A 72,089-nucleotide genomic window follows, 5' to 3' on the forward strand; every position below is an offset into this window, starting at 1 on the left:
ACATGTGCCCTACTGAAAGGTATATGAATCTCAAATACTACTGTTTAAATGTAAAATTCTGGCACTACTAATGCTTTATTTCAAAAGAATTCAATTCACTAAATTTGATTCAGATCAGCGTATAGACATCTGGACTGAGTTCCCAGATAATTACAGGTGAAAAAGATTATGTTTGTTGTCAAGCCAATTTAAGTAGGTTTGGGAGAAGATATTATTTATTTCTCTTTCATTAAAAGCAATGGAGAGAGAAAATATTTTTCTTTTCTCTCTTCTCTTTCTTTCTTTTTTACCTAAAGTAGTTCATCACTCTAGAGAGAGCTAGAGGAGAATGAATAAAGTCTATCAATTATTTCATGAAGTAAATTGTACTTTCCGTAGGTTATCAAAAGTAGATTTTTTCAGTGTTACTGAGGTTACCAAATTAATGAAAAACATTTTGAAACCATAATAGATCTCCCCTTTGCTTAAGTTTGTTATGACGTGTAAATTGGAAGGATCTGACTTGAAATAGATATGTGAGGTTCCTTCAGGGATATGTAAGAAGATACTCACTGTAGCATCTTTTTTAGTGGTGATGATCTGAAGGCAAACTGGGACTCCATCCAGGAGAAAGGCTCGCTAAACTGTGGAGGATGCACAATGGGAGATTATAGAGCAGTTAGACACTATGGATCAGATAACGTGATGCAGTGTAAAGATGTGTGTGCTCGCACATTCAGTTACTCAGTCGTGTCTGACTATGCAACCCCATGGACTGCAGCCCTCCAGACTTTCTCTGTCCATGGAAATTTACCAGGCAAGAATACTGGATTGGGTTGCCGTTTCCTCCTCCAGGGCATCTTCTCGACCCAGGGATCTAACCTGAGTCTCTTGCATCTACTGCATTGGCAGGCAGATTCTTTACCACTGAGACACATGGGAAGTCCCATAGAAGATGTAGTAATGGTCAGTGCAAAGGACAGAAGAGAGTGTGACACATAACATAGTACTATGGATGTAAACTAAATGTCTCTGCACCCTAAAACACAATATGTATTTTGCAAGAGTACACATAAACTTCGCCCCCAAAATGTGCATTGATTGAAAAGTAAGATTATTTCATTCTATCTTGTGCAACCACAGGCCACTGAAAAAGGGTAAATGATGTTAGTCCTCCATCATATGTTAAGAAATACAAAGAGGGACTTCCAGGGCTGTCTGCTGGTTAGGGCTCTGCCCTTCCAATGTGGGGGCTCAGGTTCAATCTATGTACTGTGGCCAAAGCAAGAAAAAAGAGAAATATAAGGAAAAGAAGCAGAGAACTTAACACTCTGTTATGCTTTTTCCCTTTCTTGCATATAATTTTTTACAAGAATTAATATTGAGTGTTTACAGGACTCAAAAAGGTCAGAATTACTAGCTATCTTGAAGTTAATTTAATAATTATTTCTGATATTAAAATTCTCTTTATAGCATTGCCTTCAAGTGCTTGTCCATCCAACGAAGGAGCACCAGCATTGAAGAGGGCTCTGCATTTTTGAAGGGGCACACTTTTTTGGAATGTGCAAAATTATTCCATTAACAGGAAAACCAATAGCAGAATGAATAAGAATAAGAATAATCTGAATTAGTATCTAAGGATCTAAAAATTTGATTTTTTTTGTTTTTTTTTTTTCCATTCATTTTTTTTAGTTGGAGGCTAATTACTTTACAATATTGTAGTGGTTTTTGCCATACATTGACATGAATCAGCCATGGATTTACCTGTATTCCCCATCCCGATCCCCACTCCCACCTCCCTCTCCACCCAATCCCTCTGGGTCTTCCCAGTGCACCAGGCCCGAGCACTTGTCTCATGCATCCAACCTGGGCTGGTGATCTGTTTCACCCTTGATAATATACATGTTTCGATGCTCTTCTCTCTATACATCCTACCCTCGCCTTCTCCCACAAAGTCCAAAATTCTGTTCTGTACATCTGTATCTCTTTTTCTGTTTTGCATATAGGGTTATTGTTACCATCTTTCTAAATTCCATATATATGTGTTAGTATACTGTATTGGTCTTTATCTTTCTGGCTTACTTCACTCTGTATGATGGGCTCCAGTTTAGTATTTTTTATTAAAATATAGTTGCTTTACAGTGTTTTGTTAATTACTACTGTACAGCAAAGTGATTGAGTTACATATACATATGTTCATTTTTTAATATTCTTTTTCCATTGTGGTTTATCTTAAAACATTGAAAATAATTCTCTGTGATATGCAGTAGGACCTTGTTGTTTATCCATTCTATATACAAAAGCTTACATCTGCTACCCCTAACCTCTCACTCCATCCCTCTTCCAACAACCCTCCTTTAAGGCAACCACCAGTCTGTTCTCTATGTCAGTGAGTCTGTTTCGGTTTCATAGATAGATTTATATGTGTCATATGTAGATTCCACAAGTAAGTGATATCATACAGAATTTTTCTTTCTCTATCTGACTTCACTTAAGTTTGATAATCTCTAGGTTCATCCACATTGCTGCAAATGGCATTATTTTGTTCTTTTTAATGGCTGAAGAGTGTTCCACTATATATATGCACCACATCATTGGGCTTCCCAGGGACTCTGTGATAAAAAATCTACTTGCCAATACAGGAGATGCAAGTTCCATCCCTGGTTTGGGAACCTACTCCAGTTTTCTTCCCTGAGAAATCCCATGGACAGAGGAGCCTGGTGGGTTGCAGTCCATGGGATTGCAAAAGAGTTGGAAATGACTTAGCAACTAAACAATAACAACAGCCACATCTTTATCCATTCATCAGTCGATGGACGTTTGAGTTGTTTCCAAGTCTTGGCTATTGTGAATAGTGTTGCCATGAACATAAAGATGTGCGAATCTTTTTGAACTAGTTTTGTCTGAGTAAATGCCCAGGAGAGAGATTGCTGGATCTTATGATAATTCTATTTTTAGTTTTCTGAGGAATCTCCATACTGTTTTCCCCAGTGTCTGCACCAACCTACATTCCCACCAACAGTGTAGGAGAGTTCCCTTTCTTCCATACCTTCTCCAGCATTTGTTATTTACAGACTTTTTAATGAAGTCTGTTTTGACCGGTGTTAGGTGGTACCTTGCTGTAGCTTTGATTTGCATTTCTTAAATGATTACTGATGTTGAACACCTTGAAAATTTGAATTTTTAACAAGCTTCTTACCCCCACCTCCACCAAGTGATTCTTATGCTCATGAAAATTTAAGAACTACTTAATAACAAAGAAACAATAAAGTATGCTTAACTCCACTCATGTTCATATTCATGCTTGTGTACACACTGTCGTTTCAGTCGTGTCTGACTCTGTGACCCCATGGACTATAGGCTACCAGTCTCCTTTGTCCAAGGGATTTTCTTGGCAAGAATATTGGAGTGGGTTGCCATGCCCTCCTCCAGAGGATCTTCCCAACCCATGGATCAAACCCACATCTCCTGTGTCTCCGGCAATGTAGGTGCATTCTTTACCACTGAGCCACACGGGAAGCCCTTGTTCCTATTCATAAAAAACATTTAAGATGTCTAGTGGTGAGCTACTTCGTATTTTTCCTGTATACCAAGTTCACACTTTGTTTTTCTTTTTTTTAATTGTTCTAAGACACCAAATTCACAATGAATTTTAAAATAGAGGAAACAAATTTATTAGCATTTTTAATTCATTGTCTTGTTATTGTTGAAGAAGAATTCAAAGCCATCAGGAATAAACTTAAAACATGATTAAACTTATGTTCTTCTGTCTTGAATATCCCTATAGTCATCCTATTCAAAAATCCTTTTCCTTTCAATGCTGTCAAAGAAAAACAAACAAACACTCATTCACTGGCAGAATTGAAAGAAGGCATTAAGGATAAAATAAGATCTGGCACTAAAGTTGTATTTGTCACATATGCATGTCTCTTACTAAGAGAGACTACTACTTAAGGATTTTGAACAAGAGCAGCACTGTTTTGAAATCTAACTTCTGAAGCCAAAATTTTTTGCTGTGTGCTAATAAGAGGACCGCTTTCCCCCTTGTCATTCTCTCTTTTGTAAAAATCTGAAAATTTACACTTTATGCTGAGGGGAAAAAGCATAGGAAATATTCCCACTTTTTCTAACCACAGTCTGTTGAAATGAACAGTTTATTATCGGACATACAGAGATCAAGTTATTGTGGTTTTTAAGGCTGTTATCTGCCTCACTGATTTGATTTTGTTAATTTTGGAATTCTGGCAATGATGCCGGGACTGGGGACTCTTTTCCCTTCTATTCTCTCTCCAGAAGCTCAAAGAAAACTACTCACACTGCTGACGTACACACACTCTGACTACAAACTTGCACATGTGAGTGTGTGCATATGGACGAGTGCATGCGCCATGCAAACACACACAGCCTGTCCCTCTGAGAATAGAAATCTGTTCCTTTGAGCATTACAAAGAATACTAAGGGCCAAACCTCTTAGGGCTGGAAAATAGCTTATGTTCTTGCCAGTGAGTTAAAGCCGGAATATCCCCTTTGTCATAGCCAAATTTATGACATGGATCAAAAACTATAAAAAGCTATGTTGCATCCTGCCATTAAGGAGAATTAATATTTTCAGTGGTATGTTAACCAACGTTTTTCCAGTGTCTCTCGTTAAAAGCAGATTGTTGACTTTTCATCATGGTGTGCCAAACATTTTCATTGAAACCCTAACAAGACTTTCATCTTAGAACCATTATTCCTTAATGGACTTGGATGGGGCAACATAAAGGAATGGCTCTGCTTTGCAGCACGGCGGCATTCGACGATGGCCATCATTAGCGTGTTGGGCCTTGCTGAATCATTACACATGTAGACATTTAAGGCATTTCCAGTGTGACTTCATTTTTTCCCTTGAAGCACACTTCATGTTTTATCTATTATGCTTAAGCATCATAGGTTCTTTTTCTACTTTTATGTATCTTTATTATGATTCTTTCTGTTCAGATGTCCTGTAAAAAATATAATAAATCATTCATACACCCACAGAGCTCTTTTTTTGTTTCTTTTTTTTTTTTAACTAAGAATATATATCTGTGGAATTTTTGTCTATGTTTAGGAAATCAGTGCATCTTTAACAACCTTCAGCCCCAATAATTTTTTTAGCAATGAACTACATGACATCAATTGTTCAGATTCCCCAAATACATATGTTCTCTTATATCACTGTCTGGATGTGAACTGGAAGTGACTGTACCATGGCAAAGGAAGTCTATAGCCTAGATGACAAAGGGTGCTATGAAAGCAGAATGGACCTTCCATTTGGCCCAGTTTTGAAATACATGATGTGAAAATGCTTATGATACAGCCACTGAGCTGATCCGATAGACTCTAATTTGCTCTAATTTCTAATCTCTCAAATACATATTCAGAGTCGATGACAGTTACACACAGAGATGTAAATTTTAGCTTTTGGCGTGGGTTCTCACTTGACTGTGTTGGCCTGAATGTCTGTTGAGTGTTTTATGATGTGGTCAATCAAATTGTAAGATATGGCTATACACCACACTGCTGGCTCTGAAACCAGCAAGCTGAGAGTCACCTAAAGTCAGCGTTCAAAGTCAGATAAACTTCTGAACTCCAAGAATGTGTGGAAGACTACCATTTATCCAGGAAATAATGCTTAATTCTAGAAATCTAGGTTTTATTGAGTTTAATATGCCTCCCAAGAAGTTTTATGATTGGGAAACCAGCATGAATTAAATACATATTACAAAATCCTTTATTTGGAATATAAGTATAGCTAGTCATTTTTATTCCTAGGAAGCAAAAATCAACCCACTTGCTCTAAATCTAGCATTTCAGTTCAGATGCTGCTGAATGCAAGTAACAGTTTTTCACAACATAAGTCGATTGAACAATGAAAGGTCGTCCATCCCAGGTGGGTAATTGAGTAGCTCAGGTTTGCAGGGTTCTGTTCAGCACTTCTGCCGTTGGCTTTTCCTCTTATTTCCAAGACTACTGTAGCTCCAAGTATCACTTCCTCACACAACAGTATCCAAAGCTAAGACAAAAGTAATTGAGGCTTTCTACTTACATTTCCTTTTTCTCAAAGAAAAAATATTTCTCAAAACTGAATAGATTTACCTTTATGGTTTTGTTTATGTTTGTGTTTAGCAAGTTATAGCATTTATGTAAGGTAAATACAAATATTTTAAAAGTTGTTTGAAGGAAGCTCAAATGATTCAAATATCTATTGTGTCCAAACAGACATGCTATTACACTATTTAATAAATTGTACAACTTGGGGACTAACCAGAATAGGTGCAGTGACCAATCAGAATGGTCAGGTGTAGGGACTCGGGGCCTGTTCAACTGAGAACTGACAGAATTGAGTTGTCTTTATTTTACCTTACTAAGTGTTTAAATTAAAGAGCTTTAAAATAGAAGGTGATGGAAACCCATGCTGTCATTACCTCCACCAGACTGTCGAATTTTTGTTGTTCACTCACTAAATTGTGTCTAACCTTTGTGATTCCATGGACTGCAGCATGCCAGGCTTCCCTGTCCTTCACTATCTCATGGAGTTTGCTCAAATTCATGTCCATTTATTCAGCGATGCACTCTAATCATCTCATCCTCTGCTGTCCCCTTCTCCTTTCACCTTCAATCTTTACCAGCATCAGGATCTTTTCCAATGAGTCAGCTCGTTGCATCAGGTGGACAAAGTACTGGAGCTTCAGCCTCCGCATCAATTCTTCCAATGATTATTCATGGTTGATTTCTTTTAGGATTGATTGATTTGATCTCTTTGCTATCCAAGGGACTCTGAAGAGTCTTCTCCAGCACCACAGTTCAAAACCATCAATTCTTCGGTGCTCAGCCTTCTGTATGGTCCAGGTCTCGACATCCATACATGACTACTGTAAAAACCATAGCTTTGATTATATGGACCTTCATCATCAGTGTTGTCTCTGCTTTTTAATACACTGTCTAGGTTTGTCACAGCTTTTCTTCCAAGGAGCAGGCATCCTTTAATTCCATGGCTGCAGTCCCCATCTGCAGGATTTTAGAGCCCAAGAAAATAAAATCTGCCATTGTTTCTCATCTACTTGCCATGAAGTGATAGGATCAGATGCCATGATCTTAGTCTTTTGAATTTTAAGCCAACTATTTCACTCTTTTCTTTCACCTCATCAAGAAGCTCTTTAGTTCCTCTTCCCTTTCTGCCATAAGTGTGGTGTCATCTCTGTATCTGAGGCTGTTAATGTTTCTCCAAGCAGTCTTGATTCCAGCTTGTGTTTCATCCAGCCTGGCATTTTGCATGATGTACTCTGCATATAAGTTAAATGAGCAGGATGACAATATACTACAGCCTTGATGTACTCCTTTCCCAATTTGTAGCCAGTCTGTAGTTCAATGTCCAATTCTAACTGTTGCTTCTTGACCTGTATGCAGGTTTCTCAAGAGGCAGGTCAGGTGATCTGTATTCCCATCTCTTGAAGAATTTCCCACAGTTTGTTGTGATCCACACAGTCAAAAACTTTAATGTAGTCAATGATGGAGAAGTAGATGTTTTTCTGGAATTCCCTTGCTTTTCCGATGATCCAATGGATGTTGGCAATTTGATCTCTGGTTCCTCTGCCTTTTCTAAATCCAGCTTGTACATCTGGAAGTTCTGTTGAAGCTTAGCTTGAAGGATTTTGAGGTTTACCTTGCTAGCCTGTGAAATGAGCACAACTGTATGGTAGTTTGAACATTCTTTGGCATTGCCCTTTTTTGGGACTGGAATGAAAACTGACCTTTTGCAGTCCTGTGGCCACTGCTGAATTTTCCAAATTTGCTGGCATATTGAGTGCAGCACTTTCACAACATCATCCTTTAGGATTTGAAATAACTCAGCCGGAATTCCATCACCTTCACTAGCTTTGTTTGTAGTAATGCGTCCTAAGAACCACTTGACTTCACACTTGAGGATATCTGGCTCTAGGTGAGTGGTCACACAATCGTGGTTATTGGGGTCATTAAGATCTTTTTTTGTATTTTTGTGGGGTTTTTTTTTTTTTTTGCTATCTCTTCCTTTTTTTTAAATTTTATTTTAATTGGAGGCTAATTACTTTACAATATTGTGGTGGGTTTTGCCATACATTCACATGAATCAGCCATGGGTGTACATGTGTTCCCCATCCTGACTCTCTCTCCCACCTCCCTCCCCATCCCATCCCTCAGGGTCATCCCAGTGCACCAGCCCTCAGCACCCTGTCTCATGCATTGAACCTGAACTGCTCTTCTTAATCTCTTTTGCTTCTGTTAGGTCTATAGTTTTTCTGTCCTTTATTGAGCCCATCTTTTCATGAAATGTTCTGTTGATATCTCTAATTTTCTTGAAGAGATCTCTAATCTTTCCCATTCTATTTTTTCCCTCTAATTCTTTGCATTGTTCACTTAAGAAGGCTTTCTTGTCTCTATGTGGTATTCTTTGGAACTCTGCATTCAATTGAGTATATCTTTGCCTTTCTCCTTTGCCTTTCTTCTCTCATTTTCTCGGCTGACAACTATTTTGCGTTCTTGCATTTCTTTGGGATGGTTTTGGTCACTGCCTCCTGTATAATGTTTTGAATCTCTGCCCATAGTTCTTCAGGCACTCTGTTTATCAGATCTAATGCCTTGAATCTCACTTCAGTTGTATAATCATAAGGACTGTCAGTTTCTTGAGGGCAAATAGTATGTTTTACTTATTACTGAATCCCTAATATTCAGCATGGCACTTGAAACTAAGAAGGCCCTTAGCTATCTGAGGAATTATTAATAATCAATGAGTAAGTGGAAACAGTGTCAGACTATTTTGGGGGCTCCAAAATCACTGAAATGGTGATTGCAGCCATGAAATTAAAAGACGCTTACTCCTTGTAAGGAAAGTTATGACCAACCTAAATAGCATATTTAAAAGCAGAGGCATTACTTTGCCAACAAAGGTCCGTCTAGTCAAGGCTATAGTTTTTCCAGTAGTCATGTATGGATGTGAGAGTTGGATGGTGAAGAAAGCTGAGTGCCGAAGAATTGGTGCTTTTGAACTGTGGTGTTGGAGAAGGCTCTTGAGAATCCCCTGGACTGCAAGGAGATCCAACCAGTCCATTCTAAAGGAGATGGGTCCTGGGTGTTCATTGGAAGGACTGATGTTGAAGCTGAAACTCCAATACTTTGGCCACCTCATGCGAAGAGTTAACTCATTGGAAAAGACCCTAATGCTGGGAAGAATTGGGGGCAGGAGGAGAAGGGGATGACAGAGGATGAGATGGCTGGATAGCATCACCGACTCAATGGACATGGGTTTGGGTAGACTCCTGGAGTTGGTGATGGACAGGGAGGCTTGGCATGCTGCGATTCATGGGGTCACAAAGAGTTGGACACGACTGAGCGACCGAACTGAACTGACTGAGATGTAGTCCAGTCGTAGAATACCTGGATATGCTTACTATGAAGTTGCAGTTCTTTTTTTTTTTAACTCTTCTGTTACATTCTTTAATTTAATTTTCAATAGTTTCCTTTCTTTAAGCTCTTTCTGTGTTTTTATGGAGCATAACTATAGTTGGTTAGAATCTTTTATTCTTGATATGATGAAATGCCTAACCATTTTTATTGCTGATATAATAGAATTTAGTTACTCTGTAATTTTTGAAGGGAAGTAGAATTTGCTACCCGAAAATATGTCTCTCTGGGATAAGGATTATTTTAGGCTGATCTTTTTAAAGAAACAGCAGACCTAGAAAAAACCCTGAAAAATGAATAGAAGTTACTACTTTTGTAAGACATATTTACATTTATACGGGAAATCTTCATTTGTAAGAGTGCGTCCTTTCAATTTGGCTTCCCTCATGGCTCAGCTGGTAAAGAATCCACCTGCAATGTGGGGAAACCTGGGTCCTTCCAATTACGAGGAAGAGGAAGATGACTATATCTCTAGAAACTTATCTAAGGAGAGGCCTAGGACCTAAATCTGTATAACAACCTTATCCTTATTTACTGTGCTTTGCTTGATAATCTTCCATAACTGGCTCCCTACCTCCCAACATCTTATTTTGTCTTTAGCTGGAGACGGTATTTAAGGAGATGGGTCATTCTGGGGAGTTACTAAGTTGAGTTTTGAGACTTTCTAGTGTGTACAGGAAGAATACATGCTGGTATACTTTTGTTTTTCTCCTGTTATTCTGATGTTCTTACAAGGCATGCCTCAGCTGAGAACTTGGAAGGGTAGAGAAAAGTTACTTTTCCTCTCCTAAATGTTATTTTTGAATCAAATAAGTGTATTATAAATGTTTCAAAGTAGGTATATTCTTCCTGTGACATATTTTGTTTCTACTATGATGGTGATTGTGAGGTTAGAAATAATACTGCATTTTATGTTTTAGCACAAATTATTTGGTTCATGCTTCTTCTTTGGGCAGAGATATACATTAGGTGAATTTCCTAATTTTGCGAAGTCCAAAATATAAGTTATTTTTAAGAAGCACCTTGCCTAAGCATGCAAATATTGTGTCTTAAAATACATACAAATGGAAGATTGTGATAATAATATTACCTTAAAACCATATATATATGAAAGACTATGGCTATTAAATTAATTCCTTGTTCAATAGGTACAAAAAGTCAGGGTACTTTTAAAATTTATACTTTAAAAAAAAAAAAAAAAACACCTGCACCAAACGATGGGAAAAGCAAAACTTTCAAAATGTGCTTTTGAACCAGAGAACAATATTAATACAATATTTGAGGTGCTAAAATACTTTTAATTATTTCAGAATTCAAACCTGCTTTTGCTTACTTGAAATTGCATAAATCACAAATGCCTTTATAATTCAACCCAAATGGTATAGAACTTCAGTCAGCTGGTGAAACTGATTCAGGACATTAAAGAGATGCCTGCGAAGTTATAAATCGCTATTCCAATCGGAAGTGAAGAGGTTAATAATTCAAGATTCCACTAAAGAACGGACTAACAGAAAGGTTTCCAGCGACATGCATTCGTTTTGGGTTTGTTCTCTTGTCCTCCTCTCTTGCTCCTTCTCTCATCTCTCTTTTTTTGACTCAGTAGGGGTTTAGAGAAGATGTTTGGAAGGGAAGGAGAGTTCTAGCTGCTGGCCCCCGGCGCTCCCCGGAGCCCCGTTAGGAAGCGGGAGGGCTTCCTGCCCAGGCAGCCATCTGTAACCTTCTGTGAACAGCAGGAACCCGCGGCTGCTCCAGTCGGTAAGCCAGCCTGAGGATTCTGTCTGCATGCAGAGAAAAGCCTAACGGAGTCTCCCCCTTATTTCTCAAATTCTCTCTGCCTCTTTTCTTTTACCTGTTGCTGGCGAACCATGGAGCTGGCTTTATTAGGAGCTGCTCGTATAAATAAAATAGCCTCTCAGCAATGTCAGCCCAGTCCTGTTGAGGAGACTGTTATCAAAATACCCCGCCTGCCTCCTGGAATGTGCTGGCAGCAAGCTGGCGATGTCATCATTCAGCTCATGTCACACGGTGGAACTCTTTCTGGGTTTCGTGGACGTGTGTCTGATGTTCCCCAAAGTTACTGCTTTCTAGGCTTGAGTCAATTAGAGCTGACTTTTTGGAAAGCGGTGTCATTTAAAACCTATTTTATGAAAGTTATTTTTGTGCCTATAATTTGGGGCTCACACGTCTGTTATTTCCTCCAGTCCTTGGCATGCACAATATGCTGCCTATGGAAAGTAGTAAAGAGTGACAATGGAAAAAATAACAAGGGCTTTTTTACTTTCAACATCTGGAGAAAATGCGTTTAAGGAAATGTTAACAAATAGGTACAGGAATTGATAAAGTAAAAAATATATGTGCTTCCTTATAGAGGCAAAAATAATCAGAATAGATGGATTTTTTAATAATTAGTTTTACACAAAGAATACATTACAATTTAACAGTGAAAATGATCTTATTTAAGAAGATTCCATTCACATCCTTTCCTGGGGTCAGCCAAATGACTAATGTCAAGTCCCCAAAGCACATAGGTACAAAAATATTTTCTCAGAACTAAGGCACAGAATTCCAATTTTCAAATTTTCCTCTTTTCCACTTTTCAATAAAGTTTTACTATTATATTTAGATTCCTGGCAGCAGTCTAGAGAAGCAAGCAAATTCTACTGTAGAATATGACACTTTAAGATAAGAATACTTCAAGAAGAAGCATTCCAATCCAGAGATAGATATTAGGGTGAGCAATGTAGCCATAGTGTTATTGAGGAAAAAAATGTACATATATGAAAGTACCCTATCTTTATACACCAAAATAACTTAAAGACAATATATGCTTCAAGCAAAAATAAATCATAATGAATATCTACTACAGTTTTACTAAAAAAATAGTAGGTACATTCCAGCATAGTTTTTCTACCTCACTCTTTTCACATTTTTTATACCTTAAAGAAAGCATCAGTAAATATTCCCATCTGGTCTTTTTATTTTTGATGCTACATCACAGTCTTATGACAGTATAGGCTAATTTATAAAGATATTGCATCAAAATTTGAAAACACAAAAATTCAAATTTAAATAATTTAAAATTTTAAAATAATTTAAATTAAAATTAAATAATTTGAATATTTTTTTCCTAGACTTAGCCATTGTTTAGATGAGAAAAAAATTTCCAAATCAGTATTTGGGAAAAGGAAATATCTTGACAAAATACTATAATGAAACTTATTAAAAAGTGCAGAATCAGATCTGTAGAAAAGTTTAAGTTTTAGAAAATAAGTGGACTGCTTCCAAGTGCATAGAGTTAATGCTTATGGGGGGAGAATGCCCTTGTTGGGGGATAGGGGTGGGAGAGGCACTTCCTAAGACTGCTTTAATTCCTTTCTTGTGTCCAGTCATCCTAATGTCAGTATCCAGCATTAAGCTTTGAGTTTAAATGTCTCAGAACTTTTTTTCTTTTTAATATTACAAAGGGAAAAGCCAGTTCCAGCATCAGGAGTGTGAGACTGCTATAGCATACGAGAAAAAACAAATGATTACTTTCCAATTTTATGACAAATAAATTACTGTAAAAAGGAGGCTGCCCTGATTCATACAACCAGGGTTTCTTACCTGTCGGTAAACCACCTAGGAATCCAACTAGCTAATGAATTGGCAATGAGAACATGTTATCCAGAATAAGCATGGTCCAAATTCTTGTGACCAGCAGGTTTTCTCCATTAAGGCAGATGTTCCTTTTTTAAATGAATTAATACGTTGAATAATATTACAGTCTGGATAGGAGGTCCTGGGGTCCATTTTGTCTCTTCAGGGAAAGCATAAATATGTTGAATGTTATACACTAAGTACAAGTCTCAGTGAACAGTTTTACCTTTGTCAGGTCTATATTTTCCAGGCACTTTTTATTTTATATAACTCATTAGTAATGACAGCAGTTTTCTTCCAGGTACTGACTGTTTTCAGTGGCTATTCAAGAGAAATATTATTGTGAAAATCTCTCAATTAATGAGAGCCCCCATTTTTCTGGGCTAGAGCAAGATGTTCTTGAACCTTAGCTATATAGGTGCCAATAAAAGGCTGTGAAAGTTGTTATGGAGACGTCTACACCTGCTTAACCATTTTACACTGCCCCTGTGGTTAATACACAAAACCCTTGAGTCAGAATAATTATCCCGATTTTTCTGATGAGGAAACTCAACTTACACAACATTTTCTAGTCATTCCTCTTGTAAACACAACTTGAACTGCTTCTCTCTGACTTCTCAGAAGGACTACATGGCACTTCTTTATTTTGACCTATCCTTGGCTAAAGAAAGATAATGCCCCATAAACTGGCGATAGGTTCCTAGAGACCAAGAACCCTGGGGTTTGATTTATACATTCCCAGAAACTAGCACAGTGAAACACAAATAAGACCCTCAGTTCATATTTGCTGAATGAATGAATGAAACAAACTCAATAAAGAGTTTAATTGCCATGTTGAAAAGCTGTAAACTGAGTTGCATTTCATTAAGCTATTTCCTTCAAATTTATGCTCATCTTTGAAAGATACATTTATTGGGTTTAAAGTGAAAGTTGCTCAGTTGTGTCCGACTCTTTGCACTGACAATTTTGGAATTTTCATTTTATTTAGCTGTATTCCTTAGAATTGTTAAGGTTAAGGGAAAAAGGCCTTTTATCTATATAATTTAAAAATATAATCAGAGCCCAACATCACTAATTAAAAAAGTACAAATAAAAAAAAAACAAAAAAACAAAACAACAACAACAACAAAAAAAGTACAAATCAAAACTGCAGTGAGATACCATGTCACATGCATTAAAATGGCTACTATTAAAACAAAAGACAAAATAACAAGTGTTGGTGAGGATGTGGGAAAATTGGAACCTTTGTATAATATTGTTCAGAATGTAAAATGTCACAGCTGCTATGGAAAACAGTATGATGGTTCCTCAAAAAATGAAAAATAACATTACCATATGATGTAGCAATTCTAATTCTGGGTATATGCACAGAAATTTGAAAGCATGCTCGAAGAGATATTTATACATCCATGTTCATAGCAGCATTATTCGTAATAACTAAAACATATAATCATCTTAAGTGTCCATCAACAGACAAACAGATAAGCAAAATGTGGCATATACATACAATGGAATATTCAGCCTCAAACAGGAAGGAAATTCTGACATGTGGTACAACATGGAAGAAACTTAGGGACATTATGCAGAGTGAAATAAAGCAGCCACCAAAAGACAAATAATGTTGTGATTCCACTTACAGAAAGTAGAATGGTGGTTGCCAGGGGATGTATGGGGGAAGTGGAATGTAGAATTATTATTTAATGGGTACAGAGTTTCAGTTTTACAAGATGAAATGAGTTTTGGAGATGGATGGTGGTGATGGTTGCACAACTATGTGAATGTACTTAGTATCCATGTACTTTACACTTTAAAATGGCTGAGATAGTCAATTTTATATTTTGTATATTTCACCGCAGTAAAAAATTTTGGAAAACAGTATGATCAGGAAAAACGACATTGGTCCATATATATAAGCCCCCTTTTGGGTTCTACTCAGCATTACCTCGCTCATGTTTTTTATTTTATCATTAATATAAGGGCTTCCCAGGTGACACAGTGGCAAAGATTCCACCTGCCAGTGCCGGAGACACAGGAGATGCGAGTTTGATTCCTGGGTCAGGAATATCCCCTGGAGTAGGAAATGGCAACTCACTCCAGTATACTTGCCGGAAAAGTTAGACAGACAGAGGAGCCTGGTGGGCTACAGTCCATGGGGTCGCAGAACCGGATACAACCAAGAGCACGCGCGCGCACGCACATACACATTTTAGTATAGCTGAGGTTTTTTTTTAGAACTTTTTATTTTGTATTGTAGTTTTAATAATTAACTGTACTTTTTTATTATGAGGGAGAAGATGAAGCTCTGTGGACCTTCATTAATTGTTTAAGTGAATCTGGCATCTTTCAAATTAAAATAACCAGTTTATTCTCAGAGAGTTTTATAGAGCCAGTGCTTAGGTATTCACAGGAAAATAGTTCCAAGGAGTCTTAAGAAAACCAACAATTATAAGAATACCCAGTTCTTTAAAAAACAGTACCACTGTAGCATGAATTATTTATTAGCAAAAATTTTAAATTGTTGATTAATGCACAGGCATAAAAAGACAGCAGCAGTTAATGAGCTGGGTCTCTTGCTCCACATATATGGATTCTGTGAATTGATTTTGGAATTTTAGCCTCTGAACAATGACACTTCCATGGTCCAGGTGATTCTTTATCTATTCATCCACCCATTAAAATACGTACTTTTAAAAGTCATTTAGCAAATATTATTTATGACATTTGCTATACTAGCCCTGAGTTAAGTAGGAGGGAATACAATTATGACAAACATGGATATATTGAAATATGCATTTCTATAAAATAACAATTCTGAAATTAAAAGTTATGCATATTATACAGACTTTTAAAAAATTTTTATATAATCCAAATTTCTAACATTGAATTAGAATGTCTAAAATATAGCACTATAAATTAATTGACAAAATTTTGAATATTGCATTCTTTTACAAGTATTTACAAGTGGTAGTTGTCAAATTTACTCATTTATGGTTTAAAAAGATCTTTTATGATTTTTGCTCTAAGCTGTTTAATGGGGTCAGTAAAATTCTCTTACCCTGAATTTTTTCTTCTGTGATTAATTATATAAACTCATGTATCAAAGAATTTAATTAAAGGCACCATTAAGGATGTGGAGATAATGTAGATAGAAGCCTCAGCAGTGATTCAGTTCCTGAAGCATGCTTTTAGCTGTGGGACATGTTGTTCTGGACTTCCCTAGTGGTTCAGATTGTAAAGAATCTGCCTGCAGTGCAGGAGACCTGGGTCCAATCCCTGGGTCGGGAAGATTTCCCTGGAGGAGGGAATGGCCACCCACTCCATTATTCTTGCCTGGAGAATTCCATGGACATAGGAGCCTGGTGGGCTACAATCCACGGGGTCGTAAAGAGTTAGACGCAACTGAGCAACTAACATACACACACACACACACACACACACACACACACACACACACACACACACACACACACACACACACGCTGTTACATATTTAGAAGTCAGCAAAGTCTGTGTGGTATACTGCCTGGGTTTTTCAGGAAACTCCTGGTGTCAGTGCCAGCAGCCTTTCTTAGGTGACTGTAGGGGCCTTGAATTTCAAATAGAAAACTGAAGACAGAGAACCTTAATTGTTACAATTTCACACCCAAATCAGCTAGTCCCCTGAAGCCCCAAGAAATAACCAGGTAAAAAAATTTTAAAGGTCGACTCAAGTTCCTGTGGTCAGGCATGTAAAAGGAAAACCTTCCAGTTTTGGGCTTTAGTTTTAGAATTGAACACATTTATCCACTCCCCAGCCCACCTCCAAACTAACCAGGCTGGGGACATTTAGAGAAGACACACTTTACATCTCTCCCACTTTGGTTCTTCTTTACATATTCTTGTGTGCTAAGATATAGTTTCTCTAGGAGAGCTATAAATGTCTTTATGGCTTGTATGGTAAAGTTGTTGTCTCTGTGAAAAGTTCAGCAGATATATTAGTAGAAGATTCTTTCATATAAGGCAGCATAGAGCAGAGGAGGTTGAGAACCTTAAGTAGCAGGATTCACTGCTGGCTTCTGATCACATGTTTGGTAAAGGGTTACAGCAAGGAATTCCCTGATGGTCCAGTGGTTAGGACTTCTAGCTCTCACTGCCGGGGCCCCCTGGTTCAATCCTTGGTTGGGGTGTTCAGTCCCTGTTTGGGAAACTAAGATCTCACAGGCTGTGTAGCATCGCCAAAAACAAGATAACAGCAAGTAATTTGTGGGGGTGAAAAAGATATGGCTCTTCACTGGGAGGTGCTAATGAAAGCAGTCATTGAGAGCTTTCAAAAAGTAACCAATACCCAATTTTCATTTTCTAATGGCTAGTTCTACCAAGAGCTTTGCAGGAAAATTAAGCCTATATTGTCGAAAGCATAAAGATGAAAGGGAGATATTTGGAATATGGGGATTTATTTCCCTTCTTTCTGGCTCAGATCAATCTTGCTGTCCCAGAGTGGCTTTATCCCAGCCAGGTAGCACCATCCAGAAGTGGCTGTGTGGAGTTGGGTTGGGAGCAAATGACAAGCTCCCCCCACAATGCATACATTATAATGCTTTTCTTAAGTCAGGAGAGGTGTTGAAATCTGATGTGTAATCAGACTGTAATCTGATGTAATCTGATTGTAATCTGTAAGGCTGTAATCTGATGTGGTAGTGAGAGATTTCTCCAAAAAATGACACTCATCTTTGCTTTAAGGCTTCCCAGGTGGCACTAAAGGTGAAGAACCTGCCTACCAATGCAGGAGACGTAAGAGATGTGGGTTTGGTCCCTGGGTAGGGAAGATCCCCTGGAGGTGAGCATGGCAATCCAATCCAGTATTCTTGCCTGGGCAATCCCATGGATGGAGGAGGCTGGTGGGCTACAGTCCATGGGGTTGCAAAGAGTTGGACACGACTGAAGTAACTTTGCATGTACATATGCATACTTGATTTAACACTTGCAATATTTAGGCTATTATAAAACAAGTTAAATTGTGCATATATTTTACAGTTTATCCAGCTTATTTCAGGTACATATTGTGTTTCATGTATTTGAACATACAGTCTCTTCTACACATGGGATATCCATTATAGCAGTATTACCTGAAGGTGCCCTGGTTGGCAGTGATAAATTTATAATTATGATTATGCTGTAATATGGGTAAAGAAACATGGTGAGCTACTATAATTTTTTGACAAGGTAATTTTCATATTTGCCTCTTGACAGCTAGCAAATGGGATTATGAAATTTGTGAGAAATGAAAACAGTAATACAGAATAAGGTAACTTTTTTAGCATGGACTTAACATGACCTTCCCTGCCCTTCCCCACTGTTTCTTTTGCACACTCACATGTTATCCCATTTGATTCTCACAATGATTCTGTATTACCCCAAATTATGGATGAAGAAACTGAGAAGATTTCACTCAGTAGTGCTAGAAGAAAGGGAAGCTGGAACCAGGGACTCTAAGTCCAGGACTCTGTGCGCTACTCACCAAGTAGGCCCTCAATAAACACATTCGTCCACAGAGACTGAGGGTTGCTTCCTGACTGTTCTTGTTTTCCTGAAAGACCTTTCAGCAAGAACTGTGCTAAAAAATAAATTGGGGCATCATAATTGAATGCTCTTGTGCTTGTCTACTCATTGTCTCTCTCCTAAACAAGAACACATGGCACATCCATTTCTCAGCAGCATCACAGAATATCACTACCTAATTTAGGCTCCATTCAGGAAATAAATAGCAGGTTCTAATAGGGCCTTGGGAGGCGCAAATACATGTGTATACATACCAGCATGAATGTACATAAGTCCCTTTGCTCTGCTCAGTCACAACAATTACTATGAAAGCTTCAGTAACTTCATTTTGGCAAACAGAATGATAGGTCTGTGAACCAAATGTTAGCCTTAAAAAGTGTATTTTTCTGTTAGATCATTAGGTTTCTTTTTTCTGTACTTAACAGATGTGTGGGAACTAAATGGGTTTGGAGTCACTGATATTTTATGAATATGAAAAGCACTGTCCTTCCTGTGAATAAAAACAACCATTATCCAGTTAATTGATCTAAATAAAATATTTTTCAGCTTAAAAAAAATATTTTCTAATGCTCTTTATTTTACTCCTTATCCTCTTAACCTCTGGAAACCTGAAAATAAAAGCCTATGAGGCTATAAATGAGAGAAAACCCTTCCTTTTGAATTTTTCTCCCCTTGCCTGTAAAACTTGACTCATGTCCTCTTTGAGGAGGAGTGAGTAGCCACGTTTGCAGCCCCCACCATTGTAAATAATACTGTAACGTGTGCTATGTCATCACACACTAATCACTGGGTGGAATAACAGGAAGGGACTTTGGCGATTACCTGATTTAATTCCCTTACTTTATAGAGGAGGAAACCAGGGTCTGGAGAGGGAAGTCCCCTGCACAAGGTCACACATATAATTAGGGGCAGACCATGTTTATTTATATTAATACAATTCACCCTTCACTGTTCTACAAGCAGCTGGTGGCTCTGTGACAGGAAAGGAAAAAAAAAAAAAATAGCACTGCTGCCACATACACAAACTTCATTTATTCAGTTTTTAGCAAATATTTATTGAGCCTTCTGGCATGCTAAATGTTGGGGATCCAGAGCTGAACATACAAGCTGAGATCCCAGGAGACAAAAGCAGTTCTCTGCTTCCATAGGCGACAATCAAAAGTTGTTCCATAATAAGCAAAGGCCATTGAGGACTCTTCACAGCATATGGGTATGGCTTAAAGATAATGGCTTCTAACACACAGAGTAAGAGAATTCAAGGGGTGGTACATTAATATTTTCAAAATTAGTAACAGCTGCCCCTTTCTGTAGGTAATGCAATCATGAAAGATAATACATGAGGGCAAAAATAGAGTTGATGCCAGGACACTAATTCATGAGCATCGCTGATTGTTAAATTGCAGTTTTCCTTAGACTTCCTATGCTCTAAAATAATTTTTTAAATATTCTTTTAAGCTCTGGAATAGAGGTCAAGAGATTAGAACTTTCTTCCCTTTGGTAAATGTTCTCAAGAAGTTTAAAAAAAAAATGACAAAAAATGTCACACTCCTTTAAGAAAGTCAGACTACATAAAAGCCAGTGTCCCTTTCAGTTAAAACTTCTATTTCAGAAACTATTTCACTTCATATTTTGTATAAAACATTTTTATCATTGAAATTTTTAAAAAGTTGAAACATGTAATTTGAGTGATTTTTTTTTTTTTCTGTAACAGGGTTACACAAAATGGAAGATTCAGAAATACACTTCTAGAAGGTAGGGGCAGTGTCTAGGATATCTGTGTAAAAGGTCATGCTGTTTAGTAGCTCAGTCATGTCTAGCTCTCTGTGACCCCACGGGCTGTAGCCCCACTGGGTTCCTCTGTCCATGGGATTTCCCAGGCAAGAATATTGGAGTGGGAATCCTTCTTCAGGGGATTTTCCCTGCCCAGAGATTGATCCTGCATCTCCTGCTTGGCAGGCAGATTCTTTACCCACTGAACCACCTGGGAAGCACGCATAAAGGCATAAAAAAACGCTGAAAAATAGTGAGCACTCAGACTTTTGGCATATCTCAGGGAGGAAGGATTCAGTATCCTGGAGATAAAAATGAATAGAAAATATGGTTAGTTTCAAATAGAAGATAGCCTTATTCATGATACATCCAGTTGACTAAACATAGAAGACAGAGCGACTCTGATTTCTAAATCTAAGTGGTACAGGGTGCTGGGGAAAACAGATCCAGTTTGAAATGCTTGTTCTGTCATAGTTTCAATAAGATTCTAAAACATTAGAAACTATGAAGATGAGGTAGCAAAGTTTTATGTTTTATATTCCTAAATTCAACTATCCTTGAAAGTGCAAATTTTTCATTTAACTTTAAGCAACATCTTAGAAATGACACCGGTCTATATCTCCTTTAATTAGGCAGGATGCATTATTCACCAAATCCTGCAAATCCTTTTGTCTGGTTTCCCTTCATTGAGATTTTCTACAGCCAGTTGTTATTTCTCTTAAAGACATGGACAGTTAACAAAAAACAGATTAGAAACTGAAGTTAAAGAAGTTAACTGAAGTTAAAGAAGTGACAGAACCAAAAGGATTTGCTTAATCGCTTACTTTATGTCAAAGCAAGCCTTGGGCCCTAAAGAGGAAAGTGAGTCTGTTTCCTAACAGATAATTACTGGGAGGATAGTTTCAGTGACCATTCCACTGCCAGAAGAGTCAGCAAATTGGCAGCTGGGTTCTTCCATTCCTCTCCTCTGGTATTTCAGCAAGATAAGGTGGTGTGAGATCAGTTACCCCCTTCCTCTTGCCCTGGGCTTTCCATCTTTCTGTAGCAATCAAGGACAGTTCCTTTCCATGTTTCAGCGTCAATCACCCCTCACCCGCGCCTCCCCTCTTCAGAAATCAGTGGAATCTGCCTTGAGTCAGGAAAGTTCCAAAATACTTCCTAGCAGAATCATGGAAATTAAAGATGTGGAGGACTTCACTGGATCATCTCCTCCATTTCTTTCCCGTTAAGGAGTTTTCCAGATGGGCAACTTTTGTACACTGGATGCCTCCTCTTGTTTCTGCGCGGCCTAAAGTCAAATTTTGAGCATCCAAGTCTAATGTGGAAAGGTGAATAAGGCCTGCATTCAATAATTTCATAGACAGAAAAGTGCCTTATCCCAAAGGTGTTATCATATTACAACAGCTTTTGGATGGAAATAGGTGACACCTCATCAGAACAGTTACGTGAGAGCGCTGTATAGTCCTCCCAGCTCCATGGCCTGACTTTTTTTTTTTTTTTTAAGCAGAGAGCAGTGTTTGGTTGCTGTGAGCACAATAGAACCCATTGGGAACTTGGCCTTTCTCTCTCTCTCTCTCTCTCTCTCTCTCTCTCTCTTGCTTTCTTTTTTGTTCTAGTTTTCTACACATAAGAACTGTTCTTTCAGCTTTTCCCCCCAGAAACCTCTTGAAAGATAGGAGTAATGCCTAACGGTACGTAGATAAATATGCTGGAGGACATAAGTCAGTAATAGGTATCTTTTCACCAGAAATTTATTTCCGACTCTTCCCCTTCATATATTTCCATCAACTTCACACAATGCTGCCAAAAAGTAGTGTGAATTTCTTTTTTAGTGTTAAATTATTAAAGAACAACGTTAAGTAAGTGCTGTTGTGGTTAGAAGATTATGGCCACGTTAAGGCCAGAAGAACCTTCTGATTTTTCCTTAATACAAAAACCCAACTTTAATGTCAGGTGAGGTGGAATCCTGGCTTGCTTTTCCCTTAACTGTGTAAACTTGCATGAGTTATCTAGCTTCAGTCTCAATCTAGTAATTTGTGCAATGATCTTTTTTATAAGGCAAAGTAAATGTTAAAATATCTGGCCCATGCTAAATGCAAAATAAATAATAGATTTTTCTTCTTCCTTTTTTGTTTAAAGATAATTCATCTAGGAGACCTGGAAGAATCCCTGAAACAGGGGATAAATGTGAAAATGTTTCTCCCCATCTCATTTTAAGAAAAAAACCCAAATTAATTCTACCTTTTTCTTGTAGTAATAGTGTGCTTCTGAGTACACAGTTCCTTGATACTGTTTTTTAAAAGAAAGAAGAAAAAGAAATCTTGTCATTCATTATATAGTTGGCAAAAGCAGTTAAAAGAATTTTAGATGCTAAACTTTTAAAATCCTGAGTATTCCATAATGCTCTTCCCTGTGACACATTAAAATATACCTTAAAAATATTAATAACATTAGAATCATCAGACATATCATACTCATGGGTCAAAATGGTAAAGTCTCTTAGTTGCCAGTAGCAGGAAACAACTTGAATTAACAAGCACAAAGGGCAACTTACAGGAATAAATTGGGGAGAATGTTTCCTTGAAATGCTTTTCCCTCAGATACTTCATTTTTGCTTTTCTTCCTCATGCTGTTATTCAAATGTTACTTTCTCAGTGATGCTGTCTATAATCTCCCTTAATAAAATTGCGATCCCCTTTACATCCTCAATGCCCCTTCTGGATCCTACTATATATGGATTTATTTTATATTGTTTATTTCATGTCTACTGTCACTAAATATAAGGGCCACTGCAGCAGAAATTGTAGACTATTTTATTTATTGCTTTTGCCTTAGCAGCTAAAATGCTACCTGGCATACAGTGAGAACTCAGTAAATATTTATTGACTAATTGATTCTGAATCTCATGGAATCTGAGAATTTTTTTAAAAATTGGCTTCAGAAAAAGCCAGTCATGTTTTTTAGAAGCGGGAGTATTTAGATTTTTCCCTTTGAAGCACTGTCATCAACATGGAAGTCCACTTTGATGGATAGAATGTGTCTTCTAGCATGTCCTTCTGTGTTCATTCTCTGTTAGCAAACCAGAGAATTCACCTGAAGGAGGGTGTGACTGACTCGCCTGCCATTATGTCAAATGGCACCTCAAACGTTTCTGCTTAGATTCTGGAGACGTGGCCAACACTGAAACACTTACCAAGTAATACAGATGTGTGAAGCCAACTGGATGTGATCCCCTAGAGAGCACTGTACCCTAGTGGTGTACGTTAGGGGATAGCGTATTGAAGCAGAGAACAAATGTCCTGTTTAACCGGTGAAGCCCCTTTTCAGTCTGGCTGAGTGCTGTATTGGGCCAAAGCCCACTTTTTTCCAGACATTCTGATTTTCAAAAGAAGTGGCAAATATGGATCTTTCTATAAATTCTCCCAGTTTCAAAATTGTGGCGACTACTTACAATGTGTTAAAATACACTGTGAAGATCGTGCAAAGCATATGGAGAGGACAGATGTGGTCAGCTTGTCCTGTGTTTTTTAATGTCCAGTCTAGAGTATCTTTCAATTCTAGTTATCTGAATTTCATAACCTAAGCCATTTTCATTTATTTGTATTTGCAACATTTATAAAATTATTAATAAAATCCTCAATTTCCAAACTAGATTTCTCGTGCACATAGTTTTCAACTTTCTCCTTCTAAAGGATTCTCCTTATTCCCTTAATTAATTTAATGATTTCCTTTGGACCTTTCTAGTTCATTGCATTTATATCGTTCTTGAGTATTTAAGTGAAATAGGTGAAAAAATACTGAGTCTGCATAAAGAACATCTAGGTTCCACTAGTGCCTCACTAGTTGAACAAGCTTGAACACAGTCATTTAAGGTATTGGAACTTAGATCTATGCCTTTGTACCCTTAAAATGAGAACGACAGCACTAATTCCTTTATCTTATGTGAGGCCATGTACTTGAAAGACTGTACAAACTATAAACTGCTTAAAATGTACGACTTATTCAACTAGAATAACATCATAGCTTAGTATAGCTGTTGAGTCCCACTGAATACTTTATTTCTAATAGAGTGCTTTATTGCCAATAAAATTCTTTATATCCTATAAAACTTAGAATGCATAATTACATGGTTTTGTTGTTGCTCCTGCCATCACAGCAACAGTCTGAGATGTTTTCCAGACTCTTTGAACTTTTTCTTAGGTCGTAATTTATAATTAACAGTGTAGTAGTTTATAAATTCATTTTGCCCTCAACCTGGCTCATCGCATCCCTTCTCCCCCTTCAAATCAGATTCTAATTATCTTTCTGTTGTCAGTTGTCTCTTTTGAGTCACCCCAGTTGTATTTGTCATATTTAATCACTCTTCCTCATTTGTTCTTCATTTAAAAACACCTCCCTTGTTAATCCCTATCTTTAAAAATCACATCAAGACATTTTTAGCTGCTCAAATAAAATGTTTTTCTTTAAGTTCTCAGTTCTTCCAGTGAAAAATTATCTCTTCTAAACATTTATATAACTTTATTAATTTAAACCTTAATGCAGTTCACTTTGATAAATATTTATTCATGTATCACAGTAAGTACAATGATTCAGTCTTGTTCACTTTTGTTGCTCTTACAACTCTTAAAATAGGACTTTGTATATAATAGGTACTCTAAATTGGATAAGTGGATTTTTCTTTAATTTAATTACCTTTATTTTCCTACATCAAAGTTAAGTGTTATTCTTTATTTTAATTGATTTCATTATATTCCTGCATGTTATGCCTATTAACCTAACCTTAAGTGTAGCTAACCTACACTTAAGACCTTGGCAAATAGGAAAAAGAAAACTTAAAGAATTCTCTCTTTTTCTCTAAGCAATATATTTAACATGTTGGTTGAGACTGTGTTCCAGCCTCAACCCCCAGAGAACCCTGACACTAACTTTTCTAAGTAGAGAAATGATCATTTATTCCTACACATTGCTTCCTGTCATTAAGCCATTTCCGTACTTAAGACAAAACATTTTCCATAATAACAAGGAAACCAAGTGTTTTTCCTAAATTGTTGTTTGACCACCTATAGCATACACACACTTTCAAAGTTTTCTGAGAGTAGAAATTCTCTTTTGTCAATATCAGCTCTGAGAAATACAGGAGATCCATCTATTTAATGTCTCTATTGAAAACCTGCTAAGTGCCAGGCACTATAAGAGACACGTGAAAGGGAATCCCATTTAGCCCTTGAGATGCTTCACCTTTGCAATTGGCTACCTGCTTTAGTATGAGTACAAAGGAGTAATTCTGCCTAGTAGGGAGGCCCATGAAGGTTTCACTGAGGTGGACACTTAAGCAGAGTCTCCAAAGACAATTTACTTCCTGGTCAAGGATCAGGAGGTACATTCTGAGAAAATGGAACAGCACATGTTGAATCATGGCGGCAGACACCAGCACCCAGAGTGATGATCTGCATGCAGTCTGTCAAGCTCTTCTGGAGAGAAGCCATAGAGCAGATAAGACCAGAAGAGGCCTGTTGCAGAAAGCCTTCTGAACTGTGGTTGTTGTCATTGTTCAGTTGCTAGTTGTGTTCAACTCTGTGACCCAATGGACTACAGCACGTCAGGGTCCTCTGTCCTCAGGCTCCTCTGGAGTTTACTCAAATGCATGCCCATTGAGTCAGTAATGTTATCCAACCATCTCATCCCCTGCCACCCCTTCCTCCTTTTGTCTCCAATCTTTCCCACCATCAGGGTATTTTCTAATGAGCCTGTGAACTCATTTTCCATGAGAACTGTGGTGGAGAGTCCCTGTTTTATTCTGTAATCTGAACAGTCAAATGTTTGCAGGCAAGGAAGAGATTGGATAAGATATATCCTAGAGAGTACTGTGAATGCTGGGATAAAAGATGTATCTTGGAAAGTGAGGCTGTTTGCAGATTATTTGAAAACTTTAGTTTGATGCTCTAAGCTGTTAGAGCAGCAACAATGAGGAGAGAAGGAAGTGAGCTATATTGTTTTGGAGGTTTAATCAAATGGAATATACAATTATAACTTGAGTTCATTCAGTTCAGTTCATTTCAGTCGCTCAGTCCTGTCCGACTCTTTGCCACCCCATGGACTGCAGCACGCCAGGCCTCCCTGTCCATCACCAACTCCCGGAGTTTACGCAAATGTCCATTGAGTCAATGATGCCATCCAACCATCTCGTTCTCTGTCGTCCCCAGCATCAGGGTTTTTTCCAGTGAGTCAGTTCTTTGCATGAGGTGGCCAAAGTATTGGAGTTTCAGCTTCAGCATCAGTCTTTTCAATGAATATTTAAGACTGATTTCCTTTAGGATGGGCTGCTTGGATCTCCTTGCTGTCCAAGGGACTCTCAAGAGTCTTCTCCAACAGTTCAAAAGCATCAATTCATTTGTAAGGCATTATTTTCCCCTTGTAGAAGCCACATTACATATTCTCCCAAAGTTATATTTTTCTAGGAATCCATGATATTAGCATTCTTTCCAGGTGCTGCCATCCTGACGAGTATGAGGATACGAATCACCAGTCTGAAGTTTCCAGGTTTGCTTCCAGTTTCCTCCCAATGGACACTATGTACTGGAAACCATTAGTCTTTACTACCACAAGTCAGTTTAGCATGACAGTTTGCATATTTTAGCCAGACTTTTCACCAGAGTCCCTGATGACTTATTTATATCTAGTCCGTCAATTAAATATAGAACATACTCTTGATTTACTCGGTACAACTTTGTTTTTAGATTTTTAACTTGCCATTGTTTATGCATCCCTTGCTTTCCTTTAAAGATGAAGATCTTATCCCTCCCTTCAGTAATCTCTGCTCATCCCTTATTTCTCATTCTAGCTTGCTAACAGGAGCTATGGTTGAGTTACTTTTTAAAATATGTGACACACATCTTCCCTGAGGTTTTCAGTAGGTGACTCCAGGCTTCCTGTATTCCATTTCTTCTCTAAATGCTCCTTATTTTCTTTACCAGTGTATGTCAATAAGTGAGGATAAAGAAATATGAGACAGAATGGAATTCTGACACATTATGTATCCTTTACCATGAAATTAAAACTGCTGCATCTACACCTAATTTTTAAATTATTTTATATCTTGTGATCCCAGAAATTTAATTAAGGTACATACCAGTTGTTCCACTTATTCCATATATTCACCCTGTTAGTATTTTTAAGTACAGAAAAAAAAATTGCAAATAATCACAGTGGACTAAAATGTTATATTTAGTGACTCAGTTATGGTATATCTAGATAATGTATTAAGCAGCCATTTAAAAATGATTATTTTAATCTGGTATTTTGACATGAAAAACTATAGAATATTATATAATAAAGAAAAGCATGTTGCATAATTAGATATGGAGTATGATTTGAAGATATGGAGTATGATTTGATTTTGTGATAGATTTCTTTTTATATGATACAATTTGGGTAATAGAATTTCAGTTGAATTTGATTTAATTTTTACTGTTTTATATTTTCTGGTGAATGGAACCCATTGCAGATTCAGAATACTTGCTGTTTTTATTTAGGAATGCTTGTCATCTGATTGAGGTTTGCTAACATTTTCAGAATAAAATCATTAGTAATTATTGGTAATACAAATGATCCATGGCATATTTTAAGAACATTTTTGTAAGATGTCTCTAAACAAAACAGAGTAAACCAAAAACCCTTGCATCATTTCCTCTGAGTTAGTAGTCCTTGTCTGAATAGAGAAAGACACTGGGTCTCCCCTCTGCTTACACCCAATCAGGGTTAATTTCACAGACGATAATGCCACCATGACTAAAACCAAGTTGACAACTCCAGATGCACTATTTCTGGGATGATATTTAAACTTTATATAAATATATATATATATAAAGCATTATATATATATTAAATTTACATATGTATTTTTTTAATAGAAAACTGAGTTTTTTGTTTTGCTTTCTTTTGTTTTACCTATGCTCTTTGTTGAAAGAATCTCAGCTACCCTGCGCTCCAGTCCAGCATACCAGGGCACGATTTGGCATTATTATTCCATTCTTAGAAAAGGAAAGGACAGTGCTGGGCAAGTTGACATTCATTTCTGTATTTATTTTCTTGGTGGCAAGGATCCTGACATTTCCAATTTGATGCCTTGGGTTGATAGACCGTGTGCAGTTTTCTTTTATTTCCCTTCACTTTGGCAAGTCTTCCAGGAAGAAGGGATGGCTTCTTCCAGTAACCAGTGAGGCTTTTTTATGTTTTTCCTTTACAATCTGGAAAATTTCATTATGAAATCTGAAACTTAATATTTATGCCACCAACACATTTTGCATGTTAATTTGCCAAGAAGATAAATCACATTTTCTTACATTTCCAGAATCTCAAGGATTATGGGGCATCCCACACTTGCTCCCTGGATGTTCTACGCTGGCGCTCCATCTGGTTTTCTTTTCTAAACATGTTCCCCTGAGATCGTCTTTAATTTGAATTGTATTAAATTCATCAAACTTCTTAATGAGCCTTGGGCATTGTTCAACTTGTGTGGCAGTCCCTCCTGGATAGTAGCAGAGGAGAATCTTAACTGCCTTTAGTATCTGTACTTCTGGGCGTTCCCATCAGGTCTAAGCACTGTTTCACATTATGTGAATGTCATAAATAACTTGGTTGAAAGGGTCAATGTTTTCTTATCTTGAAGAGAGTCAAAGGGCAGTTTGCATTTATCTAGGAAATGCACCTCACAGATGCTGGTCTTAAAAGCTCCTCAGGGGATGGGTGGGGAAATACTATTATCCTTACATAATTCTAAAAACCTGGGGGGTGCGGGGGTGGACCAACTGCACAAATTCTTTCCTTTCCTTTTCATCAAGGCCACAGCAAACACACACACACACACACACACACACACACACCCCACTAGTAATTTCATTTATCTTACAGCTCAGTTTCTACTCAGTAGTATGTGCTTCTCTTGTCACATCTTAGCTTATTTCCTTCAGGATGTTTTTCACTTGTATACAGAGTGGCTTGTAAGAGGTTTACTTAAGTACTGTCTTGGAATGTTTCAAGTACACCTCCCCAAGTCAGAAGAGCAAAAGCCAAGGGTTTTTTGTTTTGTTTTGTTTTGTTTTGCTGTGATGAACTGAGACCTGACTTAAGAAATTTAGCTCAAATCAGATTTTAAAGAAAAGGATTTGTAACTGTATTCTAAAGGCCCCCTACACAGTCTACAGCTGTCTGGATCTGTTCCTGAATGGAAATAATAGATGAAGTCTGTGATATCTCCCTATTGAATTCTCAGTCCACCACCCAGTTTTAGTTCATGCTATCTGTTCCTTGCCAAATTCCACTTCCTTGAGACTATAACCCATATCCATTGATTTATGTTGTAAGTCTGGGAAAATCAGCTTCTAAACACTAAAGAATTTGAATATTATCAATTCACCTTAAAGAACAGAAATGCCTGCAAAATTCCTCTTGAAACAAATATTCTGAGATCAATTCTACTTTATTATTGACTTCCATGACGGAATTAGAGGTTCTTTTTTCTTTAAATCAACTTTGTTGAGGTAACTTTTCATGGAATAGAATGCACTTATTTTAAATGCACAGTTTGATGAATTTTCATAAAGACATATGAAGCCATAGAGTTTCCGATCCAAGCAAGATACAGAATAGTTTTATCCCCCTAAAAATCTCCCTATGCCTCTTCTAGAGTGCAGCTAGTGAAAAATTCCAAAGATGAGACTGAGTTTGGCAGGTATCAGGAGTAGAAAGAAAGCCAGTGCAGCTGGTTTAGTGAAGAAGCAGAGAACAACATGAAAAGAGCAGAGAAGCAGGTGGGACCTGATCTTGCATGAAGTAAAGTTTGACTTTATGTCCAGTGTAAAGAAGCCCTTGGAATCTTGTATATCAAGGAATATTATGATCTGATCAGCAACTCATTTTCCTTCCATCGCCATCTGTCCATTCCTACAATTTCCACCTGGCCGAGATCCCCTACTTCATGCTTTTATGATCCCATCCACAGGAATTTCTGGAATTTTTTTAACCCCTGAACTTTTCTACTACATGTGTCTTCCGCTGTTTACACCATTGCTTCTGCTCTACTGTCTAGCATGTAAAAGGGATAGAAGGAAATAAAAAAGAAGGAAGAAATGGTTTTAAAAACCTATTGCAAACTGATCACAATACCAAATTATATATTTTATAATATATGACTGCACTAATTGGCAATTTACTTCTATATAGGTAGTTTATGAAAAGTGAGACTGAGCAGAAAAACCACCATTTGTTAAATGCATACTATCTGGCATTAGTCCAGGCACTGCAGCCAGAACTATAGAGTAGAGCATTTAATTTAATAACTACTAGGCTCAGTAGATGCTGCTTGCTTTAGCAAATGAAGAAATAGATTCAGAGAATTAACTTTCCCTGAGTCCCCTAAGTTGTAAGAGTGCTCGGATCTTTATGGTTCCATAACCTATTCTATTCCCCTAATACATACTGTCTCCTCAAAATTAGGATTTCCTTTCTGGTGTGTTAGGTGTGTTAGTCACTCAGTTGTGTCTGACTCTTTGTGACCCCATGGACTGTAGCCCACCAGGCTCTTCTGTCCATGGAATTCTCCAGGCAAGAATACTGGAGTGGGTAGCAATTCCCTTGTCCAGAGGATCTTTCTGACCCAAGGAGAGAACCCGGGTCTCCTGCATGGCAGGTAGATTCTTTACCATCTGAGCCACTGAAATAATATGAACATTTTAACTATGTGAACAGAAAGAGGGAAGGGAACTGGTACTGTTTATTAAGTTCCTAATATATGCTGCTCATTAGGCTAAGTATCTAAAATTTTATCTCTTTTAATTATTCCAGCTATCCCAAAGAAAGGCTGAGAGAAGTTAAGAAGCCTTCTCAAAGTCATGAAGCTCATTGGGACAGAGCTGGGAGGTGATTCAGCTGTATCTGGTTCTGATGCCCATATTCATTGCCTCTGATGAAGCCACCGTTCGAAAGAAAAAGTTGGCCTCACCTCCCTAGGACTAGGTATATAATATACTTATTGTGTAGAAACTTTCATCCAGAGATGAAATAGAAAAATCTCTTTCTAGGATCTGGGGAGTAGGGCTGTAATCTCCCTCCACTTCTGCAGTGTCTGTGAAGAAGAACACGGTTGTCAAGTGCCCTAGAATAAATGACACGTTTTGATAGAAACACAAGAGGGTCCTGGCTTCAGGGCCCACAGCCGCAGAACAGGAGACGGAGAGGTTTCCAGGAGAAATGAAGTCGCCTTCTCTAGGGAGAAACAAAAAGGAGCCTTTGAACAGGCAGTTGATCAGTAGGAAAACTGCAAAGTGATAAAAGAACTGGGAGTCACAAAAGCCCTTGGCATACTAGTTTTAATAAAATGGTTTGTCCCCAGTTACACTTGATTCAGTGAGTGCCTTGACATGTGTTTCTAAGAATTATCTTTTAGCAATGCAGGTGTTTCCACCCAGAGCCAACCCCTGTCTTTACCAAGGATAAAAGAATCCCTCTGGACTGTTTATCTGATTGACCAATCAGGATGTGCATTTATTTCTTTCACTGATTTTAACCAGAGTTTTCACTGCTTTCTATTGTCTCAGGTGGACAGAGTCTGCTACTGTTTTGGGTGTGTGACTTTTTACTAATTATTCATATGGTTAAATTTGAAGCCATAATTATTAAGTATTTTATTTATTTATTCATTTTTTATTTCTCATTATCCAATTTTTATATTTTTTTTCAGTTATTTTTATTAGTTGGAGGCTGATTACTTTACGATATTGTGGTGGTTTTTGCCCTACATTGACATGAATTGGCCATGGATTTACATGTGTTCCCCATTGCCCAGCCTGAACCCCTTGCACCTCCCTCCCCATCCCATCCCTCTAGGCCATCCCAGGGTACCAGCCCTGAGCACTTGTCTCATGCATTTTTTAAGTATTTTAGTATTCCCTAAAAATTCATTTTTTAAAATTAGATTGCTACGTGGTAAAAAACATCCTAACAATTCTGAGTAAAATATTAAATGTTCCATATTGGTTTAGCATGATAAAACACATTTACAAACATTGAATAAAGTTAATATATAACATGTTGACTCTTAGAACTCTTATAATATGCTGCCATATAATTTATTTTGTAATAATTAGATTAGAATCTCCAAACTAGATCATATAAAGGTGGTATAACAATAACATGCATTACCTTATCCATAATATCTCCTTACTGTGAATATATTACAAGATGGCACAGAACCATATTAGCTACAAAAGTGATTTTTCAGCTGAAAATAAATATAAGAATTGCTACTGAGAATTTTCGGATTGAAAAAACACTGATTACTCTGGCACCAAATTATACATCTTGGTAATGAATAAGAATAAAAATATCTTTGCCTGTGTAGAAACAGTTTTGTCACATGGTTAGACAAGCATAGTGAAATTTTCTCTTTTTTGCTCCTTAAGACACTCAGAACCAGCATTCACCTGGCATTTCATAGGTAATTTATGATTTCAGTACTACTATAAAATGGCCACTTCTCAAAACTAGCGTAAATGAACCATGTACCCCAGATATTTTTTTTCTTCTGGAGTCTACTGGGAAACTACTTGTTCAAAAGACTATAGAAATTCAGCATCACATCAGGATCCTTGTCCATTGTGATGGACAATGAAATACACTAGGCCAGTGTAGATGTCATCTCTAGTGCGTTCTGGGGGAGGAGGGCTGTGGAGGGTAGGTAGCAGAGTCCTCTGACAGTGTGGATTAGGATAAAATGGCTATGACTTGTCTTTATTGCTTCTATTCACAATCTTTTGGAAATACTGTCTATAATACAGGAAGAGAATGAGACTCTCTCATGGAATGCTCTATCATAGATCAGCACATCAGAGTCACAGTGGATGCTTGGACTGAGTTAATCCATTGTTTATATACTTTGAACAGACCCAAATTAATAGTAATTGAAAGTAGCTAAGATATTTAAAAATTTAGTGTAAATGTAATTTAGTGTAAAACATTTCTGTATCCATTTATGTATTTACTTATCCTACCCAGTCAAAGAACTTTGTGCCTGCTACAGCTCCCCTAAACCTGTTTGGGCTCTTACCTATTACCATATATTGTTGTTGTTACTGCTATTTTGGAGTTTATTACAATCATCTTCCCTTCACTCACATTAGAGTCTACTTGTGACTTTTTTCAGATCTCTAGGTGTAGGTCTGACCCTGGAGAATATGTCAGGGACTGATTGCCTAACAATCAATTAATAATGATTGTTAATCAGTTAATGGCAAATAGATGGAGAAACAGTGGAAACAGTGGCAGACTTCATTTTGGGGGGCTCCAAAATTACTGCAGATGGTGACTACAGCCATGAAATTAAAAGACGCTTAGTTCTTGGAAGGAAGGTAATGATCAACCTACACAGTATGTTAAAAAGCAGAGACATTTCTTTGCCAACAATGGTCTGTCCAGTCAAAGCTATGGTTTTTCCAGTAGTCATGTAGCGATGTGAGAGTTCGACTATAAAGAAAGCTGAGTGCCAAAGAATTGATGCTTTTGAACTGTGGTGTTCGAGAAGACTCTTAAGAGTCCCTTGGACTGCAAGGAGATCCACCCAGTCCATCCTAAAGGAAATCAGTCCTGAATGTTCATTGGAAGGACAGATGTTGAAGCTGAAACTCCAATACCTTGGCCACCTGATGAGAAGAACTGACTCATCTGAAAAGACCCTGATGCTGGGAAAGATTGAAGGCAGGAAGAGAAGGGGATGACAGAGGATGAGATGGTTGGATGGCATCACCAACTCAATGGACATGAGTTTGAGTAAACTCCGGGAGTTGGTGATGGACAGGGAGGCCTGGAGTGCTGCAGTCCATGGGGTCGCAAAGAGTCAGACACGACTGAACAACTGAACTGAACTGATTGCCCAACAGTCAAACAAAAAGCTTCATGAAAATGGAAATAAATCATACTTAAGAAACTCCTTTGCAATTTGTCATCCTACTTGTTTCTATCACTTTACCACTGCTCAGTGAATTGTATATAGAAAATGAATAGAGATATTTTTGAACTATCATTTCTTGGCATTGTCAATTTATGAAGAAGACAGTTTTTGTTTTTGTTTTTTATTTTTCCATGAAGGGAGAGCATTTTCAATCTGCCATAACCTGTGCTCACCCATCTTCACCTTGAACCTGCAGCATTTCAATCTGTAGTGAGGGTAGATGACACCTTTTTGACTTTTTTTATGTTGCTAGCAGAAGTCTTCTCGCATTTGCTTTGAATCCAGTCTTCAGTGCATCTCTGTCTGCTTTTGCACAGATCTAGGAGTATAAGATGTTGCTGAGTCCAGCCTGTCGGCAGTACACCATCATGATGTCAGTGTTGGCTTAGCCCTCTACCCAGCCGGCGGAAGGTCAGGAACTACTTTTTCTTTGGGTTAATTTGCAAACTTTGATGGTGTAACACAAGGTTCATATGTGTAATAAAAACAATATTATAGTTCAAAGATTCACAAATCCCCAAGGAGGTAACGCCTCAAGTATAAACATTGCTAGTTGAATTTATTCACTTGATTCCTCTTTATATGTTAAAAAGAAAAACAAACAAATCCAACAGCCTTTACAAACAGCATTTTCAGAGTGGCTTCACTTTTCTCCAGAACATCAGTTAAAAATCAATAAAAGGCCAGGATAACACAAGATAGTGTTTATTTTTAAAGTTACCTCTATAAGTGAATCTTCCAATTTCACATTTTTATGTTTCTCCTTTATGGTTAGTCTTTGGAGAAAATACAAATTAAAGAGTTTTTATTCAACTGAAATGGAGGCTTTCTTTAGAAGAATTTCTTTCATAAAGCATAGATCAGATCTAAGCTCAGATTTTGAATATGGAAATTCTCTTGGTGATGAAAGTTATACTGAGTAAATGTGGAATGTGTGCTTCATACTTTATGTGTTCTTGAAAATAATCACAATGCCAGTGAACTTCAAGATGATGAAGTTTAATGGGCCCTGGAGTCTGACTAGATCTCATTTCTTGGATTAGCATATGACCTTGCAACCAGAAGTGTGTGTAGAATCAGCAGAAATCTGCAGAGAGTCATGGCTCTGGTGGGAAAAACGTGTGTGCCAGTCAAAGGAGCCCCTGGCTGCTATAAGTGATTGAGGAATTGAAAACTTTGGCTCCTTCAGTGTAACTGGGTGCTAGACAGGATTCCACTAGGAAACTTGTGCTGAGATTAGACTAGTTTGTAAAGGATGCCAAGAAAAGCAGAGTTGGTGCTGCTAGGGCAGACTGAGGCATGAAGAGTGAAATCATTGGACGTTATAAAATATTCTAAAAGATGAGGAATTATCTAATAAAAAGTGTTATCTTTAGTCTTTGGACCTGCTCTTTTGTTTTTCTTTTTCCTTCTCCTCCCTGTCGTGACCAGTCATTGATCTCCAACTAGGTTCAGTTATTTGGATTCTCTGGCACAATTGTCATCTGGCCTGGGAATTATAATTATTTTTGTGAAATAGCAACTATCTTAAAGCAGTTCATTTATACTGGCAGAAGGTCAAAGCTCGTTTCAGAGTTTTAAGTGCCTAAAAAGTTGAAAAGTTTTCTCTTCTCATGTCCTGACAATGAGAGCAAGTAGGTAGTAACCAAAGGGAACTGCGGGGTTTCTGGCATTATTGCCCTTTGCTTTGGTAACAAGAAGAAAAAGGAATGATTTGGAAAGACATAGGAAATTCTGCTCTTACCTGGGTGGATCATGTCGAGTTTTGGTTTTTCCATTTCCCTGTATTTCATTTATTTTTTGGATAGCATTGTAATTTTACAAAGTGGTTGTGAAAATACTGCTGACAGCTGAATTTACATCCTTGGGTCATAACAGTCACCAGGAGATTGGGTCCACAGTGAATAAGCAGCAAGAAATCTGGGTAGAGGCATGGGGCATAGAGATGTTATGTTAAAAATTCATTTAAAATAGCAAAAGACACCACACACTCTAACTTTTTTCCTATTGGTATAGCCATAAGGTAGTTCAGTCCTCAGACACAGTGTGGGGGATATGAAAAAAAAGTCAATCATGTAAATTAACACCTTAAATGCACTATTTTGTCTTCAAAAATCTTTATAATTACATGAAAGATATATTAGTATATTTGAATTTTAGAATTAAAAGCTGACTTACTGCCAAATAATGAGCAGGCTGTTTTATTTTTGAGAGTTAGGAGAAGGAGAAAATCAAACTAATGAACTAAAAAAATTATTTATCAAATAGTACCTTGTTGATGGAAAATTTAGGAATTAAACAAGTCCTATGACCTATAATCTAGTAGCAAAGAAAGTTAACCAGTTTGTTCCTTTCAGATTCTTTAAGGCAGTGCTCCTTTCTGTAAAGAGAAGCAAAAGAGACCAGTGTTTGCAGACGGTCTGCTATAAGTCAGGTGATTTACACACACTATCTCACACCCTCTGGATTAAATGCCACTCAGGGAAGCTTTACAGTCATCTTTTTAATGAATAAAAACATGAACCTCAGAGAGAAAAAAATAAACCCACTATTGTTAGTAAGTGATGAAGTTCAAATTTTGAACCAGATCTTTCCACAAATTTATATTTGATTGACTTCACTGGCAAGCTGGAAGTGGAAACCAATTAAACATTTTTAAAAACCTATATTTTTATCGTTAGTACCATGGGAATGAAAAAAAAATCAATGGGGGAAAAAAAAAACAACCTGCTTCATTCACATTTTATTCATTCAGTGAGAGTAGTTTGAAGCAGTGAATGACCAAGGCTGGAGCAAAGAACTACCAAATGTGCCTGAGCCTTCTCTACACATCCTCGCTCTCTGGAAGAGCCCAGTGCTTTAGTATGGTTTTCCTTACGTGGTGGGCTGGCAGGTATGGTCACAAGAGAAGACACAAGAGAAGCTCCAGCAAACAAAGTTTCTTACACTCACAGGTCTGAGAGATAGGAGGCAGGCAGACCACATAGGAAAGACATAGGATGGTCAGGAGCCAGAAGATGGAGTGAGGAGAAGACGTTAAGCCTGAGCCTTGACTGGGGACAGCAAGGCAGAGTAGAAAGTACAGTTTAAAGTTAGTTGGTTTGAATCCTTCAGTGGGCTTTCTAAAGCTATAGAGGTGGTTTCCAGTTGCCTGGTAGTCAGGTACAGATGAGAGAGTTGGACAATAAAGAAGGTCAAGTGCTGAAGAATTGATGCTTTCAAACTGTGGTGCTGGAGAAGACTCTTGAGAGTCCCCAGGACAGCAAAGAAGCCAAACCTGTTATTCCTAAAGGACATCAGCCCTGAATATTCATTGGAAGGACTGATGCTGAAGCCCCAATACTTTGGCTACCCAATGCAAAGAGCCAACTCATTGGAAAAGACCCTGATGCTGAGAAAGATTAAAGGCAAGAGAAGAATGGGGTGACAGAGTATGAGATAATTGGATGGCATCACCCACTCAATGGACATGAGTTTGAGCAAACTCTGGGAGATGGTGAAATACAGGGAAGCCCAGTGCGGTGCAGTGAATGGGTCACAAAGAGTTACATACAACTTAACAGCTGAACAACAAGGTCCTGAGGTGATTAAAGCAGAAGAATAAAGAGTAAGGCAAAGAAGTAAAGAGTAAGGCAAATAGAGGATGTGTTGGTTCTGGCTTGGTTGGTGTGCATTTTAAAGGTACACTCCGGGCTGAACTCTATGCTGTCATCTCTAAGAACTGGCTGACCCCAAGAGAAGCAACCTCTCCCCAGCTGGAAAGTGTTTTTTCTAAGATATCAAAGCATTATAATATATAGAAAATTTTAAATATATACACTCTACCTGATGACCTGTTTCACATGCCATGGTTATTGCTGTCCCTTGTCTTTCAAGTCACTATCCCTTCGAGTCTTTGGTTTGAGAATATAGTGAACATCTTGACCACCTAATTGGCAGGCATTCTTCCTTCCACCATCCAAAGAAGCCTGAGTCTCAGTTCAGCTTTCTTACTTCCTTCATGTAACCCACATGACTCAAGAGAAAGGTAACCATACCACCCTCTGCTTATGAGTGAGCCTGAATTATCAAAGGTCCTGCTCTTCTTAGTAACTGAGTCAAGTATGGGCATGTGACTTTATCTTGACACCCCCCCCCCCACAAAAATAAAGATTTCTGAAGCATTCTAGAGAAGTTTTAATAGATCTGCTAAAAGGAATACAGAAAACCTTTCTCTCATGTTGAACACTTGTGACCTTAATGCATTAGGCAGCCACTGCATGAATGCAAGGGAAAGAAATCTCAGGATGAAACCAGCCCTGCCTAGGACAGAGCAGATAGACAGCACTCGTAAATTAAAGGTAGAGTGGGGCTAGGGACTGGCCAGTCCTACCTCTGCATGTCCAAACTCTGGATGTCCTCTCAGTGTTTAAGCCAGGTTGAGTTGGACTTTCTATTGCACATATGGCTCTTTTGCAAAAGCTTGCTCCTGACAAAGCAGTTTTAGATAAGTGGGAAAAGGCTTAAGAGGACCCCTACTACAACATTGGTTCTGGTGTTTATCCAGGACTTCTACTATTTATTAGGTTTATGCAAATATAGTTATGGTTTTGGACCATGAATTTTAAATCATTATAACTAACCTCAAGCACATCTTTATTAGTCAAAATAGGAACCATAACAATCAACACATTTTTGCCAATGAGAAAGATGTTTGTTTATTTCTATAGCATAAAAATCCATGCTTCAGAATTCGACAAACTCTTGCTGTTTGTGGAAGCATTTTCCCTGTAAAAGTTGTTGAGATGCTCGAAGAAGTGGAAGTTGGTTGGCAAGAGGTCAGGTGAATGTGGTGGATGAGGCAAAACTGTGTAGCCCAATCCATTCAACTTCTGAAGTGTTGGTTTTGCGACATGTGCTCGGGCATTGTCTTGGAAAAGAATTGGGCTCTTTGTGTTGACCAATGAGAGATTCAGGCTTTGCAGTTTTTGGTGCATCTCATTGACTTGCTGATCATACTTCTCAGATGTGATGGTTTCACCAGAATTCAGAAATCTGTACTGGATCAGATTGGCAGCAGACCAAACAGTAGTCATGACCTTCTTTTGGTGCAAGTTTGGCTTTGAGGAGTGCTTTGGAGCTTCTTCTTGGTCCAGACACTGAGCTGATCATCACTGATTATTGTATAAAGCCCACTTTCCATCACACCTCACAATCTGATCAAGAAACAGTTCATTGTTGTCGTGTAGAATAAGAGAAGACAACACTTCAAAACAACGATATTTTGGTTTTTAGTCTGCTCATAAGGCACCCACCACCGAGCTTTTTCACCTTCCCAGTTTGCTTCAAATGCCAATTGACCATAGAATGGTTGAGTTCTTTGGCAACTTCTCATGTAGTTGTAAGAGAATCAGCTTCAATGATTCTTTCATTTGGTCATTGTCAACTTCCGATGACTGGCCATTGAACTCCTCATCTTCAAGGCTCTCATCTCCTTTGCAAAACTTCTTGAACCACCACTGCACTGTAGGTTCATTAGCAGTTCCTGGGACAAACACATTGTGGATGTTGCGAGTTGTCTCACTGCTTCATGACCCATTTTGAATGCAAATAAGAAAACTGTTTGAATTTGCATTTTGTCTAACATCATTTCCATAGTCAAAAATAAATATAAAATACACAGCAAGTAATGTTATTAGCCCCCCCAAAAAATGTGAGAAATGCACATTAAAATGATGTATAACACTCATTTAAGACTGTATTCCTATATCAAATGGCAAAGTTCAACAGTGCAAAACCACAATTACTTTTGCACCAACCTACTAAAGAGCCTCTTGATGAAAGTGAAAGAGGAGTGTGAAAAAGTTGGCTTAAAACTCAACATTCAGGAAACTAAGATCATGGCATCTGGTCCCATCACTTCATGGCAAATAGATGGGGGAACATTAAAACAGTGACAGACTTTATTTTGGGGGGCTCCAAAATCACTGCAGATGGTGACTGCAGCCATGAAATTAAAAGACGCTTACTCCTTGGAAGGAAAGTTATGACCAACCTAGATGGCATATTAAAAAGCAAAGACATTCCTTTGCCAACAATGGTCTGTCTAGTCAAAGCTATGGTTTTTCCAGGATGCGAGAGTTGGAATATAAAGAAAACTGAGTGCCAAAGAATTGATGCTTTTGAACTGTGGTGTTGGAGAAGACTCTTGAGAGTCCCTTGGACTGCAAAGAGATCCACCCAGTCCATCCTAAAGGAAATCAGTCCTCAATATTCATTGGAAGGACTGATGCTGAAGCTGAAACTCCAATACTTTGGTTACCTGATGCAAAGAACTGACTCATTTGAAAAGACCCTGATGCTGGGAAAGATTGAAGACAGGAAGAGAAGGAGACAACAGAAGATGAGATGGTTGAATGGCATCATCAACTCAATGGACATGAGTTTGAATCAACTCCAGGAGTTGGTGATGGATAGGGAGGCCTGGCATGCTGCTGTCCATGGGGTCACAAAGAGTCAGACACAACTGAGCGACTGAACTGAACCAAGTGGAAGCCCTTCTGTTCCACTTTTGCCTTTCAGGTGTTTCATTAGAAAGAATGAGTATAAAGGAAATCATTTCCAGGAAACTGATGTCCCAGAATTAGGATCACACAATAGGAAGTTAGTTGAGCATCTCTGCTGTATCAGTCACTCTTTGGGGGTATAGAAATATAACAAAAAGCAAGCAAAATCTCCAGTAACAAGTTACTAACAGTTTTAAAGGAGGAGAAAAACAATCAACAAATCAGCCAATAAGTATATAATTCATGCCAAAAGGCATGAATATTTTCATCCCAATGCAAAATAAGATTCTCAGTAAATATTAGATAGTGCTGTGAAGAAAAGTAAGAGAGAATAAGTCAGTCTAGAATGGCTGTCCACATGGGGAGTGCTGTTTCATACAAGGAGCTAAGGGTCAATCTTCCAAAGAAAGGACATGAAAGCCGAAACCCCAAAGACTGAGAGAAGCAGTCATGGAGTTATCTGGAGGAAAACTCTTCAGGCAGCAACAATAGAGAATGCAAAATCCCAGAAATAGGACCCTTCCAGGTGTGTTAGAAGACTCTCAAGAAGAACAGTTTGGCTATCGTAGAATGAATGAGTGGGAGAAGATGAGGGCAGAGAGGGGACACACACCTTGTAGGCAGATATGGTACATCATTAGCCACAATAAAGACTTTAGACTTTCTTCTTTTCGAGAGCTTTGTGTGAAGTGTGACATTCTCACTGCAATGAGAAAACAGGCTCTAAGAAGGTCTGGAGGTAGGAAGACATGTTAGGAGGCAAATGCAGTAGTTCAAATGAGAAAAAATGATGACTTGAATTTGGAAGACAACATGAAGGTAGTAAGAAATGCCAGATTCTGAATATATTCTGAATATTACTGAATGGTTGACTATGTAGTATTGGAGAAAGAAAGACATCGAGAATTATTCCATGATTTTGGTCCAAATAAATAGAATCATCTTTTTTCTATGATGGTGGTAACTACCAGATGGACTACTCTGGAGGTGGGTAGAGTTACAAGTTCAGAATTAGCAATTTTCAAATTCAGAATTAATGAAAAATTATTCAGATTTTTATAGACTTTCACAGAAAAGTGTTGAGTAAGAGGCTGGGTATCCAGCTCTAAAATTCAGAAAAGAAAGTTAAGATTAAAGACCTAAATTTGAAAGTTGTCTGAATCCAAATGTATTGAAAAGTGTGGGACAAAATTAAATCATTTAGAGAATGAATGCAGATAAAGATGACTCTTGAACCCATCAGTATATGAGCATCGCCTGGGAAAGGACAGAAGGAAATTCAAAGGGGAGACCAGTGAGTTTGAAAAAGAAAAGGATGATCCAGAGGCCGATAAAGAATGTGCTTTAACGAGGAAGAAATGAGCAAGTTCTTCAGTTCAGTTCAGTTCAGTTCAGTTCAGTTCAGTTGCTCAGTCATGTCTGACTCTTTGTGACCCCATGAACCACAGCAGGCCTCCCTGTCCATCACCAACTCCCAGAGTTCACCCAAACCCATGGCATCGAGTCGGTGATGCCATCCAACCATCTCATCCTCTGTCGTCCCCTTCTCCTGCCCTCAATCTTTCCCAGCATCAGGGTCTTTTCCAATGAGTCAGAGCTTCACATGAGGTGGCCAAAGTATCAGAGTTCCAGCTTCAACTTCAGTCCTTCCAATGAACACCCAGGACTGATCTCCTTTAGGATGGACTGGGTGGATCTCCTTGCAGTCCAAGGGACTCTCAAGAGTCTTCTCCAACACCACAGTTCAAAAGCATCAGTTTTTCAGTGCTCAGCTTTCTTTATAGTCCAACTCTCACATCCATCCATGACTACTGGAAAAACCACAGCCTTGACTAGATGAACCTTTGTTGACAAAGTGATGTCTCTGCTTTTTAACATACTGTCTAGGTTGGTCATAACTTTCCTTTCAAGGAGTAAGTGTCTCTTAATTTCATGGCTGCAGTCACCATCTGCAGTGATTTTAGAGCCCCCCAAAATAAAGTCTGACACTGCTTCCACTGTTGCCCCATCTGTTTGCCATAAAGTGATGGGACCCGATGCCATGATCTTAGTTTTCTGAATGTTGAGCTTTAAGCCAACTTTTTCACTCTCCTCTTTCACTTTCCTCAAGAGGGTCTTTAGTTCTTCTTCACTTTCTGCCATAAGGGTGGTGTCATCTGCATATCTGAGGTAATTGATATTTTTCCCAGCAATCTTGATTCCAGCTTGAGCTTCCTCCAGCCCAGCATTTCTCATGATGTACTCTGCATATAAGTTAAATAAGTCAATATACAGCCTTGATGTACTCCTTTTCCTATTTGGAACCAGTCTGTTGTTCCATGTCCAGTTCTAATTGTTGCTTCCTAACCTGCATACAGGTTTCTCAAGAGGCAGGTCAGGTGGTCTTGATTCCCATCTCCTTCAAAATTTTCCACAGTTTATTGTGATCCACACAGTCAAAGGCTTTGGCATAGTCAACAAAGCAGAAATATATGTTTTTCTGAAATTCTCTTGCTTTTTTGATAATCCAGTTGATGTGGCAATTTGATCTCTGGTTCCTCTGTCTTTTCTAAAACCAGCTTGACCATCTGGAAGTTCACGGTTCACATACTGTTGAAGCCTTGCTTGGAGAATTTTGAGCATTACTTTACTAGTGTGTGAGATGAGTGCAATAGTGAGGTAGTTTCAGCATTCTTTGGCATTGCCTTTCTTTGGGATTGGAATGAAAACTGACTTTTCCAGTCCTGTGGCCACTGCTGAATTTTCCAAATTTGCTGACATATTGACTGAAGCACTTTCACAGCATCATCTTTTAGGATTTGAAATAGCTCAACTGGAATTCCATCCACCTCCACTAGCTTTGTTTGTAGTGATGCTTCCTAAGGCCCACTTCACTTTGCATTCCAGGATGTCTGGCTCTAGGTGAGTGTGAGTGATCATAGCATCATGATTATCTGGGTTGTGAAGATCTTTTTTGTACAGTTCTTCTGTGTATTCTTGCCACCTCTTCTTAGTGCTTCAAACACCACTAATTGGTAGAATTAGATGAGAACTGGAAAATGTCCTTGACTGTATGAGAAAAAGGCCAAATTCAACTTGCTTGACTTTTCTTTTCTACAGGTATCACCTTATCATACTTCTTAAGCATTTGGAATGCAGACTAATTAGACTACTTATTTTTATAGAGATTATATTTGATTTCTTTTTGTTCAGTCCCTAAGTCATGTCCGACTCTTTGCAACCCCATGGACTGCAGCACACCAGGCTTCACTGTCCTTCACCATCTCCTGGAGTTTTCTCAAACTCATGTCCATTGAACAATGATGCCATGATGGTGTGATTAACAAGCTGAAAGCAGCTGCCTCTGTGTTTCTACCTAGACTCCAATTTGATGAGTGGCTTAGGAGTATTCTGAGGGTCAGCTTGCAGTTACATGGGAATCTTGAAAACATGCAAATAACACCCCCGCCAAAGCATTACATTGCTCATTGCACATTAAGGTGCACATTTTCAAAGCTATCAGAAAGCTGTAAAACCAATCTGATTGTCTTTAGCAATAGTTGAAAAAAGGGGACAGCATATATTAATGCTTTCTGGCAAGCCATTTGGAGATTTTTATTTAACTTTCATTATATATAGGTGTTTATTATCAGAATACCTCATGCCAATATGATAGGGTAAGTCTTCCAAACTAAAGCATTTCCACATCTGTGAAACAGCTGAATTTATGTCAAGTTTGTGAATCTATATAATTATAAATTTAATTAAATTCCAAATGATATACTAATGAAGAATTCAGGCCTCCAAAATGAGTATTATGCACAAACTCTCTTTTAATATTGACAGTAAAATATTCAAAGTACAGGCTTTGTATTTTAGTTTGTAGTAAAAACAGTGTCTTTAGGCTGAAAGGAGTTGATGGAGTGCAGTACAAAGAAAGGAAGGCTATGCTGTTAAATAGCAGTTAGCAATTAACCTTATGCTCTTTCTTGACTATTTCTATGTTATCATAGGAGTTAAAGAAATGCCAAGATTTTTTTTTATTAAATTTCAGTTCTAACTATAGTTTGTTTCAATGTGATTATTTTTGTCTTCTAATAAACACATGATTCACAGAAATCTTAGTTTTCATTATGTAGTGATTAGGCATTAGTATTTCTGTGACTACAGATTTGAGGAATACCTCACTGACACTGAATGAATTCAATAAGAATGTATTGCAGACAATATATTCATTACTAATTAGGGATAAATGTTAGCTTCCCAGGTGACTCAGTGGTAAAGAATCATCCTGCCATTACAGGAGATGCAGGAGACATGTGTTCAAACCCTGGGTCGAGAAGATCCCCTGGATAAGGAAATGGGAGCCCACTCTAGTATGCTTGCCTGGGAAACCCCATGGGGAGAGGAGCCCAGCAGGCTAAAGTTCATGGGGTTGCAGAGTCAGACACAACTGAGTACACACGTACGCAGAGATAAATGTTAGTTTTTGAAGCATAGAATAAATCAACATGTTCATGAATAACTACGTAATAGTTTTTTCATGTTCCAGACACTGTACTAAGCTCTTAATTTATAATTATTAATTCCTCAGATGAACTCTGAGGTATAGGACTGTTTTCCAGATGAACCCTGTTTTAAACAATGGAAACTGGGGTCTGGAAATTTTAAGTAATTTGGTGAACGATACAGTAGGTATGTTGGCTTGCCAGGCTCTTAAGCACTACTCTGTACTGGACCTTTATGTACAAGTACAAATCTATATACCAAGGTTCTTCTAAAGTTTCTGTACCAAAGGAGATTAACAATAAATAAATAAATTTATGCAGTTTTTCCACATAGCTATCTCACAGTTTCTTGAGCTTTTATTAATACTTTTTTCTCAGTAGCAAATAGCTCTAATAGATACAAATATTATATATTGTTCATTTCTAAAATACAAGACATGTATGCATTTTATTTAATTTATTAGTAAATGAGGAAACCAATAAAATATTAGAACATGTTAGTAAAGAATCCAGAGAGCACAGATATGTGCAGTCAGAAGCTACTTGCTGAAGTGAATGTGTTGAAAAACTTAATTCTTGGAGGTGTACTAGACAATTTAACTTTCTATGAACAAGAATAATGTTCATTGCTACCCATTTCTACAAATTACAAAGTTATAAACTTGCTGAAAGATAATAAATGCAGATAACCCAAGGGTGTGCTAGACAGGACACCATGTCATCTTTTTGCCTGTTCAAAGTCTTTAATATCTGACAGTTCATTCATCTTGTGATTGTAGTTATCTCAAAGATTATTCTTGAGCATAAAAAAGGCACAATTAGATTTGACCTGATTATTTACCCAAGTGCAACGAGAGTGTTAATGTATCATAAAGGCTCTTTGAGTTTGCTTTGCATTTTCTGAGTCATACATACAGCACTGAGCAGCGACAAAGGCCGTAAATTAACCTCTGTCTAGATATTTTCATAAGGAATCTCAGATTTTGTGTTTTTAAAGGCCTCTATTCTTCTATCCCAAGGCCAGGAAGCCAAGCCCAAGAATCTCACTCCACCAGATTTTACTGGCAGTACCTAAACATCGAAGTGAATTCCTATCTTCTGGAAGTCCCCCACATTTTTCAAGATTCCTAGTCTGCCAAGAACTTACTTACTAAGCTTTAGGATAAGGCTGGGACCCTGTAAGCCAGGTATTGGACCAATTTTCTTAGGAGAAGTTTGGAGGCATTGGCTCTATACTTTTCTTTCCCCTGAAAGGCAGCTTGTCACACCTGATTAAAAGAGTTTCAGTCTCTAATACAACACCCTAGGCAAAAATCTTGGAGTACAGATTCTTGTTGTGGCCATGCAAATATTTTCATGAAAGGTAGGGAGCCATACTAGGTTTCTGAATTCTTGAAAGAGGGGGTAAGTGGGTCGAATTGTGTCTGCCTGCCCCACGCCATCCCCAAAGACCTCACAGTTCTAACAGTTGTGAATGTGCACTGTTTGGAAAGAAGCTCTTTGCAGATCAATTAAGTTTTCTCATTCAGTCCTAGGAAATGAATGCCTATTCTACTGGATCTTGGACTAGTGGCCTGGTTTTATGACACTCTGGTTTGAAAGTTGTCTATGTGAGCTCACCTTCAAAGCCTGTACCCAAGAGTTTATTCTTTGAAGTGTCAATCATTAATTAAGAATTTGAAGACAAGATCATCCTAGATTTAGGGTGGGCCCTAAGTCCAATGACTGATGTTTTTTATAAGAGAAAGAAGAGGAAGATTTGAGACACAGACAATTTGAGGGGAAGGCAGTGTGAGGACAGAGACAGAGTTGAAGTGATAGGTCTACAAACCAAGGAACACCAAGGATTGCCAACTGCTCTTAGAAACTAAAAGACCTGGGACAGCTTCTCCCCTCAGAGTCTTCAGAAGGAATGAACCCTTTTATTTTTAAACTTCCCGCCCTCATTTAGTCTGTGGAGAATAAATTTTTGTCATTTTAAGTCATCCAATTTTGTGGTCATTTGTTATGGAAATCTTAGGAAACTAACACAGGTGATCAGTAAGAACTAAATATTATTTATAAATGCCATATTTCTGCTTTAAATGCAGATTTTACTAAATTGTATGCATTATAATGCATTATAGGTAGCTTAAGAAAAAGAAAGGGCTTATTTATATGTCCAGAAAATAGAAACTTAAAACTATACCAACTGTATTCCAAACAAATAATCACAATAAAATTACCTTCATCACTTTTCATATTCAGCTCTAGGAAATAAATGCTTATTTCAGCAAGTCTTGGGTTAGTGGTCTGACTTCATGAAGCCGTCTAGCAGTGTGGTGTCAAAGTTGTCTGTGTGATGTCAGTTTCAAAGCCTGCACTTGAGTCTATTCTTTGAAATGTCAATCATTTAAAGTCTCAGAGACCTTTTCTGTCCATGACACAACTCTGCCCTGTAGCTTACGGCAGGGACTTCAGGTAAGAATTAGAGTAAAATAAAACTGTTTAGAGACTTAATGGCCTTTGTTATTTTATCACCATAGTTGATAATATTATCGTCATAGTCAATAATATCAAACAAAAGAAAGTAAAATTCTCTATGGGGGTATAGCATATAACTATTTTATAGAAATTTTGATCAGTTGTTCTCCTTAGGGGTAAAACCATATTATGGAGAAAAAGGACACTGACAAATTTCCAGGGACTTCCCATGTTTCTGAAATATTTACATTAACAGCATTTCACCCCCACATACATTATCTAGAAAAGGCTGAGTGTCTCTTCCGAACTGATAACTTTTCTATGCGACTCTTCCAATAGCAATAGATCAAATAAATGTAAAGTTGTCTCATATTTCTTTTTACTAGGTGATAGAACAAAGCTTTGTGATTTCTCGGGAGACCTCTGGGAAATCTCAAAAATAGTTCTGGGTGTAAAATATATCCTGAAAATATTTTCATTCTTTCCTCAATTCAGGGACAGTTTTCAGGAAAACAAAAGCAAAAGAGTGGTCACAGCTTATTTGGATACTTGGAGAAAATAGAATATAGGTATCTGAGAAATGATTTCTAGTTACCTAGTTAATCAAAGTGACAGTAAAAGATATGAAAAACAAATTTAGAAGATAATATGTAGAGTGGATAGCCAGTCCCTTCTGCAAAAGATCTTCCCAACCAAGGGATTAAAACTGGGCCTCCTGCATTGCAGGCAGATTCTTTACCACTGAGCCATCAGGCAAGTCCCATTTAATCAAAGTGACAGTAAAAGATTTTAACAGCAAATTTAGAAGGTAATATCGGTCTAAGAACTTTAGTTCTTTAATAGCTGAGGAATCTTTATCCTTTTTTGTTTGTTTCTGCTTAATTAAATAATCCAAGACATAAGAAAGTAAACATAAAACACAGAAAATTGTCCTGAAGAGGCAGTATGTCCTGTGTAAGCAAGATAATAAAGAAAGTTAAAAAAAAAAAAAATCCTTTCATAATGTAGATGAAGGCATGAATCAGTTAACCAAGGAATTTAGCCCATCAAAAGTGAGCCAATGTTACTAAAATTTTAACATACTTCATATTAAAAGTTTCTTTTCAGATTTAGGTATTATATATAAACCAGGGATAATTAATTCCACCTTGCCAAGTTTTGACCTATATTACACTCTTTCAATATTCTGGAACATGCTGACCTTTGGTTGGAGGACAACCTATGTTCTGAGGACCCCTAGGGAATTCTTCAGAAGTCTATGAGGTCAAAACTATTTTCACAATAACATTAAGATTTTTAAAAAAAAATTTTCCTACTCTCACAAGTGTGCGTTGGGGTTTTCCAGAAGTGAGACAATGTGTGATAGTGCAGCAGGTTGCATGCAGAAGCTGGTGGAGAACCCAGCTGTCATCTATTATCTCATATATTAAGGACATTATTTTAAATGTGTAGCAAAGTCACTTTTCTAGCAAAAGTCTTTTTTAGTAAATAGTTATTTTCATAAAAATATGTTCTTTCTCTTAGCATGGTTGATTTACTCCTTCTGTCTTTAAATAAACCAGTAAATTTATATTTTAAAAATCCAACCATTTTAGGCTTGAATATGGCACGTATTGACAGTTATAACCCACAAAATAATGCTCTTTGGGGATGACAATACTTTCTAATTAATAGTTTAAAGGTAGAAGTGAAAAAGTTTGGGGAAAGCTGCTTTAGGAAAAATGTATTCCTTTTCCTTAAAAAAGAAAAGCACAGAGTTGTGTTTTCTTTCTACTATTCCCTATAGTGTCTCAACCACATACTAATTATTACTTTTAACCATAGTAACTAACTTCCATATCTAAAGTTATAGGAAGAAACACATTTATTAAAATGTAGTTTGAGGCCATTGTCTTATAGAGTGGACTTCCGTGGTGGCTGAGACAGTAAAGAATCTGCCTGCAATGCAGGAGACCTGGGTTCAATCCCTGGTTCAGAAAGATCCCCTGGAGAAGGGAATGGAAACGCCAGTATCCTTGCCTGGGAAATCCCATGGACAGAGGAACCTGGCAGGCTACAGTCCACAGGGTCATAAAGAGTCAGACACAACTGAGTGACTAACACATTCACTTCACTTTTTATAGAATCGACATAAAATATGAACTACACTGATATCTAATATCTAGATAAGAATAAAAAAGTAACTCAGGATAATTAGAGGACTAGGCACGGCAGAGCACGTTTTAGAGATGAAAAGAACTTCGTTAAAATCACAAGTTAGCACGTAGAGGAATTCAATATGCACCAAGAGACTGGCTCCCTATTTTATGAATGTAGTCAGAAAAATCTGACAAGGGCACGGGAAGGACAATCAGAATCGCAGCCAAAGCAAATATGCTTTAGTTACAAAGACTCGTGTTAGACCCACTGAATAGCTGTACACTCCCCGCCATCCTACACCTCCCCTAAAGGGATGGGAAGATCCAACTGTATCTAGGAATTCACTGAAGATCTAATGACAGAGAGAAGCCACAGTGACTTTCTTTGTAAAGATTATTTTAGCTGAAGTGAGTTTTATTTGTTTTTTGCTTTTCTCTGGGAAAACAAAAGAAAAAAATTTATCATCAGTCCTGTTTTTGGTTCTTACTAGGAAATGGTGACACAGCAGCCAAGTACAATCAGAGTCTAGTGAATGGAAAGAAAATACATATGGATGTGAAAAGTCAGCTTGATTTGAGGAATTTGTAGGAAACGTCCAGGCTTCCCTGGTGGTTCTATGGTAAAGAACCTGCCTGCCAATGCAGGAGATGTGGGTTCAACCCCTGGGTCGGAAAGATCCCCTGGAGAAGGAAATGGCAACCCTCTCCATTATTCTTACCTGGAGAATTCCAAGGACAGAGGAACCTAGCATGCTAGAGTCCGTGGGGTCACAAAAGACTCGGACAGAACTCAGTGACTAAACCGCAACAACACAGGAAATGTCCTGCGCAGTCGAAGAAGACTCTACAGAGCTGCTAGTGAAAGCTGTGTGCTCAGCTGAGATAGATGAGTGCATCTCCCACCTTGGCTTGTGAGAAATTTTGTCGGTTTTTAACTCTGACTTATTTATTTAATTTTCATGAATGTAAAATGACGCTGAGATACTGTGTCAAGTTGTAATATCATAGTGGAAAGCATTAGAATGAGACTCACTATAGGCAATGCACTGGACTAAAGATACTCACATGTACTGTTCAAGAGTGTGATCTGCATCTTTTCTGGAGGACTATTATAGTCACATAATTAGAGCTCTTATAACTGTGGCAGTCCTGTAAATCAACAGTTCTACTTCCAGAAACTTACCTTAAAGAAACACTCAGATGTCATCAGTGTTAATATAGGGGGCTAATAATAATAAAGAAATAGAAACAAACAGAACAAACACCCATCCAGGGTTGGTTGAAAAAATTAGCCGTTCATCCATGTAATGAGACACTGTTAGTAGTTACAAATAATGATGTGACTTCATTTATTTCTTCATTCACTCAACAAATATTTAAGTGTAATATTCTAGGAACTACTGTATAAATTGGGCATATAGAAATAGACCGAAAAGTCCCTGCCCTCCAGGAGTTTACATTCTAGCTGGAGAGAGAAGCAGTAGTAATGATGCTAACACAGCATGTTAGCACTAAGGAGAAAAACAAAGGCGGGAATTGGGAAAGCTGAGGAAGGAGCCACTGAGAGAGTGAAATTTGCATCAAGATGTGAAATAGATGAGAGAATAAACCACATAGATATCTGGAAGAGCAGGATCCTACACAGATGGAACAGCTGATACTAAAGCCCCTGAAGAACAACAAGGGGTCAGCATGGGCAGAGGGGATTGAGCAAAAGGACTCAGGTGGTAAGGTCAGAGAGGAAAGGAAGTGCCGATGAAGAATTGGGCCATTTTAGAAGGAACAGGTAACGTGGTTTGTCTTACATTGTAATAAGATTACACTAACTGCTATGTTGAGAATAGATGAGAATGAGCTAAAGATGGAAGGAAAAAGACCAGTTGTAAGGTTTCTGTAGTTATCTAAGCAAGTTATAAAGGGGTTTGGGCCTGAATGGAATAGTGGAGGTGGGAAGTGGTAAATTTGGGGCTTATTTGGAAGGACAACAGCATTTTTATTAAATCAGATGTGGGCTGCAGTAAAATAGCTAAAAGATGACTTCAAGACTTATTTCCTGAATAACAGGAAGGATGGAGTTATTTATTGATATTAGGAAAGAGGAGTGAGTTTGGCAGATACTATCAATCAGATTTGAACTTGAACTCTGAAGTTTTGAATCTTAAGTTTGAGATGCCTATGAAGTCACCAGATAGAGATGTCAAACAGTCACTTGTATATGTCAACCAGGAATTGAGAGAAATCCAGGATGCAGATTATAATCGGGCAACGCCATCCTGTAAATGGTATTTAGGGCTTTCATGGTGTCTCAGTGGTAAAGAATCCACTTGCCAATCAGGAGACTTGGATTCTATCCCTGAGATGGGAAGATCCCTCGGAGAAGGAAATGACAACCCAGTCCAGTATTCTTGCCTGGGAAATCCCATGGATAGAGGAGTGGTGGGCTACAGTCGATGGGGTCATGAAAAAGCCAGACAAGACTTAGCAACTAAACAGCAGCCACAATGAAATGGTATTTACAGGCATTGGATTATATATGAACACAAAGGGTACAGGTTTAGAAAGACAGGAGAAGATGTGAAAGGACTGGGCCTAATAACACTACAAATGTTTGAAGACTGAAATTGAGGAGAAGTCAGAGAAACCAAAGGAATTCCCTGGTTGTCCAGTGGTTAGACCTCTGTGCATTCACTGCTTGGGGTCCAGGTTCAATTCCTGGTTAAGGAACTAGAATCCTGCAAGTTACACAGTGCGGCCAAAAAGGAGAGGGGGTGGGGTGGGGGGAGAGAGACCAAGAAGAAGAAGCCAGAAAACAAAATCAGAAGAGGCTCTGGAAGCCAAATGAAGACAGTGGTTCAAGAAAAGGAAGGGATCCGCAATGTCTAGTAAAGGTCAAGTAAAACGAGGAATGAGGACTGCACATTGAGTTAGAAGTTAGTGGTGAGTTTATGGAACAGTCAGTGGAATGGATATAAATGTCTAATTGAATCTATATTTAGGTAATATTTTTGAATCCTACTTAAAATAATGTTTAGGTTATAAAACAATACATGTTTGGAAAGTGTACTATGAATTTATTAAATATATATTCATATCTATTATTTTTTTCTTAAATTTTATTCTGAGGCTGTACATTTTGTACCCATGACTTTTATTCTGTGACTGAAGTTTGTGCCTCTTAATCCCCCTTACCTATTTCTCTAACAAGTAGGTGGTTGCTAGAGTGGAGGGAGGAGCAAGGTAAGAGAAATATCACTGTGAATTTATATGTATATGCATACATGTTTAGTATTAAAATGAATATATAGGAGAAGTATGAAATAAAGTCCACCAAGATATTAACAGGCTCTGTTTCATAAAGTGATATATTAAGCCTTTGGTTTGGGGACTTTCTCTATAGCTTTATTTTTTCTGAACGGGTATCTATTATGTTTGCATGGAGGGGGAAGAAAGCAAAGGTAAAAAATAAGGAATAAAAATAAACCAAAAAAAATCAGATAATCTGCATGATGGTAAAACTCTCGGTAAGATAAAGAATAAGATAAAAAAGACTGTTGATTCCTCTTAAGCTAGGAAATGTTTTAGAAAAAGTTTAGTTGTGAAATGCATTTGTATTTAAACACTTGAAGAAGTTCATAGAACTCTTTCTTCTTACACCGTGAATTATTATTTAGTCAAGAGTGTTCTTTCACTTAAAAATAAAAATCTGATTTCAATTGTTCTTAATGGTCTAAAAACAAGATGTTGCGCTTGAAAGCTAATAAGAATATGCATTAAAAAGTTGGAATTTTGTTCTTTGTTTTTAAATTCACTCTTTTTTATTTTCCTATAGCTCAATAAGTGTTTAATATAGCAAGACTTATATTTTACGTGTTTTAATAGTGATACTTTAGGAAAGCCTCAGTTTACCAAAAGATCCTCAAACATAATCACGACCCAGGAAGCAGCTGTATTCCATTTCCAAAGAAAAAATTACACCATGCTGAATTGTTTAAAAGAAGTAATATACTGGTGCATTTTTTTTTTCTTGTGATTTAGTTTGAAATACTGTGCCTAAAATGCTGAGCTTGAAGTCCCATAAAGCTTGGTATGCTTTGCAAGAAAGCACTCCCAGCTTAATTTAGGCCAGGCTTCCTTTTGCTTTGAAGGAACAAAAAAGAAACATTAACTGTTCCTGGCCTTCTCCTTAGGAATTGACTCAACATTTCCTCAGCAGTCATGGTGATGTTCATAGCAAGCTGAGCTGATTCTTAAGTGAATGAATGAATGAATGAATGAATGAACTGTGGAAAACTAAAAGAAGAAAAAAAAAGTAAGTCACTTTTTATCTTAACAGAATGTAAATGGAAAGTCTTAGAAATGTGGAAGCTTCCCGTCAAATACATTTTTCTTTCATGTGAGGCAGTTTTCTTTCAAAATCATGGTAGCATCAAGCAGGCACCACAGTCTTTAGATTAAGCCTCATTGAGTTGAATCACCTGTCTAAAGTCCAAAATGAGATAAATTTTAAAAATACATATAGTACATACATATATTACTCCTCAGTACAAGTAATATAAATGGAGATTCAGTCTGCTCAGTATTTGGAGTGCCTGTACTTCTTGTCTCTTACTGTGAGAACTACCTTGCCTTTTCTTGTACTCAGTCTGAAAATATCTTTCCACTATCTCTATAATCTGAGTTTAGAATACAAATTATTGGTGTCAAATAATCAAATATCTCTTCTACTGATCTAATATAGATGAAAAGTTCAAATTCAAGAAGTAATCATATGGAATACATGTCCTAGTCTAATAATTAGAAACAAAAATTGTAAAGCAATGAAGCATAGATTAAAAAAATAATTATGGGGGACAATATAAAATACTTGAAAATATTTGATTGTTCCAAACAATCAGAGAAAAGGGAGAACAAAAAACTTGTTGGGACAAATAGAAATAAAATAGATGGTAAGATTAAATTCAGTGCCAACAATTAAATGTAAATGGACCAAACACTCCTGTTTGAAGGCATAGGTTTTCAGAATGTTTTCAGATACATTGCCTACATCAATAAAATTGAACAGTTGGAAGATTTAACTATCTGACTTTAAGTCTTGTTATGATACAGTATATGAAAAAGTATGCCATTTGGTATTGGCATAGTAATAAATAGATCAGTGGGTCCGAACAGAGTCCAGAAATAGACCCAATTATACACAGTTAATTTCTTTTTGAAAAGATGCTAAAGCTATTTAATTTATTGGGAGAAAAGAAAATCTCTGTGACAAGTGGCACAAGAAAAACAGATAAACATATGGGAAAAAAAATAAACCTTGACCCAAATCTTACACCACGCATAAATGAGTTGAACTGTCAGCCTAATTAATGTAAAAGCTAAAACCAAAAATTCCTAGAGGAAGAAAATGAAATAAATAGCTTTGCAAAGTTATATAGGCAAAAATTCATTAGAAATTTAAAAGTACTAATTTTATTTTTTAATTTTTTTCCCCAACTATTTTTATTAGTTGGAGGCTAATTACAATATTGTAGTGGTTTTTGCCATACATTGACATGAATCAGCCATGGATTTACATGTATTCCCCATCCCGATCCCCCCTCCCACCTCCCTCCCCATCCCATCCCTCTGGGTCCTCCCAGTGCACCAGCCCCGAGCACTTGTCTCATGCATCCAACCTGGACTGGCGATCTGCTTCACCCTTGATAATATACATGTTTCGATGCTGTTCTCTCAGATCATCCCACCCTCGCCTTCTCCCATAGAGTCCAAAAGTCTGTTCTATTAAAGTACTAATTTTAAAATAAAAAATTGATAAACTGAGCTTTATAAAAACTTTTAAATTTTCCTCAACAAAAATTATCACATGAAGAATCAAGCCATAGAATGGGAGAAAGTATTCACAATTAGCATCTTACAAGAAATTGTAGAAATAATATATAAAGATTTTTTAAAAATAATATTCAAATAGTCTAAAAATGATCAATGTCTTTCCACAGATGAAATGGATGAACATAATGATATAAATATATCATTATTCTACATGGCAATGAATAAAAGAGAGCTGATACAGAATGAGCCTCAGCTACATTATATTGAGCAAGATAAGTGTGCATACTGTATTTTCCATTAATATAAAATTCTAAAATGTGAAAACTGAACTACTGTAATGGAGATTAGATGTTCCCTGATGGTGAAGAGGAAGAGATTGGTAAAGGGCAGAAAGGAACTTTCCACGTTAGTCAAAATGATTTATGCCTCAATTAATTAGTAATCACATGAGTGTATACAATTGCTCAGAATCGTTAAATTGTACACCTAAAAGCCATGCATCTTATTGTACTTAAGTTATACCTCAGTTTGTAAAATGTGATCCTGTTGAGGAGCTCTGGCTGCTGGGATTCATCTACTGGGTTCAGGGATATTAAGCAACACATTCTTAATTTTGCCCAGAAATGCTAAAGGTAACTAACTCTACCAATAGAACATATGGAGAGAATAAAATAACCCTTTATAGCAATTCAGCACATAGAGTTTTAAAGCAAACATAGACTCCCCTTTGGCCTTAAAATAATATCTTGTGTTAAGTAGACAAACATCATTATTCCAAGTCATAAATGAGGCAAGTGAAGCTTTTTAGCAGGACATAAAATTAGAAGGAGAATCTCAGTTTTTCTGACCATTAGCCAGTCCAGCTCTCTGGACCACTATATCTGTACAGACCATTGTCATTTTAAGACATTGATTGATTGTCCAAGTTCAACCGTCATCCACCTATCTCCTGGCTGGGCTATTGGGTTTTAAAGATGAACACGAGGCCTCAATCCTCAAGAAGAACACAGTCTATACTTACTCTGCTGAAGTACATTGTAGGAGAATATCTATTTTGAACACCTATACAGACATCATGGGGCTTCCCAGGTGGTGCTAGTGGTAAAGAACCCACCTGCTAACACATGAGATGTAAGAGATGCAGGTTCGATCTCTGGGTCAGAGAAAATACCCTGGAAGAGGGCATAGAAACCCACTCCAGTATTCTTGACTGGAGCATCCCCATGGACAGAGAGGCTTGGCGGGCTATTAGTCCACAGGTCACAGAGTCAGAGACAGCTGTGCGCCTTAGCACACACACAGACATTAAGATGTGAATGCATTTTCCACATTACCTGATATGTTGTAATTAAAGTAGACCTCTTAATCAACAATCTATCAAAGTGTATTTATTAGGAAAAAATGCTTTTGGACTTTAAATTCATCGTATGTACAACTCTTCAAACCCTGAGGGGTAGTTTCTGCTGCAGCTGACCAACACACTAAATGTGTGCCTTTATTTCTAAACTGAAAGTGGAGGCCTCGAAACCCCAGAAAGGAAACATTTGTTTTGGCCTTTTTTTTTTTCAGCTGTCCTCATTGAGAATATAGGGACAGCTAGGAGCAGGAAGCATCCTGTTAAGTTTCCATGAAACCACCAGTCCCGACACTGTAGAATAGTTTGTTCCTTTTGTTGGTTTCCACATTCCCTGCAACTGGGAGGTGGTGACTAAAAGAAGAAAGGCTCCACAGTAGGGCGATGGGAAGGTTACTGTAGGATAATTTGAAGCTTGGTTCTCCTACACAATAGTTTTTATCGAATGAAAGAAAGAGATAGTTTTAATTTCACTCTGAAACAGAATGAAATGGTGACTTTACCAAGGATGCCCTTCAGCCCTAATATTTATTTTTCCTTATATCTTGAAATTTAGGATACATGCTTATTAATTTTGCATTTTAAAATTAGCATAGAGGGATTTCCCTGGTGGTCCAGTGGCTAAGACTCTGCACTTGCAATACCTGGTCAGGGAACTAGATCCCACATGCCACCATTGAGGGAAGACTGCAACCAGGACCCAGCACAGCCAAATAAATAAATATTAAAGATAAACTAAAAGTAACAACATAGACTAAATACACTTATTTTAATATTTTAACTTATTTGGGCATATTGGAATTCATAGCTTATAATGTTTAAGAAAAGTAAGATATATTGACATTTTATATGGCATTTCTGACAGATTAAAAATATCCCTAATTACTGTATAAATAAGGAGCTATAGAGCAACTGAAAGCCTCACTTGTAACTTTAATGAATGTCAAGAGTAATTCTTATTTAACATTTTAGAGGTGGCTAATACCATATTTGTTATACATTTTTCATATAAAGTGTGATTTGCCATTAGTCTTCAGAAAAAAAAAAACTTAAGACTATAAATTTTACCATAAAAATCACAAAAAATGATCTTGGTAATAAAGATTTAAATATTATTCAGTAAGAAAAGCGGTAGGTGTTAGAATTATAAGATTGAATCCGAAATTACTATGAATGTGTCAAGAAACTTGTTAAATCTGAAGAAGAAACTCTGATCAAAAGGATAACCAGTTTCCATTCCTAGTTTTGCCACTAATTAAATGTGTGATATTGGATAAAAATAGAGAATATTAGAATAATGTGAAGGCCCAAAGAATTCAGTGAAGGAATTTTCTCCAGTGGCAAAGACCATTACACTGATCATAGTCTTTGCCTGATCACTTACATTAACGAGGACTCATGGCTTCATGAGGCAAATGTTATTTTTTTGCAAATTATCTGAGATTACTTTAGTTTAAATAAAGTGGTATAAGTGTGCATGTTAGTTTTAATCTATGCCCTAGAGATAACATTAATTTACAGAGTCCTAATCAAGACTACACACCCAGGGATGTTTAACTACTGCTTGGAAAAATTTCATCAGAATCCTGCACTATAAAATTATGGTGATACTCAATTCAGTGGTCCTAAGTGTCGATCCCTGCTAAATGTCAGATAGTATGATAATCAGCCCAAGGAAAGTTATCAGTGATTTTTTTTCTGTGATGAGATGAGTATTGTATGAAACAACATGGGCTTCTCACTCTGCTGTTGGTCAAAAGAGGTATAAGAGTCTTGGATTAGCTCAGTTATTCAAACTGGTACCCTACACCTAGGGCTGTGTGCTTATTCTGACTAGCAGACTAAAATAACTTTGCTACTGAAATGTTGTCACATTTGCCTCATGGGACCGTCTTATTTAATTTCATTACAAGAGTGCCCTAAAGAACAAAGAAACTTCGTCAAGTTTGCAGGTTGTATTCCTGACGTGAGTGTGCCTGTTAATGTGTGGCAGAATTTTGCCTGCAACTTGCTTTTATCGTAACATACCAAGCAGCAGTAAGGTGCTGGAGGCTATTGTATCTACCCCCCAAAATCCAATAATTATTTAATTCCAACTTTTTTGAGATATAATTGACATATAACATTGTGCAGGCTTAAGGTGTACAATGTGATGATTTGATGTATATATTTATTGCTAAATGATTTTCACAATAAGAGGAACACAATTATTCTGAAGGACTACATCAGTTTAGGTAAATTCACAACAGCAACTCATTCTGTTTTTATTTTTGTGTTAATGTCTCAGAATACCATTTATTAATTTGCAAAGAGAATATCAAATTTTAACTGAGCCAGAACATGTGTATTAGCTGATGAACACATTACCTCTTCTAGTTTTATAGTTCCCTTAGGAAATATTCTTTATATTTAGTTGACATTGACTTCTGTAAAACTTTCATGTGTTTGTCACGGTTTTTTACCTACTGGGCCACACACATGAGCCTAATCCCTCTAAAGCAGAACTAAATTTTTAAACACAAACTCAAAACATGACTTATTTTTTTTTTTTCTGTTTTGATTGAGACCTCATTTACCATAACAGTATAAAATTCAGTCTCAGTCCATTTGAGTGTTTACCCTTTCCAACTCATGTTGAAAACCCTTGAGTCTCACAGAAGATAGTCCATTCAAGGAGTCTTTCCTGTGTTCAGTTCATGTTTCTTTCTTCTGAATTTCTCATTGCTTAAGATCCCCTGGTGAAGGCTGTACTTTGTCATGGTCCCACAGCCCTGGAGCTGAGACAGGGCCTCTCTACTTGCACCAGGCTGTTCTACTCATATTTTGCCGCTTTCTTGGAAGACAGCATCTTGGTAATCCATGATATTTGATAGAATTACAAATCTTGATCCTCGTCTCACCATGGGAAAAACAGCCTAGCTCCAGGAATTTCTACCTCCCCAATCTGCAAGAAATAGGCTCTTATACTCCAGCACACACATACACGTTGGCTTTGTCCCACAATGTTTCATCATTCTCTTTCCCATGAGTCTTCACCATCTTCCCAGAGGCAATTACTGTTATGATTTTTTTAAACCATGGATTAGTTTTGTCTGCTTTAAAATTTGTGTAAACAGAATTGTATAATATGTATTATTTTCCTGTGTAAGAAATTCATTCTTTTTTATTATACTGTAGTAGCATTCCATTATATGAATATACCACTGTTTTAGGCATTCTCCTATTAAGTTGTCTCCAGTTTTTAACTACTATGAAAGAGTATTTGTGGATGTATATTTAAACCTTTTCTTGGTTAAATATATTGGAGTACAATTGCTGGGTCATAAGGTAGTTATATGTTAAGTTTTATAAGAAACTTCCAGACCTCTATTGAAAGTGACAGTAGCATTTTATATTCACACTAAAATGAATTTTTCCACATCTTCATCAATATTTGGTATTGTCGGTGTTTTTATAACTAACCATTCTGTTGAGTATGTTGTTGTATCTCACTATGGTTTAAAGTCCATCTTGTCTATACTTCTATGTATAGACATACATAGAACTAAGTCACAGTAAAACCATCACTTGTGTATTCAAGTTTTGAATCTTCAAATATTGAGAGGTATCCCAGTTGAAAAGATAAATATTCAAGTCTATTCCTAACTCTTGGGGGCAGGGGGTACAGATTCATAGTTCATCCTTGAATGTTCTGGCCTCTATTGTTTCCCAGCTTTGACTTCCTCTCCGCACCATGGGGTTGCCCTGTGCCCATCCAGGTCAGGCGTCTGAGCTTTGTCCTTCCCCAAGCACAGCATCCCTTTGGGTCTAGGGAAGTGCACACCAGTGTCATAATCTGGAAGCAAGCCCAGTGGGCGAGGAATTCTGGGATTGCAAATAGCTGCAGGGTGGGCCACAGGGGAGAATGTGGACTTTAGGTGGACATAGCCTTTGACCCCCTACCCAAATCCTTGCTCTGTGGGAGAAGTAAGGACAGAGGCAGAGACCCCCTCTTGTCCAAATCTGAATATAGTAGTGTGAGAACACCCATTTCATCTGCTACTAAAGTTGCATTCTACTACTTGCCTGAGCGATACCAATTTCCACCTCTTTTGCTGCAATGGCAGATCCTAAAGGGCTCTGTCATTTCCTCAGCCACCCTGGTCTCTCTACAGTATTTGGCTGAGATGTAATGTTTTCACAAGAAAAACAGAAACACAAAACCAACCAACAAACCCAGAAAATGCAAAAACACATATATGGATGTTTACCTACCTCAGAGAATTGTTTATGGCTGATACTTAGAAATACATCAGCAATATAGCCAAAACATAACCAGAGCAAAAGAATTCACAGCCCCCTCCCATACACACAGACACACACCCCTTGCCAGATTTCTGCACAGATGGATCATTCAGAAATGCCTCAAAAATATTTATCAGTCATAGTTTAATTGAACACTGATTATACATATGGTGGTCACTGCCCCCCAAGGACTCTGCATATACTACTTATTTAATCCTTACATGACTTAGCAACTAAACAACAATAACAGTTATTATCTTCATTTCAGATGTGGAAACTGAGGCATAGTGAGGTTAAATTAAAAAGATTGCTGGAGTTTACTTGCTAGGAAGTTGCAAAGGCAACATTCAAAGCCAGACAGTCTGGCTGCCGAATCCACGGCCCAGCCAGGAGGCTGTGCTGGGTAGGTCTATGTGTTAGGCGTTTTATGAGGTGTTTTATATAGATTAGCTAATTCAAACTGTGACAAAGGTATAATTATCTCTGCTTGACAGATGAGAAAACAGAGGCTAACTAAGTTGCCAAAATTATAAAACTAGTAAATGACTGAGCTGGATTTTACTAACTTGTCAAAATTATATAACTAAAAAGTGAGTGAGCTCAGTTTCAAACTTGATTAAATTATATTTGGGCCATATAGCATCTGAAGGCAACATGTAATATTTTTTAAATTTTTTTGTGTGTTTTCATTTTCAATTTATACATGGAAGAGTAAAATTCAAGTGTCTGGGCATTTCTTTTACATGGAGCACCCCAGCCTTTAACAATACCTGATAAATGAGGCATTACTGTACCCTGCTACACATAGGGAAGATTTGATTTGATTTCCAGTCCTACAGCCTAAACCAAACCTGGAGTTTTGAAAGTGGTGCTATAGTTGGCATTAACTGCATTTGATTTTTCTCTGGGAGAAAAAGAGTTCCTCTTTGGACTTTAAAAAAAAAGAACCAATATATCCATAAATATCAAACACGTTATTTCATTTCAATATACATTTATGGATAAGATAACTTAGTGATTTCATATTTCCCTGTGAATGCAATAAAATCTGAAGAAAATTAAAGAAAAAAACGTCTACACCAAATCATTCAATATGCATTCCTTGGTGCATTCCACAGCTTGGAGCACATACAGGAAAGTATGGAAAAAATGATTGCTTGAGCTCTCCTACTTAGAAAGATTTAATTTTCCTTCTGAGCCCTTAGTGTGAGCATAGGTGCAGCATTTATTGTACATCTGTCACACGTTTTCAAGTTGCCACTGAATTGAGCATGTGCTTCTTAAATGTAAGAGGGAGTAAAAAACCAGGAAAGGTTCTTAAAGAAAGCAGTGCATTTTCTATCCCTGAATAGAGGAATACTTGCACATTTAAGCATAAACACAGACTATGCTTTTTACCCAACAGCTTTCTTTACTTCTCAGTACACTGCTTCTGTGATAATGAGTCTTACCTGAAGACGTATTCATTGACTAATTATTCTGATTAAATTACGCTTTGCAAGCTTCAGAGTAAAATTCATTTTTTCACTGATCTTAAAAATACTAGAAGGTCTGAGCAGAGAGTTCTTCCACAAATGGGGACTCTCCAGTAGCACTGTAGGGCTGGTGATTGGAAAAGAAGGGCAAACACAACTGCAGTAAACCGTGTGTGTGTCTGTGTGTGTATGTGTCTGTGCGTGTTAGTTGCTCAGTTGTGTCCAGCTCTTTGTGAACCCATAGTCTGTAGCCTGCCAGGATCCTCTGTCCCTGAAATTCTCCAGGCCAGAATACTGTAGTGGGTAGCTATTCCTTTCTTCAGAGGATCTTCCCAACCCAGGGATCAAACCCAGGTCTCTTGCCTTGCAAGCGGATTCTTTTTTTTTTTCCAGTTTTATTTATTTATTTTCTTTACAATATTGTATTGGTTTTGCCATACACTGACATGCGTTCCCCATCCTGAGCCCCCCTCCCACCTCCCTCCCCATCCCATCCCTCTGGGTCATCCCAGTGCACCAGCCCCAAGCACCCTGTATCATGCATCGAACCTGGACTGGCGATCTGTTTCACATATGATAATATACATGTTTCACTGCCATTCTCCCATATCATCCTGCCCTCGCCCTCTCCCACAGAGTCCAAAAGACTATTCTATACATCTGTGTCTCTTTTGCTGTCTCGCATACAGGGTTATGGTTACCATCTTTCTAAATTCCATATATATGTGTTAATATACTGTGTATTGGTGTTTTTCTTTCTGGCTTACTTCGCTCTGTATAATAGGCTCCAGTTTCATCCACCTCATTAGAACTGATTCAAATGTATTCTTTTTAATGGCTGAGTAATATTCCATGGTGTATATGTACCACAGCTTTCTTGTCCATTCCTCTGCTGATGGACATCTAGGTTGTTTCCATGTCCTGGCTATTATAAACAGTGCTGCGATGAACATTGGGGTGCACGTGTCTCTTTCAATTCTGGTTTCCTTGGTGTGTATGCCCAGCAGTGGGATTGCTGGGTCATATGGCAGTTCTATTTCTAGTTTTTTAAGGAATCTCCACACTGTTTTCCATAGCGGCTGCACTAGTTTGCATTCCCACCAACAGTGTAAGAGGGTTCCCTTTTCTCCAAACCCTCTCCAGCATTTATTGCTTGTAGACTTTTGGATAGCAGCCATTCTGACTGGTGTGAAGTGGTATCTCATTGTGGTTTTGATTTGCATTTCTCTGATAATGAGGGATGTTGAGCATCTTTTCACGTGCTTATTAGCCATCTGTATGTCTTCTTTGGAGAACCATCTGAGTCACTAGGGAAGCCCACAATAAACCCTACGACTCCTTTAAAATAAGTACCTCTGTGAATATCACTTCTGACAAGAATGCCATATCGATATGGATCTATGTTTACTAAGCCTGGTGGTGGTGGTGTGTGTAAATATTAGTAAATGATAGTGGCAAGAGAGGGCATCCTTGTCTTGTTCCTAATTTTAGGGGAAAAGATTTCAACTTTTCACCATTGAGAACAATATTTACTATGAGTTTGTGTGTGTTGAGGTATGTTCCTTCTGTGCCTACTTTCTAGAGGGTTTTTCATCATGAATGAGTGTTGAATTTTGTCAATAGCTTTCTCTGAATCTATTGAGATGATCATATGGTTTTTATCTTTCAGTTTCTTAATATGGTGTATCACATTGATTGATTTGCCTACACTGAAGAATCCTTGCATTCCTGGGATAAAGCCCACCTGGTCATGATGTATCTTTTTAACCTGTTGTTGGATTCTGTTTGCTAGAATTTTGTTGAGGATTTTCGCATCTATGTTCATCAGTGATATTAACCTGTAATTTTCTTTTTTTGTTTGTGGCATCTTTGTCTGATTTTGATATGATGGTGATGGTGGCCCCGTAGAATGAGTTTGAGAGTTTTCCTTCCTCTGCAAGTTTTTAGAAGAGTTTGAGTAGGATAGGTGTTAGTTCTTTTCTAGAAATTGTGGTACATATACACAATGGGGGGGGGCTTCCCTGTTGGCTCAAACAGTGAAGAGTCCACCTGCAACGCAGGAGAGCTGGGTTTGATCCCTGAGTCAGAAAGATTCCTTAGAGAAGGGAATGGCTACTCACTCCTGTATTCTTGCCTGGAGAATTCCATGGACAGTTCATGGGATCACAAAGAGTCAGACACGACTGATTGACTAACACTTCACTTTCATTTTCATACACAATGGAATATTACTTAGCTCTAAAAGGACCTCAGTTCTAATGAGATGGATACACCTAATGCCTATTATACAGAGTGAAGTTAATTCAGAAAGAGAAAGACAAATACCATATATTAATGCATATATGTGGGATCTAGAAAGATGGAACAGATGAGCCTGTTTTGAGGGCAGCGAAGTGGATGCAGACATAAAGAACAGACTTAGGGTCACACTGCAGGAAGGAGAGGGTGGGATGACTTGAGAGAATAGTATTGAAACATATACATTACCATATGTCAAACAGATAGACGATGGGAATTTGCTGCATGATGCAGGGAACCAAAAGCTGGTGCTCTGTGACAACTTAGAGGGGTGGGGTTGGGAGGGACGTGGGAGGGAAGTTTAAGAAGGAAGGGACACATGTATGCCTGTGACTGATTCATGTTGATGTATGGCAAAAGCCATCACTATAACACAAAGTAATTATCCTCCAATTAAAAATAACATTAAAAAGAAGAGGAAGGAGGGAAAAAAGAAAACTGTAGGAGAGAAAAATATCCTTTAATAAGAATGGACTTCTTAAAAAATTGGGATGGGGAAGACGTGTAAATCCATGGCTGATTCATATCAATGTATGACAAAACCCACTGAAATGTTGTGAAGTAATTAGCCTCCAACTAATAAAAAAATAAAAAAAATAAAAAAAAAAATTTTTACTTCTATGCCTAAAATTCAAATTAGGAAGAGAAGATTTAAACCAAGAAAGAACTCAGCAAGGTAATGACTCTCTATTTCACGAGTTCTATGTATCATCACCATAAAAAAAAAAAAAATAGTGGATGTGTTTTTACTTCCCCTGAAGCCTCCACACCACCATGCTATAAAATGTCAATGCATGGTGTTGCAAAATTTATCTGTTTGTTTAGCTTTAGAACTTGACTTTCCAAGAATGCTTCAGCAGCGAATGAGAGGCCCATGGTGAGAACAGACCCCACACAGCTGCTGGCACATGGGTGCCTGGGCATAGCCCATACAGAGCAGGAAGTTGCTCCCACTTATTTGGCAGAGACTGCCGGGGCATGGAGCCACTGGCAACCTGGCCTCCCCAGTGAAGTGAAGTGAAGCGAAAGTCGTTCAGTCATGTCCAGCTCTTTGTGACCCAATGAACTATAGCCCACCAGGCTTGTATGTCTGTGGAATTCTCCAGGTAAGAATAATGGAGTTCGTTGCCATTCCCTTCACCAGGATGTCTTCCCAACCCAGGGACTGAACCCAAGTTTCCTGAGTTGCAGGTAGATTGTTTACCCTCTGAGCCACCTGGGAAGCCAAGAGATTCTTCCCTAAATGTCAGGGTCTCCTTGGGAGGATGGGAGCCAACATTGCCAGAGGCAAGACTTAGAAATGAGCAGGGAACAAAGGGAGATGAGAATGGGAAAGAAAAAAGGTTATGGCTTCTTTGCCAGAACCAACAGTGGATGGAGAAATCCTCTAAGTTGCTGGTTTGATAGAAAGGGCCTTCAAAGTGAAGAATATTTTTCTTTTGTTCAGTGTTTGAACTCTGCCCTGCTTTGATTTGTGACTTATGCTTCTCTTTGTTTTTTTTTTTTTAATTGCTGTTGTTTGTGGCTATTTAATTTTTTTTTAAAGAAATAGAATCAAATCCAATAGGAAATGAAAACAATTGATTACCTTCCAGACTATAATAAAGATTGTATAGAAAGTATTTTTTAAATTAACTTTTAAAAAATGTTGGGGAGGCAAATACACTCTCTTAAAGTTCTGCTATATGCTAAAGAATGTCCTAGATATTTAACACATATTATTATCCTGTTTGGTGCTCATAACAACACAGATAAAGTATTTATTTTTGGCTCTTTTTTGCTGATGTAGAATTTAAGGTACTAATCTCTGACCTCAGCCTGCAGCAGATTGAAATGGGGCTTCGGTTCCCCATCCAGAGACTGAGGTCAGGTCACGGCAGTGAGAGGACCAAATCCTGACATTAGACCAGTGGTCAGTGAAAAGGCCCTGGCTCTTCAGCTTTGCAGAAAAAGGATTCCCACAAATATGGAAATAGTGAAACAAGTAAAGTCTTTATTAGGAGGAAAAAGAGTACAGTACTTTTGGATAGACACATGGGCAGACTCAGAGAATCGCTGAGTTGCACCCTCATGACAGTTTAAATTACTTATTTGGGACATTTCTTCCAGTTTTCCTTTGGCCAGTTATTTTGATTTGCCTGGTTCACAGTCCATATTTGGTCTATCTCAGGATCCTCCCATGTGTGGGCACGGATCTCTTAGCCAAGATGGATTCTACCAAAGAGGCCTATGGGTAGTAAGCATCACTTAGCTTCGTTCCCCTTTTGACGTCCAAGGAGGCTTTCTGTGCATGTGTAGGTAGGGAGGTCTCCTGTCTTTGAGAATGAGGAGTGGGTAGTCTATAATCTTCTATCTAGACAGGGCCCAGCCTCCCCTCTCAATTGTCCTGCCAATCTCATCTTGGAGTATTGGTCCACAGGGAATGAATCTCCAGTTGCTTTACCCTGGCAGGGGGAGGACATCTACCTCCTGCCTTAATATGAAGAAATAAAGTGGCATGTCCAGAGTGACACAGCCACAAATGTGATTTATGACTTGACCCTTGTCCAACAGAGAAGTTCATTCCCTGTCCTCACACTGAGAAGCATTTCCAATGCATTTCTCCTCATCATTAATTAGGAAATAATTTTGTCACATAATAATTGGCTTATGCCAAATAAAAATTTAGATGTTTCCAGGAAAATCCCATTGTCAGTTTTATACCCTGACTTTAACAGATTTCTATAGAGATGTAACTTTCCAACCTATTTGGTTGTATGGCTAGAATTAAATGTTATTATACAGAATCAAAAGATAATTGAATTAGGAGGCTCTATAGATTGTCATTATGCACTGTCCACAATCATCACTAGCCACATGGGGCTTTTTAAATTTAAATTAATGAAAATTAAATGAAATGAGAAAAATGTATCCTTTTGTAAAAGTTTGAATTCTTGAATAGCCCCATCTGGCTGGCTGGTAGCTACTCTACGGCACACTACGGAGTATTACCTACTCATCTTTGCAGACAGTTCCATTGAGCAGTGGTTCTCTATTCTTAGAATTCAGATGAAGAAGCAGATTTCCAGAAAGTTATTGTTTGTATAATAAATACCTCTGGTGTGCTTTCTCTCCCAGCCCTCTTGTCCCCACAATACACTGTCATATAAGCTTTTTTATTTTTTTATTACGAGAAAAAAAGTAAACAATTATAGGAAGAACTGCAGGAAATTTATTTCTTGTTTGTAACATGCCGAAGTGAGGGGAAATGATACTTTTTTTTTTTTTCAGGATCTTATTGTGAACTGTAGGTTTGTTGCCAAAGATAGAACTCATGTGCCCCAAATCATGTTTCTTGTGAAACTGCTTTAAAACCTTGAGAGGCCAAAAAAAGTTGTATGATGCTTTGATTAGTAATGTCTTTTTCCTAAATGTGAATATCTGTAAGAGTTTCTAATTTTTAAGTGATGGCCATTTAATAAGGACTGTTTTTCAAATGCCTATTTTGTGATAAATCAATCCGTTCAATTATGCTTAAATATTGAAATTTAAAGTTGAAATGACCAATATATTTTGTGAAAATTAAAATAATTTCCGAAACATTTTAAACCTTAATTCTTACGGTATTTGGAAGTTGTCATTTCTTCACTGATTCTTTCATGTAATTAATCATATGTAGATTGTACACCTAAATCTATATATTTTTTTTCATTTGGATCTAAACTTCATCTAAAACAGTTGAAACACATGTAAACAAGGGTCCCCAACTTCCAAGATCTAATGCCTGGTGATCTGAGGTGAGCTCATGTAATAATGACAGAAATAAAGTGCACAATAAAGGTAATGGGCTTAAATCATCCTGAAACCATTGCCCACCCCTCCCCGCACTAGCCCATAGAAAAACTGTCTTCCACAAAACCAGTTCCTGGTGCCAGAAAGGTTGGGGACCACTGCACTTAAGGACATTTTGATTGAGACCCAAAAGACTTTTCTGTATACTTATTGAATGTTAACACGTGGAATCACTTTTCGTATAGTAGTTACAGCTGACTTTAAATAATACCTCACTGAGTCTTTGCGTTAATACCTGCACTTCTGTGTTTTAAGTCATACTCGTTTATTAAGAAGGATTCAAAGTGCTTTAGTTATTACTTTCCTCACAGTACTCTTCTGGTGTAGGAAAATAACTAGCTAAATTCTGATTCACAGGAGGGAAAAATGAAGCAAAAGCCTGTGATTATCTGAGAGCTTTTTCAGTATACCAAAATCTGTAGCAACTTGGATGTCAGGTAACCTAGATCTGATGGCTCACAAATGATCACAGACTATGTGTGAGCAACTATAATTCACTTCAGTTGTATCCGACTCTTTGGACTGTAGCCCACCAGGTTCCTCCGTCCATAGGATTCTCCAGGCAAGAATACTGGAATGAGTTGCCATGCCCTCCTCCAGGGCATCTTCCCAACCCAGGGATTGAACCTAAGTCTCCTGTGTCTCCTACATTGGCAGACAGATTCTTTACCACTAGCACCACCTGGGAAGCCCCCACAAACTATGTAAGCCTCTTAATTTCCACTCTCGTAAAATCAGTGTTATAGTTAAAGGGCCCTGACATAACATTTATGACTGTGTTCAGTGTATATGTGAGTGCATTTATCATTTAGGATGTACACCAGAGTGAATTATCTCTGCTAGATTCTGTGACTGTGACATAGATTGGGTGTGGGGTTAAGTCGTGACATGATTATAACATTTAAAGATACAGAATTTTTCACTGTAACCATCCTAGCCCATCCTGCTCCACCATTAGAGATATCTCATGAAAGAAGTTAGACAAACATGATTTGAAACCATTACCCTTCAGTTCAAAAGTTTCAGTGTTTTTTGGTTTTGTTTTTTTGCAGGAACCTGGTTCCCCAACTAGGGATCAAACTGTGCCTTCCAACAGTGGAAGCTCAAAGCCCTAACCATTGGACCACCAGGGAATTCCCAGTTTCAAATTATTTAAAGTTTATTTCTCACATTGTCTCTGTCTCATCCAAGTTCTTTATTTTTTTCCCTTTGTTTTAGTTTCTTTTAGCTTTCTTTTCTATTTTTCTAAACTGACTTTAGCAAGTCTTGGCAGTTGTCTTATGTTTGAGGCATACCATGAAAAACGGATCAAGAAGGCAGAGCGGGTACATTGGTAGGTATGAGCTGGCCACCCAAGATGGCTATTCTCTTGCCCTCTGCCAGCCCCTTCTTCTACCAGTACCCACTTAGCCTACACCCTACTCACCTGACTGACCTTCCTACATACTTGGCTCAGCCCTAGCCAATGACTGTTCTGACCTTTAGATCAGAACATCTCCACCTGCTAGCCTGTTTAAGCGGCGGTGAGGGGCGGCGGGCCTCCGCTAGTTTCCCTGGTAACCAAGGAGCCAACCAGATGTCAATCCCCTACAACCGGTCCCCTCCGCCTCCCGGCGGGACCGGAGCCTGCTGCTGGGTGCTGCCCACAGGCCTCTGCCGCACACTGTGAGGTGTCCCCTCAGGACCTTGCTTCAGACGTGTAAGTTTGACCTTTCTGTCGCCGACTCCAGTCTCTTTCTTTGGTCTCAACGCTGGGCAGGGACAGGGCTCGCAGGCCTGTGGGACGCAGCCCAACTATTGAGCGCACAGCCGGGAGACCAAGGAAGCTCCCGTGAGCGCTGGAGACGTTCTGGAAAGGGAAGTTGTGGGGGCCCTGCAGTAACACCTGGGGCCTGAAGGTTGTGGGGGGCGGGGGCAGGGGACCCGGGGGTGCCCACCCACTGATGTGGGCCCTGTGAGAGCTGTCCTTGATGAAAGGGGACCGCCCAGAGAGCACAGAGGACTCAGACACCCTCAGGCTGTTGCAGAGATACGGCCGCCATTACAGTGGGAAAAAGTGGCCACAGCTGTGGTCTGGCTGCTGCTGAGCTCACAGCCCAGGTGAAGCTTGAATGCTGATCATGTTCCTCAGAAAGTAAGGTGTGGGAATGGGAGGGAATGATATGTATTATTGTCTACTACTGTTATTTGTTAAACTGAATTGGTGATTTAGAAATGGAAAAAAGAAAATCCCTGAAAAATGACCAAGATGGGAATCTTGACATTCTAAAACTGGTTTCTGTATATGCCATGAGAGGAAATGAGCTTTCTGAAAGGAATTGGTATTTCTCTTCTTGTGTTTTTGAGAAATCATCTGCTTGTAAATCATCTGCTTGGGATCTCAGGGACTTTATCAGAGAAAGGAAAAGAGACTTATTTATTTATGGATTACAGTTTTACAATGTTGTATTAGTTTCTGGTATATAGTATATGTGTATTATATATTCTTTTTTATTTTATTTTCTTTTATAATTTTCTATAAGATATTGAATATAATTTTCTGTGGTATACCATCAGTTCAGTTCAGTCCAGTCGCTCAGTCGTGTCCGACTCTTTGCGACCTCATGAACTGCAGCACGCCAGGCCTCCCTGTGCATCACCAGCTTCCGGAGTTTACCCAAACCCATGTCCATTGAGTCGGTGATGCCATCCAACCATCTCATCCTCCATCGCCCTTCTCCTCCTGCCCTCAATCTTTCCCAGCATCAGGGTCTTTTCAAATGAGTCAGTTCTTCGCGTCATGTGGCCAAAGTATTGGAGTTTCAGCTTCAACATCCGTCCTGCCAGTGAACACCCAGGACTGATCTCCTTTAGAATGGACTGGGTGGATCTCCTTGCAGTCCAAGGGACTCTCAAGAGTCTTCTCCAACACCACAGTTCAAAAGCACCAATTCTTCTGTGCTCACCTTTCTTTATAGTCCAACTCTCACACCCATCCATGACTACTGGAAAAACCATAGCC

The 72,089-nt window shown here is 38.0% G+C and overlaps 1 pseudogene; it reads right to left on the reverse strand.

The window, feature by feature from the left end:
- Nucleotides 1-34,587: 34,587 nt before the first annotated feature.
- LOC133073009 (ATP synthase subunit epsilon, mitochondrial-like) lies at nt 34,588-34,757 on the reverse strand (annotated as a pseudogene).
- Between the last annotated feature and the right edge of the window lie 37,332 nt (nt 34,758-72,089).

The sequence above is a fragment of the Dama dama genome, chromosome 18, assembly GCF_033118175.1.
Source record: "Dama dama isolate Ldn47 chromosome 18, ASM3311817v1, whole genome shotgun sequence".
Taxonomy (NCBI): Eukaryota; Metazoa; Chordata; class Mammalia; order Artiodactyla; family Cervidae; genus Dama; species Dama dama.